The sequence below is a fragment of the Melopsittacus undulatus genome, chromosome 1 (assembly GCF_012275295.1).
Source record: "Melopsittacus undulatus isolate bMelUnd1 chromosome 1, bMelUnd1.mat.Z, whole genome shotgun sequence".
Taxonomy (NCBI): Eukaryota; Metazoa; Chordata; class Aves; order Psittaciformes; family Psittaculidae; genus Melopsittacus; species Melopsittacus undulatus.
The window spans coordinates 38,055,738-38,127,826 of record NC_047527.1 but is presented as its reverse complement, the minus strand read 5'-3'; the positions used below and the strand labels follow the sequence as shown (position 1 = coordinate 38,127,826).

General features: G+C 40.8%; 1 protein-coding gene across 1 annotated transcript; it reads left to right on the top strand.

Moving 5' to 3' along the window:
• Nucleotides 1-18,431: 18,431 nt before the first annotated feature.
• RAB2A (RAB2A, member RAS oncogene family) lies at nucleotides 18,432-64,194 on the top strand. The gene is made up of 9 exons (XM_005152519.3): nucleotides 18,432-18,600; nucleotides 18,685-18,803; nucleotides 26,065-26,136; nucleotides 30,190-30,257; nucleotides 43,210-43,292; nucleotides 44,577-44,669; nucleotides 48,213-48,324; nucleotides 60,097-60,165; nucleotides 62,558-64,194. Exons 2-9 carry the CDS (start codon nucleotides 18,758-18,760, stop codon nucleotides 62,651-62,653), a joined length of 639 nt encoding a protein of 212 aa, XP_005152576.1. The 5' UTR covers nucleotides 18,432-18,600; nucleotides 18,685-18,757; the 3' UTR covers nucleotides 62,654-64,194.
• Nucleotides 64,195-72,089: the final 7,895 nt, after the last annotated feature.

Genomic DNA, 72,089 nt, shown 5'->3' with positions numbered 1-72,089 from the left:
CCTTTTGGTCACTTCAGTTTACACTTACCATACAAAGGGTAATGAGAGAGAAGTGCTCCTCAGATGACCAGAGCATCCTTCTTCCTGCAGCATAGAAAATGCAGACATACAACACTCATGGACCATATGAGTGATGAAAGGAGCAGAAAAAGTGGACAGTTCACCAACAAATACGCCCAACACAGCCAGGGCCACCTCTTCTAAAGACTGGTGGATGCCCACCCAAGGCATTCACTCAGCTGGGATTTAGCACACCCTCCTGCAGATCCAATTAATTAAGCACAAAGGCTACTGAGTTAGTAATTAATTGTCCCCAACTGGATTGGACACTTGATCAATAGTTACAATATTTCTGATCTTATAGTGCATTAAAGTACAGTAAGTAATATGGCTGCAGTTCATTAGTATGGAATCAAAAGTGACCTTGTGGTGTGATGAAAGTGTGGAATAAGTTCTTTATCAGTCTGGCACTTGTGGGCATCATTACATACCTATAATTTAGGCAGACTGAAAAGGAAAGAGAATTGTCTCCCCATGCGAAGTTCCTAATGTGTCATGTTGGACTCATGGACCTGGCTATTGAAATTTAACATTTTAATTTAACATAATATTTTGGAGGAAAACTACTGCTCAGTGATACAAGAACAGTGAATAAAACATACAAACCTAAGGATTTTAAAGGACTATGTTGGTGTTATTCTAAAATCAAAAGACTGTTGGCAAGTTTATAGATATGAAAGTGCAGTGAACACTCAGCAACCATAGGTGGAATCTATCTAGAAAAATAATTTGTATCTTGGATTAGCCAACACAGAGAATAGCTGCTTTGAATCAGCAGTAAACTACTTACTGGAGATATACAAGAAACGAGCTTACAAAATACTCAGAGTATTGGAACATTTTTTTAAGGTTTATACTGGATCCCCAGTCTGCTTTTGAGAAATAAGACCCATAACCTGTAGAAAAGACCTTCTGATGTCTTACTTAATGTGCCCCATGATCAAGGGAAACAAGAAAGAATGATAAAGCATACCAAAATCAGGCTCTTAGAAATTGAAGAAAAACATATTAAGAGTTAACAGTTGAACAGAGACATCTGTAGACACAGAAATCCTATTTGGTTGAGCAAATATACTTGAAGATTGTAACAGTGGATAAAAACACCATGTGAAGCTTCTTCAGGATGAGATACGTATTCCAATGTAGAGTAGCCTTATTGTTGTCATATCATTACTGAAGACTATGTGGCAAGTGTAAAACAAAAGTGTTGCAACCATTGTAACACTGAATACATCTGGAAGTTGGTGACCCTTCAAGGAAATCTCTTTGCTTAGTTAAAACTGAGCTGTGGTGACTTGAGGTTCACTGACACAATATTGATGAAAGTTGTTAAACTATTTCATCTGCTTTCAGAAGTATATTTCAAACTTTTTTCAAGTACAGAATGTACAAAAACCCTAACAGAAAGAAAGAAGGAAGGGAAAGGATATATACTATCAACACAGCTACCTATACTGGGAAACTTCAGACTTTTAAACTTGACTGCTAGTTGCAGCTAGCCCATCCCTAGGTGCCAGTGTGTACCAAATTTTAGAAGGTAAACCAAATAACTGGTAATGGAGCACTGACTATAGCTAAAAGCAATAACTACTTTCTTTCATGAAAGCTGGACTTTCTGACTTTGAATTAGGCTGCAACTGGCAAAATGTAACCTTTTGTACCACAAATCCCCTCAGGAATTATTGTGATGTCAGCTCCTTATCCTGTGCCTTCAGTTCTACAAGGCCAACACTCAGTGTAGAGTCAGTCAGCTTAGAGGTTAAAAAAGGGAAATATTGTCTGCTGAAGAGAAAAACACCTTCTCCAGGTTGTTTCTGATTATGAGACAATGACCAGAAGCTAAACAAATTGCAAAAATTACAGCTCTGGTCTGCAGTAAGGAGATAGGCAAAGGGATGGGCAGGTATCTTGGTTAGATGTTATCGTGATATTGACAGAAAAAAAACATTGGCCTGATTTAAAGTCAAAAGGCATGAGGAAACATTTCACTACCCAGAAAAAAAGGTCTAAATTTCACTAACTTTTTTTCATTACATTTGATCACCAAAGCACTTAGAGTTTAAAACAGAGTATGACAAACAATAGGCATACTGCTTAAGTTTGAGTACCCTCTTACAGAATTTAGATTATACATAATCAAATGGGGAGGTTTCTGAAGTGTGTAAAACCATTTTATTAAATCTTGGCTCTGTTATAATACATATATTAATAAAAATATATGACTCCAAGTAATTCGCTTTGGAAGCAAACAATACTTGATTCTTTTCTTTCTTGGTGAAGGTTGCTAATTTTAGCCAGTAATGAAGAAGAAATGCTCAATTATGAAAAAGGAGGAACAACCACTAACCCCAAATAAATGCCTGTAAAAATTACCCTCTGCAAATGGTCAGCTCAAGAATTACTTTGCACAGATGTTATTTCTAGATAAAAGTCTGGCATGGTGCACTAAATTTCTTTATGAAAATAGATTTAATAATTCCAAATAGTAATTACTTCTAGGTTGTTAGGAATTCACTACCTATTACAAGAGTGATAAAATTTTAGAGAAGATAAGTTTAATCACTGTATCTAAGTGAAAGACTGAATTCAATTCTGTTACAGAGTTTTGTTTTCATAGCAAATTCAGAAGAGCTGCTAATACAGCTGTATCCCCTATATAGAGAATATTTATATAGACGATCCCAAACACTAAGAATGTTTATATAAATAACATAAATGAGACATTTATCTCTGGGATAACATTCTACAACAGTACAGTAAGATGTCTTACTAATGATAAAAATGATCTTGAGTCAGCTAACCATGGTCAAAATATCGTTGCTAACCTGGCCCAAATATAAACAGACACATGGTCATTCCAGCTAGGGAATCCCAGTAGATAATGGTTATAGAAGTACACACTTTCTGTTAAGTTATCTAGTTTCAGTTAACTACATATCTAACATGCTTGTATTGCCCCATTACTGTGATACATGAGCTTTTCAGTCTTTATTGATCTTGATAATACTTGAGTAATGTAAGAAAGTGACAACCATATTTTTTACCAAGTCAACAGCAAATCTGTGGTACAACAGTGAATTCAAGTCACATGTTGGTGCCCCATTTCTTAAGTCAACCTTCCATGATATGGCCTAAGTAAATTTAAATTCTCCATCCTAAAAATATCCAAACTCCACTTCAAATGAAGTTTTAGAGAGAAAGAAGCTGGCAGTAAAAAGCTTCTCTGCTGTTTCTACATTATTTAACCAGGAAGATGTGATTGGGGGGGATGGTAAAAGTGACTTTGAAACTTCTTCATGTATAACAAAAGTAAATTCTGTAATGTAGGCCTCTCCATTTACACAGAATATTGCAAAAGAGAAACTGACTCCAATAACTTATGCTAGCCTAAATTGTTTATTTTGACAAGCACTCAAGAAAGTGATGTTTCAGCCATGACTGCTGACCTTCCTCGAGGTTTCTTCCAAATCAGTCAAAGCAAACTCTTCAAATACCAAGAAGAAACACAATGTCAAAACAGTGTACTTCAGAATAACTGTCAACATGTATGACTAAATTAAATTACCCTGAACCAAAGATTAAACATTGTTCAGAAATGCATATCAGTCTTCATATTTATTGAAGAAACTACACCTAGATAACCTTGATAACTTCTGTGCATTTGGGGAGGAGGACACAAACATGTGGCTCCTTGAAGTTAGTGGTCAGCACTCAGAATTTGACCATGGAAACAATAAAAAGCCAATATTGTGCTAAATGAAACATCAATACTTTCAGATTTAATGTCTGAGGTATTGACAATGCTAACCGTAAATCATGGTTTGAGGAAAGAAGCTCTATGTTCTGGAGCATCAAACCACCATAAGCAACAAAATGTAGTTGTGCTGTGAAGGTTTTTATTGGTTATCCCAGGACTCCTTTCTACAGTTAGCTAGAGCACCCAAAGACTGAAATGGTAGCTTGTAGAAAACAACTTCAGTGCATTTAGATTTTAAAAGCTATCATATCAGATTGCTTTCTTTGGTAATAAAATAATTACAGTAAAGCAGAAATAAGCTCCACTCAAGACCAAACTACAGGGGTTACTATAGCTGCTATTTACAGAAGCAAAGCCTGGAAAAGATTTTATGTAGCTATTATTCATACACACAATCATCTCAAACACTTAGGCTTCTTCAAGGGAGTTGGAGTTGCACTGCTTAGCCCTCAGTTAGTTACAGAAACTGTTTCTCATCTCTTTTAATTCAAATTCCTGGCAGCATGACTGTGAGAGTGTATGTGTGCTTTTATACACACAACTTTTTAAATTACTTAACTGAAAATAGAAGACATTGCTAATTGAAAAAAAGCAATACCTAGAACAGGCTGTTAGTTGGGAGACAGACATCCCTGTTTAGTATGTGCAAAGCCAAGGCTGGTTTTTTACCCCTTGATGTTCACAGATAAGTTTCTTGCTATTTAAACTCTCAGCAATTCTTCTTTTAAAGCTCCAGTATCACTTAACATGCCAGGAGAAGTACATGAGCCAAAAACACCTCTGGGGAGGTGTTCTGCTGCTTTAAGCACCTGACTGTTCCAACACTTCGAGTATATAGTTTCATCATTACAGACAAGCTTAAACCTTCAGGATCTGTCAGGTTTTGAGGGTAAGTTCAGTCCAGTTAAAAAAGAAGCTATTTCAAGTGGTTTCTTTCCTTTGTTTCTCAATGGAAGCTGCTAGCATGTAAACTAGTCCACAGCCTATTCTTAACCTTCCTGGAGTAACTGCAGCTCTAGGAAATGTTTGCATGGCACTGCAATCCATGCAGTTAAAGGAGCTAAATTATTCAGTGAAGTACCTCTTCCATATTTCAAATCCTGGGAAAGCCTGAAACTTAGACTGCTAAAATGGATCATTGCACTCTGATTCCAGTAGCTCCTCTTACCTGTGGTTATTAGCAACTCTAGAAAAAGGTTTTCTCTTAGGTATGCAATTTCTTATGAACCTAAATGATTCTGAAGTTCCTCTCTCATTTCCTCTCTCTCTTCCTCTCTCCTTCTGTGCTTCTCAATCATAACAAAAGTATTGTATTAAGCTTCCAATCCCCTTCCACAATTTTGTCTTGAGGAAAAATGGCTGAGAAACTCTAACTGACCTTGTTCTACCACTGGAGGAGGGCTTTGGAGCACTCATGTTTCCTTTCCTCAAATGCTTCCACAAGGTAGCTTTCTCTGATGAGGGATTGTTTGCCCTTTTACTGCCTTATTTGCAGCAGCAGTTCCCCAGTCATAATCAAATGCAAAGACCATTACCGACTGACAAAGAATTTAAACCGTTCCACTCAAGTGTAAAATCGGTCTTGTTTCAGAATCTCAGGAAATTTGCCAGGGGCTTACCTGACTTTAATAGACTCAGATTCTTAGTCACTAGTCTAATTCAAGACATGCTGAGGGGAGTAGCTTGAGAGAGGATGCCTGTAACACCGGAGCGGAGCCAGGGGAGATCAGCATCCAGGAGCCTCACCACAGAGCGACAAGAGCCACTGAGGAGGGAGCCTCAAGTCCTCGACAGGACTTGCCCAAGAGCTCAGCTACCGCGAGGAGGTGACTCACCGGGGGCGGAGACAGGAGGAGTGGCACCAACTGTGAGTGGTTAAAAACCTACCCAGGGAGCGCGGCGAACAGAGCAGGCAAACAGAGCGGGTCGAGGCAGTTTGCGCGGGCAGGCGAGCGGGATGGTGAGCACTCGCCGTATGACCAGGGTCCGGTCTGGGAGCTCTGCCCCGGCCGCCCCGGTGGTGGCCAGCGTAGGTACCCAGACAGAGCCGGTAAGAGGGGAGGCTGCGGTGCAGAGCTTGGAGTGTAGAGAGTGCCTGCACTGGTCTTGTGAGGGAAAGGTGCAGAATGGGCAGGGCTGCGCTCACTGCTCCCTGATGGAGGTCCTTCTCCAGCAGGTGGCTGAGCTACAGGATGCTGTCAGTAAGCTGCAAGATGTCAGGGAAGCTGAGAGGAAGCAGGACTGCTTGCTCCAGGCCCAAACACTGCAGGGGCCTCAAGCTTCCCCTCTAACTCATGGAGGAAAGAAGGGGGCTGTTGATCAGGGAAGCTGGGAATTAGTAACAAAAAAAAAAAAAAAAAAAAAAAAAAAAAAAGGAGGAAGAGAGCAGTAAAAAGCAAGGGGCTTCCTCCTAAATCTGCTGTACCCACCCAGAACCGCTTTGCTGTCCTGCAGGGGGCTGATGAGGAAATACACTTGCATCAGGAACAGTCGGCTGGTGCACTGGTACAGAAGATCTCTACTGGTGCTGCCAGGAAAAAGTGGCGGGTTGTAGTAGTAGGGGATTCTGCCTTGAAAGGGACAGAAGCGCTCATCTGTCACCCTGACCCGGTCGCAAGGGAGGTGTGTTGCCTACCTGGGGCATGGATCAGGGATGTTGCAGAGAGGCTGCCTGCTCTAGTAAGTCCCACGGACTATTACCCACTTCTAGTGATACATGGGGGTGCTAGCGATATAGATAGTAGTAGCCTGAGGAGTATAAAGAAGGACTACAGAGCTCTGGGAGAGGTGGTCAGGGGTTCTGGAGCTCAGATAGTCTTTTTGACAATTCTCCAAGACACAGGGGAGGACCTTCCAAAGGCAAGGAGGATTGGACAGGTTAATAAATGGTTAAAAGGGTGGTGTCATAGTCAAGGGTTTGGGTGTCTTGGACATGGGGCCAAAATCTGTAGGCCAGGCCTACTGGGGTCTGGTGGAGCTGTTCTGATAAAGAAAGGGAAGAGTGGCTTTGCTGGGAGGCTTGCCAGACTTGTCAAGGATGCTTTAAACTAGTTGTGTTGGGGGAGGGGAGCATCATTCCATCCCAACACACCCAGTCAGTTGCCAGCACCTATAATAAATGCTCTGAGCAATGTAGTAATATTCTAGCTGCTCCAGTCACTGAGCCAGCTTCATTTGGAGATCGGATCAGATGCCTCTATACAAATGCCCGTGGCATGGGGAATAAACAAGAGGAATTAGAGATGTGGGCACATCTACGGGGCTATGATATAATAAGCATCACTGAAACATGGTGGGATGGCTCCTTTGACTGGAGTGTTGGAATGGAAGGTTACAGGCTCTTTAGAAAAGACAAGCCCGGTAGGAGGGGAGGGGGAGTTGCCCTTTATGTTAGGGATAGGCTGGAGAGTATGGAACTCTGCCTGGGGACAGGTGACCAGTTAACAGAAAGTTTGTGGGTCAGGGTTAAGGGGAAATCGGTGATGGGACACATTACTGTGGGGATATGTTACAGACCACCTGACCAAGAGGAACCTGTGGATGAAGAACTCTACAGACAAATAGGAAAAGCCTCACACTCGCAGGCCCTTGTTCTCATGGGAGACTTCAACCACCCTGACATCTGTTGGGGCGACAGTACTCCCCGGCACAAGCAATCCAGGAGGTTTCTCGATTGTGTGGAAGACAACTTCCTTCTGCAAGCAATAAAGGAGCCGACGAGGAGAGATGCCATGCTTGACCTCGTGCTCACCAACAGGGAAGGGCTCGTTGGAAATGTGACTCTCCAGGGAAGTCTTGGATGCAGTGATCATGAGATGGTTGAATTTGAGGTCCTCAAGACAGTGAGAAGAGCGTGCAGTAAGCTCACTGCCCTGGACTTCAAGAGAGCAGACTTTGGCCTCTTCAGGAACCTGCTTAGCAAGGTTCCATGGGATATAGCCCTAGCGGGTAAGGGGGCCCAAGACTTTTGGTTAATATTCAAGGATAACCTGCTACAAGCTCCGGAGTGTTGCATCCCGACCAGAAGGAAGTGCAGCAGGAAGGCCAGGAGACCTCCTTGGATGGATAAGGAGCTGTTGAAAAAAAAATCACAAGAAAAAAGAGGCTTATAAAAGGTGGAAACAAGGACAGGCAGCCTGGGATGAATACAGGGGTGTTGTCTGGGTAGTTAGGAACCAAGTTAGGAAAGCTAAGGCCGAATTGGAGCTAAACTTGGTAAGGGATGTTAAAGATAATAGGAAGGGATTTTATAGGTATGTAGCGGCTCAAAAACAGACTAAGGACAATGTAGGCCCCCTCTGAAAACTTTCGAGAGAACTGGCTACACAGGACTTGGAGAAGGCTGAGATTCCAAATGGCCTCTTTGCCTCGGTCTTCATTGGCAAAGGCTCTGACTGCAGCACCCAAGTCTTGGAAGGCGGATGCAGGGACTGTGAAAACCTAGACCTTGGGCCCATTGTACATGAGGATCTGGTTCGAGACCATCTTAAGAACCTGAATGTACACAAGTCCATGGGACCTGATGAAATCCATCTGCGGGTCCTGAAGGAGCTGGCGAATGAAGTTGCAAAACCAAAGGCCATCATATTTGAAAAATCATGGCAGTCAGGTGAAGTTCCTGATGACTGGGAAAAGGGAAATATAACCCCCATTTTCAAGAAGGGGAAAATGGATGACCCAGGGAATTACAGACCAGTCAGTCTCACCTCTGTGCCTGGCAAAATCTTGGAGCAGATTCTCTTGGAAGGCATGCTAGGGCACATGGAAAACAACAAGGTGCTTGCTGACAGCCAGCATGGCTTCACTGAGGGGAAGTCCTGCCTGACCAATTTGGTGGCCTTCTATGACAGGGCTACAGAACTGATGGACAGGGGTGGAGCAGTTGATGTCATCTACCTGGACTTGTGCAAAGCATTCGACACTGTCCCACATGACATCCTTGTCTCTAAATTGGAGTGTTATCAATTTGATAGGTGGACCACTCAGTGGATAAAGAACTGGCTGGATGGCCACACACAAAGAGTTGTGGTCAACGGTTCAATGTCCGGCTAGAGACCAGTAATGAGTGGTGTACCTCAAGGATCGGTGTTGGGACCGGTCTTGTTCAACATCTTTGTTGGTGACACGGACAATAGAATTGAGTGTGCCCTCAGCAAGTTTGCCAATGACACCAAGCTGTGTGGTTCGGTTGATACGCTAGAGGGAAGGAATGCCATTCAGAGGGACCTTGACACACTTGTGAGGTGGGTTGATGCCAACCTCATGAAGTTTAACCATGACAAGTGCAAGGTCCTACACCTGGGTGGGAGCAATCCCAGGCACAGCTACAGGTTGGGCAAAAAGGAAATTCATGGTAGTCCTGCGGAGAAGGACTTGGGGGTGTTAGTCAATGAGAAAATGAACATGAGCCAGCAGTGTGCACTCACAGCCCAGAAAGCCAACCGTATCCTGGGCTGCATCAAAAGGAGCGTGACCAGCAGGTCGAAGGAGGTGATCCTGCCCCTCTACTCTGCTCTCATCAGACTTCACTTGGAGTATTGTGTGCAGCTGTGGTGTCCTCAACATAAAAAGGACATGGAACTGTTGGAACAAGTCCAGAGGAGGGCCACGAGGATGATCAGGAGACTGGAGCACATATGAAGTCATATGAAGACAGGCTGAGAATGTTGGGGCTGTTCAGCCTGGAGAAGAGAAGGCTGCATGGAGACCTCATAGCAGCCTTCCAGTTTCTGAAGGGGGCCCACATGGATGCTGGGGAGGGACTCTTCATTAGGGACTGTAGTGACAGGACAAGGGGTAACAGGTTGAAACTTAAACATCAGAGGTTTAGACTGGATATAAGGAAGAAATTCTTTCCTGTTAGGGTGGTGAGGCACTGGAATGGGTTGCCCAGGGAGGTTGTGAATGCTCCATCCCTGGTGGTGTTCAAGACCAGGTTGGATGAAGCCTTGGGTGATATGGTTTAGTGTGAGGTGTCCCTGCCCATGGCAGGGGGGTTGGAACTAGATGATCTTGAGGTCTTTTCCAATCCTAACTATTCTATGATTCTATGATTCTATGCTAAATACATACTGAGCCAAGTTCATCAGCTGTAACTGAAATCTGTAGTACTTGATTACTTTTTAAGGCTTTTCACTCACAATGTGCTTCCTGTTTTCTGCAATGTATTCTTCATGATGTGAAGTTTATCTTTATTGCATCACCTCCTATTACCCTCATGAAGAGGCAGCGGTTTGAAGTATTAGTGTAATCCTGAAAATGCTTGTTCTTAAATAGTATGGAAAATTGGAGAGAGGATACAAAGAAGTATCAGATACAATTCACTGTGTATTTTCAAAAGAGCTGCATAACGAATATATTTTTTTTCTGACAGAGATAAGATTTTCTCATAAATAAGGAAGATGATACACATGACAAAATTATGTCAAGGATGCTTTACTGCAGACAGCTGTATATAAATATTTCCTGAAAGCACGGTTGCTATTTTAACAGTAATGTTAAACATTTAATATTTATATGCATAAATCATACAATTTGGAGTAGATTTTGGGGAACAATGAGTGTATATATCTGTGCCAATTTTAAGGAGAGTAAACTTGTGAAATAATGTTATCATTCCCATCTATTCCTCTTACACAGCAGGTACATTTCTAGGGTGCTTTAATGCCATGTCTGTGTCTTCCAGTCTCTGGTAGTACTTTAGTCAAAATTGCTTTGAGTCCTCTCTAGCACAACATTTTATTTCGCATTTACCCTAAATATAAACCAGTACATACACAGCATCACAGCTTTCTTTGGATTGATACAGCTTCTGTTTATCAAATATGATACTAATCATAGTAATATGTTAAAATAAACATATAATAGGTAATGTATTTTCCCCGCAAAGAACTGCACTCATGAGGGTTAAACTTCTAACTTCTTTTTTTTCCCATGAGCAGAATTTCAATTCTGATGAAGGTAATTACTTTAAAACGAGGCTTAGGAAAGTGCTATTTCTTACTGGTTGGTTTGTCAGTTCAAGTATATTTTTCTATAAAACTCAGCTAGATCTCATGCATTACTAAGCATCAACTAGACCTTTGTAACTCTGGCAGAAAAGGCAGAGCTCAACATATATATATAAAAATGTATGGAATTTACTCACCTCAGAACACAAGGTCAAACATCTGCTTTCTGCAAATATAGTATTTACACCTATTTGATCTTTATCTGAGGTGTAAGATAAAATGTTTGCATGTTTTAAGAGGGGCTCGTAAACTTAATGCTTGCAAATCTGAACTAGTGAACTATTAAAACAAGGGGACAAATCCATGTTCCAGATTGACTTAAGTAAAGCAAAGTAAAAAATTCTGTGCCATTACAACAAAACTTTCATGTAAGAAGGTACAATGAAACCTTCAATATTTTTTTCACAATTTAAATGCAAATAACTGACAGAAAATTCAACTTAAGATGAAAGGTGAAAGAACGAGCGGCAGAGTGGAGGGAATGTTCATCAAACCCATCCAGTTCATGCTCCAAAAGGCCCCAATTAGAATTTTTCTTTCCAGTAAAAATGGAAAAAGAAGCAGACTTACTTCAGACATATTAGGGATTAATTTAGCTAGGAAATGTTAACAAGCTTATGAATCTCTGTATGGCCCCTTTGTTTTGGAAACCAGTCCATTTGTCTAATTCATCTGTACTTAACTTTTCCTTTCTCTTCTTTTCCTTTCAATGTCTATTGTAATCAACATATTTTTTTCCAAAAACAATTGCTTTTCTTTTATTGATAACATTCTATGACCTAAACTGGCTATTGCATCATTTCCTCCATTTTAATTGGATATAAATATTTTCATTGTCGTAAGCTTTTCTCTGTGTTTTCTCTTTGCTTCAACTGACATTATACTGGAGGAACTATACATTTTTACTGTTTTCACTTCAGACAACTTCTTTGAGTCATCAGGTTACAAATATTTTGTCCTCTACCTACTCTAACTCACACAAATTAGATTAGTGCTGCCATACCTTTCTCAGATGGTTGGCTGTTTCGTTTCTTTCTGTGCCAAGTTGCATTCCCAATATGTGTCAGAACTTTATTGCATACCTTCAGCCCAGTAAGTCTAACGCACCACAGGAGCACCCCATTTATTGAGTAGGTCAAGATTAACTGTATGTAATACAGAGTATATACAGTGGAGAGAAGGTGGCTATGGCCTGACTGCTAATGCAGAAAGAATTTATGCTGTAGGGTCCTGGTCACTCTTTTTGTCAGGGACAGCTCTGCTTTTCCCCATCATGCAGCTGGGTTCATCTACACCGCATGAAGACCTACCAGATTACTGGTACTCATGGAAAAATTCATTTAGGCTCTTCTCTGTATGTATTTGTATTACTTGACATCTCATAATCAAAGCAACAAGATAATAGCGATAATCATGCAGAAATTGAGCACCTAATAATCTGCCAACTGAAACGAATGCAAGCTGACAGGGTGGGGAGTGGAGTGGTGTTGCTCCATTATAGTTAATTCTCTTGGGTTTTTTTGCCTTTCTAGGATATACTGTTATACCTTCCTCAACCAGTTACAGCCATTCAGTTACAATGAAGGAAAATACATGTGGAAACATGTGCTGCCCTCTGCATCAACGATGGCTGAATATGAACTGAACCTACATACATGTTTGTTAGAATAACTTCTGACAATTAATACGAAGCTTATTCAGTGGAATGAATAATTAAGGGTACTTAAAAGATAAATAAACCTCTAGTTTTGTGCTATTTTCTTTGCTAAATTTTAAATAACTTCAATAGAAACGTAAAGCCTTTTAACATCATTTTAGTTGTGGTTTAGCTACAAACATTTTTTGTTAGATTTACCAAACAATGCTATTGTGTCTTTTAGACAAAAATGTAAGGTAGGCTATCTGCTAATATCTTGGTGGGAAAAGATTATTTCTGTGATGCTGATTCTAAGATTTCCTCAACTCAAACCTTTCAGCAACTCTGCTGGCTTAGAATCTAAGAGAGTTCTTACTTTCTAAAGCCAGCAAAAGACATCAGTGGAGCTACCTGAGAGTGAAAAAATCATTACCACTGAAAGATAAAAAGAAGGGGGAAAAAAACCCAAAACTAAAAGGCTTCATTTTAAGGCTTTCAGACAAAAATCTTTTCAAATTGGAAAACAATGTGAGCAGGCTGCTAATCTAAAGAAAATTAAGAAAAAACTCTAAAGTAAAAAAAAAAAATTGAAAATTTGCCTTGATGCCAGTTGAGGTAGACTTCTGCATGGATCTCTGACACTGTCTGTGTAGCACTAATACTCCATGCTTTTGTGATTCTTACTACACAAAGCACACATTTCCCAATGCTCCTGAGAATAAGATAAATGAAAAAATCAACATTTCTTTTCAGTTGCTTTGTAAGCCATTTCAAGGTTATTTCAAGGATCCTTTTGTTTTCCTAGTTTTTCTGGGATAAGTGCATTAAAATTTACCATGTGCTGTTTTTATCAAACTGTTTATTTCCATGCAAGGCAGTGAAAACCAAGGTTATTTGCAAGGAAAAACAGGATGGAATGATAACAGTGGCAAAGGCCATTGGTAAATAAACAGGGATAAAGTAGAAGTCCTGATAATTATATATTATTTTTATGGAAATGTTTATAATTTCCATTTTTATAATTTTAGTATTCTGATTCTGGATCTTCTATAAATAAAGGAAAAAACAGGATGGCTAACAAGGGGTTGTTCATTTATTATGCTTAACAGGTACCTAGAAACTCTCTTCCCAAAGGCAGATATTTGCTGAGATTTATATATATTTGACTGCCCTGCAGGATCTGCTCTGTGTATTTCCACATGAGGTGAGGTCCCATTCTCAACATTTACAATAAATAAAACACATTATGTATAGCCTTGTTCCTTACATAAAATACAAATCTAACCTTCAAAAAAAACATTTAAATTCACAAATAATATTAATTGTAGCATACAATTAAAGTTCAGAAAAAGTACATACAGACAGATTAAATGTCAGTCACCAGAAAATACCATTTCCCACCCAGCATCTGTGATCTGTATAAATAATTCAACAACACAAAGAAATGATTTAAAATTGTAAGCTAAACTGAACAGCAGGTAGAGACTAATTTCTAACAAATAAATGATTGTACAATGCAAATTATAATTAAAGCATGGCAGTATTCAAATGTTACACTAGGATTTTGTGGGTTACTTGCCACAAAAAATTCCTGTCTAATGCTTTGCTCTGCAGAGTATCTAAAGCTTTGGATGTCTCCATAGCTCTTTCCTAAATAGTGCTGCTAATGGTAAGGATCCTACAAAGCCTAAGGCTTTGCTATAAACCCCAAGTGAGTTTGCACAGTGATAAATGACAGAAATTTACAGGAAAACTGAGACAGAAAAAAAAAGCAAACTCCGTTTTTCTCAAGTGTATCAAATTTGCCAGAATATAATCCCAATACTGTAATCTTAGTGAAGTATTTCACCATATTTCTAAAGAGCATGTTATGTGAAATCACTAACAGGTAACATGTATAATTTCAGAGAACATTAAAAGAAAAAAAAAAAGGCAAAGCAACCCTCTGCAAGCATTATGTTTCAATATTGAATAACCACTGCTTCTTTTATATCTCCTGGCTAATAATTTTTTTATATATGAGACTGAGTCCATGGTAGCCTTGTATTAACCTGTTAATGTTTAACAAAAGGAAATGTTAATTTCTCTGGAAAACAGAAATTTAGACTGCTGAGAGGCAAAAATAATAAAAAAAAAGAATACCTATTTACTTACATGTCTCAGTAGCATTTAAACAAATGTATGTTAAACATAATTTGGAGAAAAATCAATTTTGAATTAATTTCTAATTGGAGGCAACTCAGATTTTCAGCTGGTAACACTCAATAACTTAGGTATACTTTCTTATCCAGCAGCAAATTAGCTTCCATTTAGCATGGGACATCAAAACCAACAAATTCTTGCATGTTATCCATGCAACGCTCTACCAAACATGATTCCATAAACACCTCAACAGTAGTATCACAAGTGACTGAAATACTGCACAGATGTGTGCAGGTAAAGCTTCCCCATCACTGCTGCTGCTTGCCCAACCAGAAGAGGCCTGGCTCCCTGTGCACTGTGCAGCTGCTGACCCAAACCAAGCAGCCACCCAAATAGCCAGTGCAGTATAGCCCTCCTGCATGGCTCACCTGCAAGTTGGTTACCTGTCTGATTTCCCAGGCTGCCCAAAAGGAAACAGGCTCAGCTGCCTTCTCCCTGACCTGTCCAGTCAGGGACTGTCAAGCAGGCTATTAGATGGCTAAGCAATGGTATTAAAGGTACCTTCCATTTCACTGGAGATTTGGCAGCATCTGTATTTTCTCCCCATCAGCAATCTGCACTTTTACAAAATGAAAATTCCCTTTTCTGATCAGATTTAATTCAACCAGATCAGGCCACTTTTGCTTGTGTCAAACCTGAAGTCTAGAAAAAAATCACAGTTTGGACACTAAGAGGCCAAATCCTATAAGTGAGGTAAACAGAATCATAGAATCACAGACTCATGGAATCATAAGATCATTTGGATTGGAAGGGACCTTCAAAGGTCATCTAGTCCAACCCCACTGCAATGAAGCAGGGACATCTTCAACTAGATCAGGTTGCTCAGAACTGCATCCAGCCTGGCCTTGAATGTCTACAGGGATGGCACATATACCACCTCTCTGTGTCAGTAAACAGGCAAAACCTGTGCCAGTGCTTTACCAACCTCATTGTAAAAATTTTTTTCCTCACATCCAGTCTTCATTACCTCTTGTCTTGTTGCTACAGGCCCTGTTAAAAAGTCTGTCCCCAACAAATACACCTGAATACCCTCGTATCTTGAGGGCAGACTGCCAAGCCTTGAGAAGTCCTCAGAGTAACACCCTTTGCTGCTCAATGATGTAGGAGTCTCTGCTACTACCAATGGAGACTTGAAGCATGTCATGAGTGATGGCAGGGCTCTGGAGGAGAAGAACACAAAAGTGCACTCAGTTCCTCATCCTGCCAGCCGTGGGAGAGGTGTCAGGAGAGGGCTCATCCTGAAAGCCAGTACTTGTCTGTGTGACTGGTCTAAAAGGATGGGCTTTAGCCTTCAAAACTATGAGACCCTCTTTGAGGAATAAGGGCTGCTGGGCAGAGATGGGATCCATCTGACAAGGCTGTCGAATGTATTTTAGTTTGTTGCTGTGGCTGTGGGACCCAGAATGAATTTACCTGAAATCTAACATGGAAAAAATAAAGATAACCACTCATTTTCCCTGATCCAGCAGATAAACATTATAGTGCTAGAACATGGGAGGCTCCAACAGGAGGTTTGTGGGGGCAGAGCTGCCCTGTGTCTATTAGCATTTACAGTGGATGAACTCTTCTCTGCTTAAGGCTGGGTTTCCTGCAGTTTTATTTCCTGTGTCTGAGGTCACACAAACTAAAGGCAACAGCGTGAACGCCAACTAAACGGCTTACCTGCAGAGAGAGCACTTAAGAAGACTTATATGCGTGTGAATTCTTGACTGGGTTCAACAGCTTCCCCAACTGCAGCTTTGCAGCCGAGGTGCTCTACTCCATCCAGATGCTAGGTTTCATGATAATTATTAGAACAAGAAACACACAGGCAGACTCCTACATACATTGTGAAAACACAGCCCTAACTTCCATAGGAAACAAGGCAAAAACCTGTTTTTCTCTGAGCTCTGAGAAAACTCATTCTGGATAGGTGTTAACAGGAATTTATATGAAAACTTCACTTCTTGTACATAAAATAACAGTGAAGTGGCTTTCTTTAATATGTAAAGGCTTTTTAAACCAGGAGAAAGTTTCACATGACACTTTCTAATGCTCTGGTCCTGTCCAGGAAAGACCTATTACATATTTTCATTAATGACCTGGGTAACAAAATGGCTGAGATGGAGTAAAAGGAGAAGAAATAAATATGTTTGACAAACTGAGTGGGTCTGATCAAAATTGCAGAAATTTAGCAAAAGAAAAAACAGTGCTTAGAAATGTACACGTACATTTGGGTAGCACCCATCTAGAATAGAGATCTGGCATGAAAAATTAAATTCAGATGCTGTTGGGGAAAAGAGAATCACAGACAGAGAGGAGAAGGACTGAAGACACTCATATAACTTTTGAGTTTGGTGTTATAGACACAAGAACTGCCATTCTGGACTCCAGACTTTACACAAAACGTTGAGAAACTAGGAGAAGTACAGAGCAGAAACAAAAGAGAGAAAAATGGCAAAGGAGCATGGAAAACATTATTTTTTTTTCACATGAGAACAGATATAATACGTAGAGGAGCTCCTTCTTCTTTATACCATTCTTTTTATTATTTTTGCATGTCCACAGGGAAAAAAATAATAGTAATAAAAAATAGGCTTAATTTTGGGTTTCAGGTCATGAAATATGAAAACAGAATTTGGCACAGTTTTATTGAAAGCTTTTATGAGTAAGTGAGACGCACACCTGTCAGAAATGGTGTCAGTCAGTGCTGTCCACGTTGTTGACCTGATGTCAAGTAAACACCTTTATAAAGTTAAAAGCTACCAGACTGGTACAGCCAGGATGGCAGACCCATGAGTTCATATGAAGAATATATGAACAGCTCTTAACAGTCCCACCAATTCAGTCAACGAACAGCTGAGTAGAAGGGCACCCCAAAGCACCCTCTGCCTCAGCACCAGACTGGAATGTCCTACCACATCTACCACTGCCAGACATCTGATCCAGACTTGGTGTGACCAGCCCATAGGCCAAGCTACCTTTGTCTGCTCCAGGGCCAAAGGTCTGGGTACACGAGACACTTCCTGAAGCAACTTAGACTAAGGAAGACCCTGGAGTTTCTTCCAACTCACTAGTGCCATGTGCATTCTTAGGTAGGAAGTTCTGAACAGCAGCTGTGAAGTTAGGCTACCTTCCTGGCTCACTGCTTCTGGTTCAACAAGGAATGATGGCAACATGGCCAAATAAACCCTTTCCAAGACAGAACTCAAGTTTGAAAGTGATGAAATTGTACAGATTTGCTCACTAGGAGTTATGCTTAGAGGCTCCTCTAGCTCAGAGCTGGCTTCACAGCCTCAGATCAAGTTTTTTTTTCCCCTGGTTCCTCTTAGCCAGAACCACCACAAACGCTTCTATCAGCAGTGCAAGGGTTTTACCCCAGCACCCCCGAAACTCGTGTAAGCCAGGAGCTCAGCAGCGCCTAACAAAGGCCCCACTGCCTCAATTCTCCTTTCCTCAGCCTCTCCCCTCAAGGTAACCTTCTCCCCCGGGGATCACCGCAGGGCAGAGGCCACCGCTCCCGCCGCTATGACAGCCCGCTCCGAGGAGACCCGGCCTCCCGCGACACGGAACCCCGTCACTTATTTCTCCTGCCAAGGCGAAGGAAAAAGGGCAGCCCCAAGCCCCGTCAGACCGGCCAAGAGAAGGCATCACGTAGAACATCCCCTTCAGCGAACCTCAGAACCCCTAAGGGTTGGCACCACCACCGCCCCTCAGCCCTATGGGCGGGGCAAACGACGTCCTCCCGCCCCTACGCCGGGCAGCGGCTACCTCAGCACTTCCGGGTCGGGGGCGGGGCGGAGCGAGGAGGTGGGTGCGTGACGTTGCCGGAGGGGTCCAGGGCCGCTTAGCGCCTGTTATTGTTCTCGCCTCCCGCTCCTCCCGCTGTCGTGTCTGCCTTCCCCGGCCCCCCAGGCAGCGGCAGGAGGGCAGCAGCGACCCAGCCGCCGGCGGAGGTAGGAGGAAGGGAGAGAGGAAGCGAGCGGTGCCGGCGGGAGTGGGCCGCCCGGTGGCCGTTAACCGTTTCCACCTCTCCGCAGCGCCAGCCCTGACAGCGGGGCCGGGGGGAGAGCTTCCCGAAGGAGCGAGCGAGAGCCGGGGAGCCGGACGGCCATGGCCTACGCGTATCTGTTCAAGTATATCATCATCGGGGACACAGGTAAGCGGCGGGGGCGGGGGGCGGGCGGAGCGGAGGAGAGCAGGGCCCGGCGCTCCGCTCCCATTTCCGCAGTGCTGGCGTCGTCGACGTGGTGGCTCTGCGAGAAGAGGCGGCTCCCCCGCTCCCCGCCTCTGCGCTGGGCCCCGCCCGGGGCCTCGGCCTGCCTCCCGGCAGCTCCGCGCCCGCCGGCCTTGGGCCCCGCAGCAGGCCTGGAAGCCTGACAGCCGCCTCCTGGCCTGGCTGGCGGGCCGCGGGGCAGGCCGGGCTGTGTCACGGCCTTGGCTGCGGCATCGGAGAGGGGGAGCTGGGAGGAAGGAGGCGCTGTCACTGCCAAACTTGAACCTGGGTAGTACCCCGTATTTGCATCCCCACAGAGGTGGGGCATGAGAGGTGCCACATGCCGTCCGCAGTTCTGTGGTGAAACCAGAACTACTGCTGTGAGGTATCTTAAGCTCAGGCCACAGGGATCCCTTTTCAGCCTTGGCTGGAGATGCTGTACCAAACTGTGTCAAAGCATCCTGTCAAAGGAAGATTAAAAGCCTTGGCTCTTGGTTCCTTCTTATTTATAGTGATTTTTCTTTTTTCTTTTATTAGGTTTTTGGTGGTTTTTTTTTGAGGGGGACAAACCACTGCATTCCCAGGTGCTTCAAGTTGCTTTGGGAGTCTCTTTCCTTCCCCACCCATTTGCTTACTACTTTTGAAAACCGTACTGCATTCTGTTTGACATTGGCTGCTGTGTAACAACAAATAATGCGTATGAATGCTGCAGACATAACCATATGCTGATAGGAATTGCTGTTTGAAGCCCTTTTGCCAATATATTCTGTGCTTCCTCAGCATAGCATGGCTATAGGTAGCATTCTTCCTTAAAACTGTTGTCAGAACAAGATAACTAACTATGTTAGTTACCTTGTTAGCTGTTAACTGGTATCTGGTAGGTGTTATGCCCAGGTATTGTGCATCTTTCTTGTTCTTTTCCTCATACCTGAATAAATGCCTTCTTTAATGATTTTGATGACACACCTGCCACTTTATATGCTATTCTAAGGATACCTGCCTAGTTGTACTTCATACCTATGAAACAAATTATCTGTTTCTGGAGTATAATTATACATTACAGTTGCATTACATGTGAGGTTGAAATATATGAATGCAACTACTATCTGATTTTACCTTCTTTTAAGCCTACATTTAAACTGTGGAAGCTTTTCTAGGCTATTGCAGTAGCAGCAGCTGTAGTACAAAAGAATCTTTTAAGAAATAGAACATAGGTATGACTGTGTTAGAAGCATTAGGCTGTAGATGATATTAATGTGAGTGGCAGTTTGTTAAAACAAAAGACAGGAGATTCAGATATTAATGTGAGTGGCAGTTTGTTAAAACAAAGGACAGGAGATTCAGGGGAAGTAGGAAGAGGTTTGTCTGTTCAGGGTGATTCAAAGTGGTAGTGCAGAATTCAGAAAGATAGTGTTTAAGAACAGGTGGCCAATTCTGGTGAATCCCTAAAAACTATAATCATTAAAGTGGTAGAGATGGCAGCAAGCAATTGCTTTGCTATGTTGATCATATACTGATTAAATTTTTACAATGGAATATCCTCAGTGTAATGATCTGTGCTGCACTTTCACATTTCAGTTGCTTGAAATGTGAAATACAGAATGGAAGCGTGTCACTCCTGAAGTTTCTTAAGATCCAGAGATGGGAGGAGTGAGATAGATAACAGAAATGCAGAGAGAAAACAGCTCACAAGTCTGTTTGCTTTAATTCCTGTGACTTTTATTCTGAGCTGCTACAGAAAGTTAATTAAAACTACTATAATAATGATTCTGGAAGTGAATTAAACATGCCAATAGTGGGGAAGTTGGATTTGCTTTTATTAATGTCTTCTATCGACCTTTTAAGTATTATAATGTAGTTAGTACTGGAGAGCCAGTTTATGTTGTGCAGATTTGTTTGTTGCCAGAATGGCTATGATAGTTTAGATATTACTGCTGTTCCTCAGACAAAGACAGTTGAACTCACAGCTCTGTTGATAGAAATTGAGTGGATTAGGACTGTCATGTTCAATTCCAGTGTTGGTCTGCCACAACATTCCAACCAGTGAAGATATACTAGTGGTCTTGCACGTAGTTGCTTTGTAATTTCCATAGTGTTCAAGACATTTATCTCTGGGACTTGATTTAGAGTCTTTGGAAATGGATCAGCTGCCTGGTGACTCAGCAATTAGTTGTAAACAAACTGTATGAGAAAAGTAAGACAGCATCAGCTGAGGACAGATGTTAACACTTGGCTCATCTTCCTTTTCAGCACTACAAACCAAAGTGGGTTATGCGAACCATGAACAAACCAATGAAAAACCCCTGCAGTTATACAAGACACCTGCACGTGTCTTCTCTGAATTGTGATTCCACATGCTTTCATCTGCTTAAACACAGGAATTTCAGTATGATCTCAGTCCCTTAAAATGACAGCTACAGAAACTGACTGTGCAAGACTGCCTTTTGCCCAATAGCTCTTGTCCCCTTGCGTCACTTGCTTCATTGCTCATTGACATTCCATGACTTTTTCTTTAGATGTTACTTCAGGCATAGTTGCTTTATGAACATGGGATTAATTCTGTTCTGGTTGTTATGTTTTATATTAAAAAAACAAAAAACAAAACCCCAGACTTTTTCTATGTAGTCAGAACTGTTTTAAGATCTAATTAGTGTTCTGTTGTAGGAGAGACCTGAAATGGCATAGCTGTCTTTCAGGTACTCCAGCAACATTGCCAGAAATCTGCAAAAATTTTACATTGTATCAGTGAGAGTAGCTGTGGAATTCTATGGAGTTGGTCTTTTTAAGAATAAAATACAAGTAGTATGAAATGCTGACTGCTGTGAGAGCTAACCAGGAAAAAAAATCTTTTTATTTGGATATTGCCAAAACATTAGGAGGGTTTGCAGATGCATTTAGAAGCATGTGGTGCATTGCTGCCTGGTGGAAAAGGACCTGGTTTTGCTGATTGACTGCTGCTGAATATGAGCCAGTTTGTGCCCAGCCAGCCAACAAGGGCAACAACATCCTGGCCTGTATCAGCAATAGTGTGGCCAGCAGGACCAGAAAAGTGATTTACCACCTTTTCTCGACACTTGTGAGGCTGCATCTCAAGTACCGTGTTCAGATCTGGGCTGCTCACTACAAGAGAGACACTGAAGTGCTGGAGCAGATCCTGAGAAGAGCAACAAAGCACAGCTCTGATGAGAAATGACTGAGGCAACTGAGGGGTTTAGTCTGAGGTTTAGGGGTTTAGACCCTTCTCTCTAGAAGAGAAGGGTCAGGGAGACCTTACTGCTCTCTACAACTACCTAAAAGAGGATGGAGCAGGGAGGTGGCTGGTCTCCCAGGTAACAAGTGGTAGGACAAGAGGTAGTAGCCTCAAGCTGCACCAGGGGAGATTTAGACTGGATAGTAGGAAAGATTTCTTCACCAAAAGGGTAGCTAGACATTGGAACAGACTTCCCAGGGCTGTGGTAGAATCGCTGTCCCTGGAAGTGTTCAAAAACTGTGTAGATGAGGCCCTGCTGCAGTTCTTTTCCTCTGTCATCTTTCTTTGGTCTATAGTGGTGCTTACATGAACAAGTAAGGAAATTATCTGATCCCACTCTCCCTGCTTAGAAGGATTTTAGTTTTGAACCAGGTCAGTTTCCAAAGAGGAACATCAGTGGAAGGAACACTGGGTTTTGTATAGTGGTAAGGAAAGCCTGGAGATTTTCTTCTTGGTGACAGTAGTGCATCTCTGACTTTACAGCTGAAAACTGAACTTTCCTTGCTCTGTTCACAGGGAGTTACAGGACCTAGAAGGGGGTAAGGAAGAAAGTCTGCTTTCTTCTTAAAAGCCATTTAAATGACCTAGCTGTCTCATCACCTGTGCTGTGGTTCCAGAGCTGCTTTTTTAACTGCCATGAGTACATCCTGCTACTGAAAAGAACATCCCTTGCTTTTATTATATATTCTGTAGCCCTGGTCTCATGCCCGTACTAGTGTTTCTTGTGACTGTAGTTTTATGCTGGATCTGTTTCTTGGTTTAGCTCATTGCATAACCTTATGAGTGGGAAGGGAAAGGTTAGCTTTACCCCTGTGCTGTTCTGGTTTGCTGAACAGTGAAATGAACACTAGCATTTATGAAAGGAAGGGAGGTGTTGAGGCATGGCAGAGCCAAGGTGGACAGTAGCAAAGCTCTTAGCAAGCTTTGCCTTGGGAACTTGACTGCAGAGTGGCACCTAAAGAGGAAACTGTTAAGAGAGGTAGAAGAATTTAGAGAGCCAACTCAGGCTGTTGATTTGGAATTCAGAGCCAGATGGTGGGAATACTATAGCAGAATTCCATTTCACATCACTGTTTGGGTACTAAGAAGTGATACAGGAATCCTAGAGCAGACACTTGCAAAGAAGCACACCATTCCTCTCTGAGCACATAATCTGTTGTTTTAATTTGTTCCTTATCAAGAGCTTTTGTTTACTGTGGTTGTTGGTGAAGTGTATCCAAGCTCTGATAATTCCTTGTTTTAATGGTACTAAGGATTTTTTTTCTCTTGGGGTGGTTTATCTGAAGCTATATTAAAATAATTGTGGCAGTGAAATGGAGAATGAGTTAATAAATAACTGAATCTGTCCCTTCTGTGATCTACAATTGAGTATCACAAGACATGCTCGGTTATTTTTTCCTAGAGTGCCTTGTTTCAGGCATAAGATTTAGCGTGCTAAGTGGAAGAGATACCTGGTAAACAGCCGTTTTCCTCATAGAGTTAACCAGTGTAGTTACTTTAAACCATCTGCCATGCCACTGTCAATTGATCTTTGCAGCATCTGTTCATGTCACAAGGTGGTAAACTGCTCAGGAGTTCATATACTGCTCCTGTTTACTGTTCCAGGTTCCTGGCTGTGTCTATGATTGCACAGTCTGGTTGGCTCTGGAAGTGAATGAGCCGTGAGCTGTTCTTATAAGAACTTTCCTGTTATGAACTTCCAGTGTCTTGAAACTGTAAAATTAAACCAGAATATTACTACGCAATGTACTCAATGAAATATTTATAACCTAAATTTACCAGGCACGACAGCTTCATTTGAACTTCTTGAACACTTTTTTTTCAGTCAACACCAGTATAAAACTTAGAGACTTACAGGCTTTTTTTTCTGGAAGATTCTAAAGTAATGGGAATGGTATTAATCAGAAACTGGTTGTTTCTTCTGTTTCCGTGTATGAACCCATCAGTTTGCAGTCTGTTCCTAAAAGACCTGCTACATAGAAGTAATGAGAGGTACAGTCATCTTGTGCCAGATTGAGACTTGCATCAAAGGGGTTGTGCTTGTCCATCATCCTTGCTGTGCTGACGCTAGTGTTTGCATGTTCTCTTGAGCCAAGTGACTGGTTACCAGACTTACAGGAAGAAGAAATACCAAATTGCCACTTGAGAAGTGATGTTGGGACACCTGATCATGTGTCATGTTGATTAGATTTTTAAATATTTTTCTTATATTTATAAGATTTTTTTCAGGAATATTGGGTAAGTTTGAGGTTCTGGCTCATCCGCTGATACTGAAGTCACTTTGTAAGGTTAATGGCAAAAGCTATTCTCCATTCTATTTCTGGTGTGATTTATAGGTTGTTTTTGTAGGTAGGATGGTGATGATACTCTGATGCTCTGTGATGGGGCAGCCCTATTTCATTGGTGGTATAAAAGTTATCTGTATATATATATATATACATATATACAGTCTTCTGTGAGTTAGAAGAAGTATTGGTATTTTAAGATTTCTTAGACTTCTGTGTTCTTTGTCTCTACAGCTCTAGTAGCCCATCTTACTTCCAGCTTCTTACTTCCAGCGCTCTTCCCCCATTCCTCATTCACTTCTCTTATGTCTACTAATTTTGTTGGACATAATCTGCATGTGCTTCCAACCTGGTTGTGTTCTGGCAGCTTTCTATCAGAAGCCAGAGAGCTCCAGAGAAGTGATCTGTTAAGGCCAATGCTGCAAACTTTGCCTGAGGCTTCTGTTCCATGCCACTTTAAGCTGTTGATCTGCTTGCTGCTGTGTTTCTCTTCCTTCATTTGAACTCTCATGCTTGTCTGACCCCACATTAAGCCATTTCTGTTTGCTTTGTCTTTTCTTGTCAGATAACTGTGTAAACCCAACAGAAAATTGAAACTGTTTAAGATCTCATCTGAGCCATATGGAGAACTGGGCATGAATATGCTGTGGGCAGGAGACTAGGGATAGCAGCACCAACAACTGTCTTTGACTACTGGAATTGCTGCATTGCTTAGGATATTGATCTCGGAATGCCATCAATTTGTCACAACTTGTTTTGTGACAAAACTAAATGCTGGTCTCCTATTGCTGTTAGATTTAGTTGAAATGAGCCACTGGTCTTAACTTTTTGAGACCAAAAATGACAGGTGGGCAGAGCTTAAGATTGTGTGGGTGTTGTTTCCTCATGAAACCATACTAAAAACTTTGCTGAATTTAGTAGTAGGAAAGTCAGTTTTACTATATGCAAACCTCTGGTATGCTGGTCTTTTGCCTTGCACTATAGTTCTTTGCCTTGTCCCTTTGCTGACCAGTGCCCATGTAATGTGAAGCAGTTAAGCCACTTGCACCAGAAATCAGGGTAACTTATGATAATGTTTGTGTTGTCTGGCTGGCTGTAACGTGAACACAGCTGTTGCTAGTTCTGCTTGGACTAGTTCTTGGTGTATTGAGAACCAGTGGGCAGCAGCACATTGTGGTTGTAAGCAGCCATATATGTACAGATGATAAATTAGGAGATAGGTGGGATTGAGGTGTTATTGAGGATCTGATTAGTGTGGAAGACAGCTGAAAGCATTGAAGGGGAAGCAGATACAGGGTTGAGAGGAGAAGCAAGACCTGTTACTGTGGAGGGAGGACGTGAAATGGTACTTCTGAGTTCTGTTACAAAACTTGTTTTTTCACTTAATAGCAAAGGCAGAACTACTTTTTCAGAAGAAGAATTAATTTTTGTTCAGTTTGTGAAAATAACTGCTTTGACTTTAATGTTTCTGGAACTTCAAAGGCTGTTGTGTTATGAACAAGTTGCATACTTTTCAAACTACATTTCAAAGTAGGTGAAATCTAGTATCTCAAGTTCTAGTAATGATTTTTAAACAGTATATACCATCCACCTAAATTAATTTCTATTGGTTCTTGACAAATTCTTTTTTTAATCTGTTTAAATTTTTTTATTTTCTCTTTTTTTTAAGGTGTTGGGAAATCATGTCTATTGTTACAGTTTACAGACAAGCGGTTTCAACCAGTCCACGATCTCACTATTGGTAAGTCTCTTTTGTCGCCCACAATGCTAATGATTAAGTACTGGAGTACCTCAGCATGCTTTTATGAGTTTGTTGTGCTGCAGTAATGTAGGATTTGTGCTGTGTTAAGGTAGCAGTGAATCTAGATGATGAATGTGTATTAACTAATAAAGCCAAGGGGAGGTCTTTGTACCTTCCCGATAAGAAAAATCTCAAACAATTTCAAAAAATATGTATCTATAGTATCTCAACTGTCTCTTCAGAAAAGCTAAAAAACTGGGCATGGAAGCAGAATTGGCCAGTGCCAAATTCTGATTTGATGCAGAATGCATTGATAGTGATGGAAATGGCAGAATCTTCACTAGGGAACAAAATATTAGTCTAGCCACAGAACCTTGAAAACAAGTTACAGGTAAACTAAAGCAAAGTTAACCTTTAAGGTGTGAATAAACGAATTTACTGCTTGGCAAGGCTGATTTTGGCATAGAGAAGGATTGAAGTGTGAAAGTATTCATTGTTTGCTTTTCCTTCCTGAGTCCTCCATTGGATATGGACCATTTGTGTTGGGTGTAATTTGATATTGTCACTAGGGAAAGTGAATATACGTTGACAGAATGCATTGCCTCTGATCTGACTATGGTAAATGATACAGACTTTTATTTAACCTTCCACAGAAAATACGAGCAGTAGCGTGGGAATAAATTCTTTTGTAGGCAAGCTTAGTCTTTCATATCAGATTCACTGTTTAGCGTAACAGATGGTAGTCTCTGTTAAGGTTTCAGAACCTCTGAATTTCTTCTTGATGTTATTTCAAGGAACCTATCAGCTCTAATCCTGATAAGCCTTGCACAAAATGTATCCCTAGTCTGTATTTTTAGTTTGTGCCCTGGAATATATAGGCTTCCTGTGTTTGGGAGTACTGAAATAGATGCATGAAACATAAACAAGTATTCTTCATGTAACAGAATGTATAAGGAGGTTTGGCTATGGCTTCCCTTTTCTCTTGACAGTCCTCCCACACCTTATGTGTGGCTGTCTAATATGATTCAAATTTGTAGACTAACATCAGTTTTCAAATATTTCTGAGGTCTTGGCAGCAAATAGGCTGGCTGAATAAAGAGCCTGAGTTCTTCAGGAAGGCATGAGTTATTGTCATCTTTTATTCTTTAGGCCTGCCAAATATATGACACCTTATATATCACTTATGTCTTTGGCAGCCCTGTCACATTAGCAGACTGATAGGCTGTGGGAAACAACTTCACCCCAGCAGGGTGGTTGTAGTGCCAGTTCTTTGCCTGGCATATAGCTAGCTGAAATCTGAGAGCAGAAATTGAAGCTAGTGGGATGAGGAGGTGAACCTAGATAGCAACATAATGAGGGATGTAGGAATGGAGCAAAGGGCACTGCTTGGAAAAGGGAAGAAGGGGCATAGGCTGGAAACAACTTCCTTCCACTTAACTGGTAGGGCATGTGTGTGTGTTTTGGACAGGAGCATGGTTCTCCTAGTTACCCAATCAGATTTAGAAAGAGATAAATAAATTAGTTCAAAGTCATATTAATTCCCTGTGCAGGGCGAGATGGGATGGATTGATTGTCTAATGCGCTTCCAGCTGATGATGTTTAAAACTCCTGATAACCTCTAGAGTGAATAAAAAGGATTGTGTTGCACAGCCTAACTTTTTTTCAATACAATACAATGATTGTAGCCTATGGGAGTGCAGATTCTATTCCTGCTTTGAGCAGCTCGGGAGAGAAGGAAAACTGAAATTGTGCATGTAGAAAAAAGATATTTCATCTAGAATTGTGCACAGTTCATCCCCAAATTTTAGTATAAATAGCCTAACATGTTATCTCTGATATTGAAGAAGTTTGGAGAAAAATGTCATCTCTAATGAAGACAAGATTAGGAGGGATAGAATACATGGAAGCAGGTATTTGAGCTACATTCAGAATACAGCTAATCGCATAATTGTAGTAGCATACTCTAAAAGAATTTACAGTGTGGCAACTACCTCAGTTTATTTTTCATTTGGGAACTGAATTATCTGTTATTAAGAAATGAAGGAGGGCAGGAGAAGCTGCTTGATGCAGTTGGGGAGGAAAGGAGGAATTAAAAAAGTCCACCACCAAGCAAACCAAACCCAGCACCAACAAAACCAAGGGCAGCACAGAAACCCAAACAACAACAAAACAGCTGACATTTGTAGATAGATATGGGTGACTAAACCCATAAACGGTACATATTCTGCACATTCTCTTTGGTTTCCCATTGACCTTAGGACATTCTCTTACTGATAAACCTGAACAGCTTCTCTTCCTGAGGAGAACAAACTTACAAACAAACTGTATGTGTTGTTTCAGGTTTAGAATTACCTCTCGGCAGGTATTTTGATGGAACAGGATAAGCACCCTTTTCATTTTTTTCTATAGTGTAATGTGTAGAAACTAAACATTTAGGATGATTGCTGGGTTTAAATCAGCAGCTCTTTATCTGCATTTTGAGATCAAAAAGTACCTGTGTTATTGACACTTGTAGTAGTCCAAGGACCTTACCCTGGTTTTGCAGTTAACTTCAGAGGAACCATTGTCATACAACTGCTTCCTTCTTTATGCTGCTACATTCTTTCCATTTGCTTGCATACTCTTACTGCAAGTTATTTGGATGCTGAAGAGAGCTAAATGTTCTTTGGCCCACAGCTTCTATTTGGCTCCCGTATCCTGTGGGAAGGAGAGTGGTTCCTCCACGTCTCTTTCCCAAAAGTCATCTGCAAAAAGCAGCACTGCCACCCCCTTTACCCCTTCAATATTCTAAGCAAGCTTTTGAAGAGATGTTTGGAATACTTCCAATTTAGGCTGCTTAATAGGGTAGAATCATAGAATGGTTTGGATTGGAAGAGACCTTAAAGGTCATCTTCTGCTTAGACCAAGTTGCTCCAAGCCCCATACCTGGCCTTAAATACTGCCAGTGATGGGGTGTCCTCAACTTGCCAAGACAACCTATGCCAGTGCCTCACCACCCTCACAGTGAAGAATTTCTTCCAAACATCTAATCTAAATCTCCCCTCTTTCTGTTTAATGCCATTCTCCCTGGTCCTGTCACTACATGCCATTGTAAAAAATCCCTCTCCAGCTTTCTTGTAGGCCCCCTTTAGGCACTGGAAGGCTGCCATAGGGTCTCACCAGAACATTCTCTTCTCCAGGCTGAAGACTTCACTCCAAGTCTAGATGGTGACCAATTTTAGACAAAACTTCACCTACCAGATCTTGGGTTTTCTTTTTTTTTTTTTTTCTTTCACTGAAATAATGGATTTATGAAGCATAGATTAATGGAAACTTGCAAGCCTTTAAATGTCCACTAGCTGTAGGCATTTGTCAGATTTTAACTACAGTAGTAATAGCCTCAATTTATGCTTAATTTACTGTTAATGATCTTGGAATTGCTTTACAAGATGGTATAAAAGGCTGGGTTTTTGGTTTCTTTTTCCCACTGAATAAATTTCTTTTATTTATTTGAAACATTAAATTTCTTCCTCAGTTATTAAATTTGTTCTTTAGCTAAAATTTTGGAAGCATGTTTTGCATAAAGACAGATGAGTTTGTATTAATACAGTAACATCTTTTATCTTGTTAAAGCAACATTTGTATGCTCAATAGAATATTTATAAAGAATTTTTGGTTTGATTTCTTCTAAACAGGCTTTAGCAATCTGTCATTGGTGGAGTGTTAAAATCACTGTGACTCTTCAATTTCCTGTTCGTATTCAAATGGACATGTTTTTCTCCATGAGATCTAGAGCTAGTAAATCGTTTGGAAAACTTTGCAGGAAATACCTCCTTGACACTTGCTCTGATTTAATGTATTTGCAAAGCACTTGTAAAGTAACAGTTTTCCTCTTCTGGAAACCTTTCCAGCTCTTTCAAGCAGCTGGAAAATTAACTAAAGCAGATTGTGAAAGAGGTTTCCTACAAATGCAATACTGAGTTAAGTTAAACTTACATTCTAACTTTCATAGTACTTGTCATTCTTCTTTCTGATATATGTTAATAATATAATCTTTTTGTCAAATCTATTCAGGTGTAGAATTTGGGGCTCGAATGATAACTATTGATGGAAAACAGATAAAGCTTCAGATATGGGACACGGTAAGTAATAAATGATAGAACTTATTTAAGTGTACGGCTTTGCTGGCTTTCCTTTTGTTGTAGTTGAGCTTTCTATCATTAGCACCCATGTGAGACTATGTACATTGTCTTGCAGCTTTCTTTGGTTTCTGTGAAGTTAAAATTTTCTTAACTTTCCTTTGGGTTTTTTTGTGTGATGTATTCTTAAAACTGCAAATTTCTGCTGTTTGCACTGTAACTTTACTTCCTCAAGTAACACTGGCAGATTTGTAAGACTAGAATTTGTGCTGCATCATACTTTTGTGAAAGTCTTCTGTATTATTAAGAACTTACAGTTCTCTAAATCTTTCTCTGTGCATTTATGCAAGGTTTGGTTAATACAATGTTCTGTTGGGAGATTTAATCAAGAATTCTCTAGAGGAAATGTTTGTATTTCCAGTGTAGAAGAAAAATACATGGCTCACTCCACTCTTCATAGAACACTTAGGAACGCAAGTTCACTATAAACATAAAGGGTGGTAAAATATTTAAGACAATCAGCAATGGGCTGGTAAAAGCTTAAAGTTTTAAAAAGCTTAACAAAAAAGGAAAGACTTTTGAGGGGGTTCAGGTTAAGAACAGCCATTAGCAAAGTCAGCTGTGTTCTTGTCAGTCACTTTACTGTAGAGCATCAGTGTCAACACTTGTGACGAAAGGGTGTTAAGATGCTCATACTAATAGCTTTGTCTTTCAAATGTGCTTAACGGTTTCCTAAGTCAGGGTTGTCTGTTTCCTTTTCCAAAAGCATATTAGGATACCTTCAGAAACTGGCAGTTTAAGAGCCATAGGCTTGTGTATGTGCTCCTTTTGGTGCAGCAAATCAATGAAGGAAGATACATTTTTATATGCAAGCCTATATACTTGCATGTATATATAAAAGTGTAAGCAAAGGCAATATTTTAGCTAACTTTGTAGGTAGGATCTGAAGTAACTTTATTTACTTTAGGAGTTCATCACTTGAAGTCTCATCTAACACTTGTGCCTCCTTGAATGTTCCCTATGAAAAAGTATAGGAGAACATGGTTAGATTGTGCTTAGTTCAGGCTTTTTATGTGTTGGGCATTTTTTGCTATTATAACTGTGGATTGCTGACTACTGAGATTTTTACATTCAATAGAAAAGCAAATATCTGCATGGAAGCAAACTTCTAGTATGTAGTGTGACTGCATGAGAATGTATCTACATTGGTTCTTGTTGCTTAAAATTGAGACAGATTCACTGTAGACAAAATTATTAATTTTAATACCAGTGCACCCAAATAGGCTTTCAGACTGATTTTATTAATGTGCCTTTACCTGTTCCTTGGATACAAGTGCATTTCAACAATTTTTGAGTAAATTGTGCTTTTCTTGGTACCTCTGACTCAGTAACTCTCTGCAGTCTGTTTGACTTCTTGAATGCATGCAAGCTGTTCAATAGCCAAAATTTAAACGGACTTGCTTTTGATTAAAACTTATAAACTTTTTGAAGAGGGATTTTATCTGCTTAGTGTAAATATATCATAGATAGATTACAAATATCCATTGAAAGATTTCATACACTGGGTAGATTGTATGTTTGTGTTGTAGATGACTTTACAAGTTGTAAGCAATGAATGACGGTTTATTTGCTGTAGTTAAATTTTAACTGTATACAGTCTGTTTTTTAAAATACAGAATATTTCTAGTCTAATCCAGTCTCAGTTCTGATCTTGGGTGCAAAGATGTTGAAGGAGTAGCAAAGTAAGAAATATGATGAAGTAATTCTCAAAAGATATTTTACTTAGGAGTGGTAAAGCACACAAAAATGACTGTCATAATGACCAAGGTTACCATTTCTGTGTTGTGTATGTGTTGAGCATTTCCTGATTTTCTGTTAGCACATCTGCTGTTACTGGTGCTATCTCCCTACTTACTAGGCTGTAAAGATTTCTATTTGATAAGAGAAATCTTGTTTTACACCAAGAGCTAAGGAAACACATAAAACATATATGTTTTGTGTCATTTCTTACTGAGTCACAGCACCAGCACTTCTTTGATTTAGTGCTAGCCTTGCATACCTGCTTTTAATTCCCTTGCTGAACAGGAAGCATCGTAAGTGGAGATGTAAAAATTGGAGTGCTGGATAAAATTTCTGTTTGACTGCTTGATAGTGAATAGGCACCTGCCTGCCCTGGAGCTGCTGGACTGCCTGGTGGCTGCTGGCTATGCCACACTGGGATTTTAGAGCCAGTCCCAGCTGGCAGATGGGGTTGGCGTTCTTCGGGTCCCGCAAACCCCACCTGCCCAGCCTGGAGTCTCCAGGGCCAGCTGGCTGCTCTCTGAAGCCACAGCCACCTTTTGCCGCCTGGTTGCCAAGCACAGCGACTCCATGGTTGGCGTCTTTGCTAGCTCTTGGACCTGGCAGCTGCCCATGCTGACTCTGGCAGAACCCCAAGGACTGGCTGTTTCCTAGACCCTCAAGGTGAACAACAAGGCTGAGCCCCAAAGATGCACAAACAAGACTGCAGTGGCTTCTTTTACCATGTGAACAGGCGTATCCAGGCACAAGCTCTGGGCCCCCATCCAGGGACATTCCCAGGACAGTGCCCACCCTGTGGGTGTTTGGGGTACTGGAATGGGAGTGGAGCACAGTAGGTCAGCTCCCCCTCTGCCCAGGCTCTGCAGACTTCCCCTTTCATGGACTGTCCCCCCCAGCTGAGAGGAGCTGGTTTTCATGCCATGGTCATTGCTGCTTTACAAAGGGTGTGAGTGGGATGTGAAGAGGGAAGTAGCCCCTTGCTGACCACAGGGAAAATCTATCCCAGTGTGTATGCAAGGTGGTTATGGGTCTCCTCAGGAAGCACATGTAACAGCAGGAGGTAGAAGAATTCGGGATCGTACTAAGAGGTGTAGAGGACTGCAGCAGCCAGAGATAAGCTGACAGCCATCTGCTAGCTGACCAAGAGCAGGGGGAACATCCTGTGGGGCAGAAAAGCAGTAAGAGACATGGCAGGGTGGATGCATGCCAGCTGCATGTCTCCTCTGGGCCTCTCCTAAATCCAGGGCCTGACATGAGGATGAACTGGAACAGGGGTTACAAACTGGCACTTTTGGAGGAGTTACAGGTAGCAGGGCCGGAGGTCTGCCAAGGGACTGGGCATCCCCAAGCAGTGAGAAAACTTTCAACAAAATCCTGTTGGCATTGCCCAGATATGCAGCAGGCTGCTCAGGATCACTCAGGCTGCTCAAAGATTTCTAAGCACAGAAATGGGGGGCTGGTCTGGTGGAGTACGGGGCTTGGGACTAGATGATCTTTAAGGTCTCTTCCAACCTAAACCATTCTGTGAATAGGGACTTGCTTTCTTAAAAGAATCAAATGCTTTAATTGAGATTTTTCTGGCCAGATATTTCTGTGCAGTGGGGCTCAGTCTGTGTTGTCTTCAGCAGATCACTGTAGTTTCAAGGAAAGGTGTATCTTAATAATGGGAATATATGGAAGCTGCAGCATACAGAGCAGGAGCGTGTTGTTACTTAGCGGGACTGTGGAAGCTAACACTGTTGCTTGTCTAAGCGATTCATTTGTGTGTTGCTGTTGGATCACAACTCAAGAGCATCAGGCTTTTCTTTAGCATCTTATTTTGGATGAGGAGTGTGTTACAGAAGTTCACTCTGCTTACTGCAGTCTGGTCTTCATGTGGGAATACGCTAACTGAATTCTTTTCTGATGAGACTGAGCTGGAAGATAAGCTCAAGGAATGCACGTAGAAATTGTAGTCCAGTATTTGGTCTTGTGAGCTGGTAGTTCAGTAAAAGTACTTTGATGCAAAAACATGTATACCTCCCTTCTCTTCTACTCCCCCCAAAAAAAAGAAAACCCAAACCCCAAATAATCCAAAAGCCCACATTCCATGAAGGATACTCAGTGTGGCCCTTGCATACTTAGTGTTAGGTGGTGCAGTCTCGGCAATACTGCTGATTGCACAAGCAAATAGTACATTGCGGTGTTCTCTCCCACTGCAGACTGCGCCTGGTCTCCCCAGTTGCTGGACTCTGGGAACTTGCTGCTATGTGTGCTGTGGCACACCCAGGTTTTTAGGTGTATGAGTCATTAAGTTTCCCTTTTCCTTTTGATGCATTTAGGTCAGTCAAGGGGAGTGCAGGTATTGGACCAGTTTGTTCATTTGTCTTATCTACCTTTAGTCTGAGATAAGAGACTTCTCTCTTCCTTTCCTCGGTCTTTAATCTTAGTAATGGCTTTCAGTAGTTGGATAGACTGAGAAATATTTTTGTCAAAACATTGCCTACTATGAGAAGTTGTTTGTTTTGTGAAAGTGTGGCATTGAGCTAGTGTCACAAGTGCACAAATAACTTTTAGGAAACTAGAATTGGTCTACAGAAGCTGATAAGCATCAAAATGACCATTCTGGGAACTATTCAGCTTTGTGAGTTTAAACCAGCTGTGGAGATGAGGTTATTTGTCTTGTGGCAGTGTAACACTGAGAAATACTAAAATTGCAGCTCCTCAGAAAAACTTCATTGTTGTAGAAAGATACTGGGCTTGTTACCAGGCTGAGTCAGTATCCTTCATTTTGAAGGGTACTGTTGAAGGGTATGTTCTGTGTTTACTGTTCCTTGCAAGTCATTGTTGAAGAGGAAAAATAAGCTGTAGTTGAAAGAGGGAATTTAAGTTCTCAGATGCTGCAGGGGGTGAGATCAGCAATGATACCAAGTAATACTAATGATCTCTGAATTGATATGACTAAGAATTTTTCTTGTGTATTTAATTACTGCCATTTTTAATATCTATTTCTGCTTAATTTGTGGAAATCTGAGGAAAAAAAGTCTAGTTTCATCATTATGTTTCTGTAACACCTTAACCTTGCTCACTCTAGAACTAAGTATCAAAAATAATTTTTCTTTTTTATAAGCTAATTTCAATTAATTTCTTGGTTTCCATACAAGTGAGCCTTTTAATTAAATTGACAGTGGTTTTTTTGAGAGTTTGCACCAGAAAGCACCTTTGTGCAAGACAGAAGGCGTAGTTGTTGAAGGTACGTCTCTTTTTTCTAAAATCATGGCATGACTTGTCTGTACACTTTCAGATGTTCTGGATTATACTAATTCTTCTTGGAAATCCACTTATTTTTCATGTATTTGCAAAAGCTTTGGTTTTAGTAGAACCAAAGTTCCCTTAATTCATTAAATGAATATTCGTTTCATCTTAGTGATATTGACAGTTGCTAGGATGAAGTTCTTACCCTCATGTTTTCTACTTGCTTTGGTAGTTGGAGCATAGTTTTGTATTTATGGGCAGTAGGTGAATTCTTCTAGCCTGTTTTTACTAATTGGGCTCTAACCACTGTACCTGTAAGAATGTGGCTACATCTTACAGTTCAAGTGATGATTACTCAGTGCTCAGGGCCCTCTGTTTTACTGCTGTGAAGAAACATCAAGGACTTGTGAAGGATCTGTTTTGATTCTGGAAGATAGTTTGATCTTCTGGAAGATTCTGGAAGATAGTTTGACTGTGTGTGCTGCTGTGTGGGAGCATTAACTTATTTCTGGATTCATGGATTTCTCTGTTTAATACTTACTCCTATTGCAGTATGTGCAATAGGACCATTGCCTGAACTTTGTAGCTGAGTTACTGTTCACATCCATGATGGCACTTCAGGGAAGCTAAGGTCACTTGATATACCTTCTAACTTACTGTTCACAAACCTTTGTCTGTCATGTGCTTAAATGCACTTGGTTATTAAAATACTATGTTACTGGTATTTTATTTTCTATGTTACTGGTATTTTATTTTAATTGTCATAAAATAAAGATGCCTTGCCAGTTTATCTGTGGCTTTCTACAATAATAGAGGAAGTTCTTGCTTAGCATAATGCCTTGGATGGAAGAAGGATGAATCACGTTCTTTTGTCCATCATGGACTTCCCATTTGAGTGAAGGCAGCTGCTAAAACCTAAAGGTGTCAAATATATTTATAACCTGAAATAAATCATAAGGACATTTCTTATAATGGAGAGCTAAAGCTTTGTTTCTGTGCTGCGTAGAGGAGTGCTTTGGCTGTCTAAATGGCATGCATTCAACAACATCAGCAGAAAAGGCAGATGTACAAATGATCTTTATTTAGACATACGTAGTTTCACCCTTGGGGATCTTTAGTCCCCTTGAAATTTCAGTTATTAGGATAGTCACAGGCTTCTTCTGAAGCAACATGTAACTTGGCTGAATCCTCCACATGAATTCTAACACCTACTTGTTACAGATTCCTCTCTTAAGTGTCTCTAGTTCTGTTCCTGTTCAGAAATGTCTTTGCTGGAAAGCAGCAGGGTTGGGTTTTTTTATCATCATTATTTTTACACTAGTTTTGTGCCTCTTCTTTGTACATGCCAGTAAATCAACTTAAAACTCTTTTTAATCTGGAGATATAATTGCAGAAAAGGTTAATGCATTTGTATAAACAAGTTGCCATGTGACTAAAAGGCTGTTCATTTATTTATAACTTTCAAAACTATATTCAAAGGTATGTATTGCTCCTCTCTCTTTCTGGAACATTTTGTTCCAGGGATCAACTTTATGGAGTAGTTTCCAACTGGCAGTAGTCACAGGCATTGACGCTTGTGTGAGTTGGTTGTTTCTTAGATGTCTTTTTAGTTTTCTGTACAACTTAGGAAAGTGGCAACAAGTTTAAATGTGAACAAGATGTTCTGTCACATGTATGCCCCTTTTAAAAGTGAAAAAGGCTAGAGCTACTAGCTATGGTGCATTGTAGTTTCTCATTTTTCATGTGGATGTGCACTAGAAAGTTTCCTACTAATGAAAACTGTTGGTCAGCTTGGATGTTGAAGGCCTGCTGGAGCATACTCGGATAACTTTGTCCTTGAGGAAACTTTCTAAATTCTTCAGCATTGAGAATAGAGAATTCAGAAAGTCAATGAATGGTTCTCTAGGTAGATGTGCTGCTGTGGATCCTGTTTCATTATGTAACTATTTTCTTGTATTGTGACATGGCTTTTCTTTTGATTTATTTTTTTTTCCTTAGTTCATGGATTCAAAAACATGTAGTTAAGGAACTTGCAAGGAACCATTTTTGGTAGCGAAGACTTGTCTGCACATTTTGCACCTGACACCTATGTGACTACACCACAGGCTTCGAATGACACTGAGATTTCTTATGGGAATATTAACACTTGGCATTGTTTCTCAAATGTGCCACAAGTATCATGTCCATGGTAACATGGTTACATAGCTTAAATGTTTCTGTAGACTTCAGTGCAGGCCCTAACCCTCCGTGTATCTCAGTGACCTAAGCTGATTGATATTTCATGTTCTGCTTACATCGTTTTGAATTTGTGTTTCAGTTTCTATACTGAGGTATATTTAGAGAAGCACATGGGATGTATGTCCATGCAGTTTCAAGCAGGGATTTTGTATTGTTTTGAAGACTCCTGTAACTCCTAGAACTGTGATAATATGTTTTAACTATCAAAAAGTTTTGTTAACCAATACAATGTGAATGATAAAAGCTTACAGTCCAGAAAGCAGCCAAAAGGAATGTTACTTAGCACTTAAAACATCACTTTCTTATCAGAGGCCCACATTTTTTCATGATTGGTCAACTACTTACATCAGAGCCAGCACTTTTTTTTCTCTGCATGTTCAGGCGTGTTCAGTATGCATTTATCGGTTCCTGAAGGGAGCTTTGTCTGAGCTGGAGTTTCTACACATAAAATAGCTGTCACAGTTGTATCTGTTACCAAAATGATCTTTCATCTCCCAACTTCTACTGCAGTGTAATTCTGAAAGTGGGTATAACCAGGGATTGTCTCGGAGCAAGGGCTTGTGTAGCCTTTATTAAATATGTCCTTGGGAAATACCCTGTTTAATTTAGTGGCCACTGCTATTCACCACCCCTGCCCCACTGAGCACTGTCACAGGCTGCCCAGAGAAGTTGTGGAGTCTGCTTTTAGAGATCTTCAAAAGCCAGCTGGACACAGACCTGGGCAGCTGGCTCTGAGTGGCCATGCTTGAGCCAGGAGCGCTGCAAGAGGGGACCTCCAGAGATCCTTTCCTGCCTCAACTATCCTGTGATTCTGTGAAAATCATATTCTATTAATATGGAAGGGGGGGAAATGCTGGATTTTAAAGGAATGTAAAAGGAATGGTAAGAACAATCTTAATTCCACTTAAGTTAAATGGCTTTTCTCTGATATCGAAGCTGGTTTGCGGGCAATGGCTCAGTGTCCAAATGGAGACTTCTGACAAGTGGTGTCCCTCAGGGGTAGATGTTGGGGCTCATCCTGTTCAACATCTTTGTTGGTGACATGGAAAGTTGAGATTGAGAGCACCCTCAGCAAGTTTGCCGATGACACCAAGCTGTGTGGTTCTGTTGATAAGCTGGAGGGAAGGAATGCCATTCAGAGGGACCTTGACACACTTGTGAGGTGGGATGATGCCAACCTCATGAAGTTTAACCATGCCAAGTGCAAGGTCCTACACCTGGGTTGGAGCAATCCCAGGCACAACTACAGGTTGGGCAGAGAAGAGATTCAGAGCAGCCCTGTGGAGAAAGGCTTGGGGGTGTTGGTCAATGAGAAAATGAACATGAGCCGGTTTCAGTGTGCGCTCACAGCCCAGAAAGCCAACTGTATCCTGGGCTGCATCAAAAGGAGTGTGACCAGCAGGTCAAAAGGAGGTGATCCTGCCCCTCTGCTCTGCTCTAATGTGACCTCACTTGAAGTATTGTGTGCAGTTCTGGCACCCTCAACATAAAAAGGACATGGAACTGTTGGAACAAGTCCAGAGGAGGGCCACGAGGATGATCAGAGGACTGGAGCACCTCCTGTATGAAGACAGGCTGAGAAAGTTGGGGCTGTTCAGCCTGGGGAAGAGAAGGCTGCGTGGAGACCTCATAGCAGCCTTCCACTATCTGAAGGGAGCCTATAGGGATGCCGGTGAGGGACTATTCATTAGGGACTGCAGCGACAGGACAAAGGGTAATGGGTTAAAACTTCAACAGGGAAAGTTTAGGTTAGATCTAAGAAAGAAATTCTTTAATATGAGAGTGGTGAGGCACTCGACCAGGTTGCCCAAAGAAGTGGTAAATGCTCCATCCCTGGCAGTGTTCAAGGCCAGGTTGGAAGGAGCCTTGGGTGACATGGTTCGGTGTGAGGTGTCCCTGCCCATGGCGGGGTTGGAACTAGATGATTTAGGGTCCTAATTTGCAAGACTGATAAAGCGCATTTATAACAAACTTGTATGTATGTATTTAAAGTCAGATGTGCCTATGTTCTTTTGGTGGTTTTTTTCCTTGAAATAGCTTGTCCCCTTTGGCGGGGGGGAGAAAAAAGCAGGTTTTCAGATGAAAATGCTTAAAGTAATAGTGATACTGGAAGAAAAAAAAAAAATAGCTGTGGAGTGTAATCCCTAAGTGCCTGACCTGTTAGATCTCTCATCCAGAATAATTTACTGGCTATTTTACCAGTATCATATACACATAAATATAATGGAGTTTCTTTATAGCAACCCAGTTTTCTTCTGTTTATAATGAAAAATAATTCAGTTTGTGTTGTCTATTGGTAAATGTAGAGTGCAAATTCAGTATGGCAGGGGGGTTGGAAGTAGATTATCTTAAGGTCTTTTCCAACCCTAAGTGTTCTGTGATTGCTGTATGGAAGTTGTTACCTGCTCTTCACCAAAGATACAGTTTTCTACCCTTTCCCCAGTCTTCTGTCCAGGAAGCAATGATATATAAGTTTCATCATGGGTAAATGAGACACAATTAAAAATGCTACAGTATTTTCAGAATTTAGATACCTAACTTTTTGTCAGGATCTGATTGGAGAAAACCCCACTGTCAGGCCCTGTTTTGTTCGTTATCCCAAGAGTGAAATTAAGACACAAACGAGGTCAAGTACCATAATCAATCAGTTTATTACAAAAACACAATTATTATAAAAAGGGAAATTATTTTAATAAAGGGGATAGCAGTAGGACAGATTGGGAAAAGGATGGAAATGAAGCAAGAATTCAGGGTGCAGAGAGAGAGAGAAAGAGAGAGTCACCACTTTGGATCCAGCAGTGTCCAATGTCTGTCGTCATTGGTAGTGGGAGTTCTTCAGGGTTCGTAGTCAGTACCAGAGCAGAGTGTCCCCCAGAAGTCTGTAGTAGTCATTGGAGGTGGGTGTCCTCGTGGGGGTGTCCTTTTGGAGTTGTCCACTTGAAGGTACCCACAGAGCTGATTGGTGTAGAGTGTCCTGATGGAGTTGCCCTCATGGTGATGTCTCGTGGAGGGTGTCCCTCAGCGTCTGTAGTAGTCATCGGTGGAGTGTCCTCACAGAGCTGTCCTCCCTGACCATTACCTTTTCCCCTTTTATAATGAGCTGGGAGGAGTACCTCTGTTCTTAAGGTTAAGTATTACACGTTCCTGATGGACCAGTTTCACTGGTCTTGCAGTTAGCTCTTCAACTGCACATGCCTGCAGCAGTTCTTGGGATAATGGATAGCAGTTCCTCACACCAGTCCTCAAGATAATGGATGGAAGAGTCTTAGCTCTTTCCCACTCGTCCCTTGGGCAATGGAGTCCCAGTTCAGCTCTTCACACCCTTCTCCCAGGCAATGGACATTGGAGTCTTAGCTTAACTCCTGCCACCCATCTCTGAGACAATGGATTGGTGGAACTGCATCTCAGCTTCTCATACTAATGTTTGAAGCAATGGATTGGTGGAATTCCATCTCGGCTTCTTATACCAATCTTTGAGACAATGGACAGTGGAGTCCAATTTCAGGTCAGTCTCTCAAACTTCAAGTGATTCTTGTGAGACTTCACAGTTCTTGTATTATGAGATCTGCTAGAACCTGTGAAGTCTTAGATTGATTTACACAGGGCGAAGAACAGTTTCACGTTTCAGGGTGGAATTTACAAAGGTGAAACAGGCAATCTTAGTATGGTAGGCTAATTCCACATGATGTATGATTTTATTTGTTAATACATGGAATAGAATGGTAACAGTAACTTGTCTGTTGTCCACTTAAGAAGAGAAAGTTTTATGCATCCACCATGTGCTTACACACCAAAAAAGTTGTAGAGCTTAGTGGACCTTCTGGGAAGGGAACCAAGTATTGCTCTTGGATCTTTACTGTTCCTTGATGCATTCTATATTCTGTATAATGGCCTGTAAGAAAGATAGAGGTTTGTTTTTTTTTTTAGCAGAGCCTGTTGCGATAGGATGAGGTGTAATGGTTTTAAACTAAAAGAGGGGAGATTCAGGCTGGATGTGAGGAAAATGTTTTTTGCAATGAGGGTGGAAAAACACTGGCACAGGTTGCCCAAAGAGGTGGTGGATGTGCCATCCCCTGAGACATTCAAGGCAAGGCTGGATGTGGTTCTGGGCAACCTGGTCTAGTTGAAGATGTCCATGCTCATTGCAGGGTGTTGGACTAGATGACGTTTGAAGGTCCCTTCCAACCCAGAGCACTCTGATTCTATGATCCTAACAGGTTGTCTGTATTCTGTTACCCTAGTTCACATAAAGATGCACTTGCTTACTCTTGGCCAAGTACATATGCTAGTGTATTCTAATTATGAGAAAACTGTTAAATAGATCTTTGCCACTGGAATGGCTAAGTTAAAGTGTTATCTGAAACTGAAGTTACTGATTATTCTGGAAGGTAAGGATGCTTTCTGAAGACCAAGCATGTCTGAAGTTATTGTATCACTGTTCCTGTTCAGTCACAATATAGATCAAGGTCTCTTTAAATACAAGCAGGCCTTATAACGAGAAAAGTACAGTAACTGTGAGAAGGTTCTCTGTACACTAATATTGTATGTAGGGCTGTATGTAGGGTAGCTTGTGTTTGATAAATATTTTGTTCTTGCTTTTCATGACTTTAAATCAGGGTAGTTTCCTGTTGCTCTGCATAAAGACTTTTTTCAGCATTAATATTAGTGTTTGTTAATTGTGTTCTGCATTATCTTTGAATTATGCTGAAGCTTCTATTATTAAATACTAAAGTAAATGTTTCTTCTAACAACTGTCAGGTGCTAGATAGCACTTCCCACAAATGTGAGCATGGGGTACTCAAGGTCTGCAGTTACAAATATTTCTTTTCCAGCACTGTTCTTTTGAACATGCTCTTTTAAGTGCTCAGTCTCTTGCAGAACACTTTTCTGTGAAAGCTATCTAATTTATGTAGGGTCTCTGAAGTTTTTCACCAGGACATGTGAAGATGACTCTTGCATCCTGTAGCTGTTTTGACAAGCATTATTTATCAGGCACAGAGGAAATTGATTAACTGTGTTGCACAATTGTGTAAAATTGAATTCAGAACCATTTTCTGGTTTTTCATAATAAAATGATTACTGAAAGAATTCCGTCTGAAGACTGTTGAAAGCTGGCTGCAGTTTATGATATAATGGATAAAATCTGCATCCTTGGCCTTCCAACAACCTTTACACCAGCAGATGGTGGGCGTAAAGATGTCATTCATCATTTATTTACAATGGGCTTTATTTATTCCAGTGTCAACAGCTGCCCCAGGGAGCGGGTTATTGAATTCAAATGTGAAGCTCTGGGTTATTTGCTTCCTTTCAAATTTGTCTTCAGAGCTTAGTTGCTAGGAGTCCATTCTGTGCTCTAATAATGATTCATGTATTGTGAAGCCATTCAGTAAATTGGGTTGTCAGGGATTGCCAAAAAAGGTTTAGAGGTCTTGTTCCGATTTTTTTTCTTTCTTTTTTTTTTTTTTTTTTAGCAGTACTGTGCTCTAGTTGGTGTCTTCTTATGTGCCTTTCTCTTGCCAGTGTTTGAGACTTTGTTCCTTTCTTGATTTCCCCCCCCCCATACCCTTCCTTGTCCCTATCCTCTCAAGTAAAATTGTATGATTCTGTTGTTCTGAGTTTGCAGGTTTTGGCATAAATAAATAAATAAATGAGATATGAAATAATAAAACTTTGTTTTCCACAGGCAGGGCAGGAGTCCTTCCGCTCCATTACAAGGTCATACTACAGAGGGGCAGCAGGGGCTTTACTAGTGTATGACATCACAAGGTGAGAATACTGAGGTGGTATAACTGCATTGAAATTGTATGTCTGTGTAGAATTCTGCTGTTGTATATTGCAGTATTAAATGTCTAATTTAGTTTAGCTTTTTGTAGAGATACTTGTATTCTAATTTATTGCCAACTTTCCTTTAGTGTTCAAAATCAAGATATAGTTTATGTAACCTATATACTTCCAATTTTCTCTGTATAGTGCATGAGAAAAAGTATACCTTAAGCCTAAGGAAGAATGAAACAAATTATTTTTAATAAACTATTGGACCATGAACCTCTGGATTATCTGCATTAAGAGCGAGCTTAAAATATTTCTTTAATTCCTTTCTAGTGTTTTTATTACCATGAATTATAAGTTTTCTCTAATTCTAGCAGACTTTTTACTGAGGAGCCATTCTGCAAAGGAGTGAAATAGTAAAACATCAAAGTTTGGTTACATAAAACTACCATTAAACTTTTACCATTGCTGTGTTTATGAGGTTTAGAAAATACAAGTCTTTGTATGGTTTCTTGTGGTAGTAGCTGTTTAGAAGGGACAAAAGGTTTTCCTGCTGTCGTGAGTAAAGTCTCTGTACAACTTATCTACAAAACTGAGTACTGTGCCTGGCTTATGAAAATGCTCAGGCTCCAAAATCCTATTAGGGTGCATGGATCCCTTTGTGCACCTTCAGTCTCATTGCCAAACGAATCTTTGCTTCATAAGTAAATAGTTTTACTCTTTTTTACTCTTTACACTTTTAAAGTGAAATATTAAACATGCTTTACAAGCATGTGATGTAATATTTGTTGTACATGTTCTGTAAGATCTGTAATATGTCACACTTGTGTACCTTACCTTAAAAGACTTTGTTGCTAAATTCATTATTCAGTTTATAAACTCAAAGGAAATTCTCAACCATTTTCTGCCTTCAGTAGAAAAATTTTACTGTTTGAATGATTATTTGTACTGTTACTGGTATTGTTTGAAGCTGTTCAGGACTTTTCAGTTCAGCAGATTTTATATGTATATGAAATGAAAGATTCTTATAGTTAAAAGAATCCTCTTTACTCTTTGTAGCAAACATGTTTCCAATTACTTTTTAGGCAGAGTTCATTAATGCTCCTTGCTTACTAATTTTTTGTTCGCCTATTCTCCCTGTCACAAGGGGATTACTAGCTTTTATCCTGGAGCATGTGTACTAATAAATGAGTTGATTACTCAAGTAGAGAAGCTGACTAACAGAAAGGAAAGAGATTTCCTGAAATACTGCTATTAATTTTCATTCTCTTCCATACTTAGGAGGGACACTTTCAACCACTTGACAACTTGGTTAGAAGATGCTCGTCAGCATTCCAATTCCAACATGGTTATAATGCTTATTGGAAATAAAAGGTAAAATTTAACCAGTTATGATTTTGTAAGTGGTAAAGATTCATGACTTCTAGATTTCAGCTTTTGTGTTTTCTTCTTGGTAGGCAGAATGTTAACTTCAGATTGCTTCCAATCACTGGAAAGTTCTAGGGTGAATCTAAAACCTTTCCTTTTCTAATTAGACTGATACAATGTGCAGCACATGTGGATCAACTACCTTATGTTCAGAGTACCATTTATAGAAGTAATTTTATTGAAAAGTATTGACTGTTAATGCGGGAAGTCATGGAATATAGGAATTATTTTTCTCTTTTTTCTTTTGCTTTTTTTTTTCCTCTGCCCTCTGGAATCAACACTTACAAGCACCTGGATCTCTCTCTTATAACTAGACTATGACTCCTAATTTCAGGTCTTTATAAAGTGCTTTATGTTTTGGTTAAGAATCACAGCAGAGAAAGTGTCATTAATAAAGAAAAGCAGCCCATACTTCAGGATTCACTTCAAATCCTAAGCCTGTTTCATTTTTTTAGATATTTTAGGTAAGATTGGTGGCAGGGAATACTTTTTCACCGCTTCCCTGTCTCTTTAGACACTGGGTGATAAAAATACAACTAGAAGCTTTGGAAGTGTGTTAACCCAGTTTGTAAACAACTAATTACTTGATCTTCTTGGCTATACTATCTAAAGTTCTAAAATGGTTCCCTATTGGAGCCAAGAATTTGATCTGTATTGAAGTTCTTTGTAAAAGCGCATCAGTGAATACATAAATTTATCTGTAGTTTTTTCTAGTTCTCCATCAGTGAATTGTAGCATCATTTCTAGATTTTATTTGTTGAGGTTTTTTTTCACAATGTAGGATTTTTCCAAATACCTAAAACTTCATCTCATAATTTAAAAACCCATTAGTTATGGGCCTTTACCTAATTGACCTTAACTTGTCCGCATGCCTCAGCAATTCTTGAACGTAAAGATGCCTGTTAAAATAATGGTGGATATTCAGGTCCCTTATATTTTAATGAATAGCCAGATCATTTCTTGGATATTACTGAGAAACAGCCTCATGATAAAGATAGTTTGGTTTTGCTACTGTGGCCTGTTCACCTCTTATTTTCTTCTTCACCCTTTCTCCCTTCTGTTTTCCTTCCTCTGCCCCCCACTCTGAATCTCCACCTGAAAAATATCTTGAGCGTTAAGTAATTGTGAAGCATGTCCACGTTTGAATGTATCATCTGGAAAATTACTGATGGCATTCTTTTAAATTGAGGAATGTGTTAAGCACAGTATTCACAAATTAATATAGAAGTGTAATTTTTTTCATTAAATGAAGCTTTGGTAAGCCTGTGATGTTCCTGACCAACTGGTTTCATGCTTATGTGAGTAAAATACAGCACTGAAACAGTAAAGTATACTGTTTACTTGAGATAAGTATTACGTAAGTTTGCATACTTACACTGTTGATATCTGTAACTATTCTTCATTATTCTTAGCTGTTAAACTAAAATTCTATTGTGCATTCTTCTGATGCAGACTAACTGTATCACATGATTTTTCAGTTATAATATGCTACTTGCAGCTACCTCAGTAATTCCTGGTTACAACTGGGATTTACTCAATAAATATGCTTAAATCATGTATTTTGAGTTACAGATTAAGGTGCACACGAAGTAAAACTTCTTTAAAAAGCATTTTAAAGGCAATTATTTTTAAGCCTTAAACAGAAGGATGGGAAGAAAACACCTTCAATTATATTGCACTATCCTGAAAGTGTGTTACAGGAGTTCTTATGATAGGGCATACTACTAGAGGTAGATGGAAGGAAGAAAGTGTATATTAGCATAATATTTTTAAAGGAATAAATTTTGTTCTTATGAGTCCCAGGTGCACTTTATACTTTTTGTAGTATTGATTTATTGCTGGATTTGAAATGTGTTTAAAATTTAATCTGAACTACAATAGCTATTTTTTGAAAACATTACAAAAGCTAGTGTTAAAACATGACAAATACTGTACTTAATCTTCTTTCCAGAACAAAACATAGCTATATTGATCTAGTAAGACCAAATGCTTCGAATTATTGGAATGGAGAGAGGAAGACATCTGTGGTTAGTAGAAGCAGTTAAAGCTCCGTAAGAATATGTTTAGATAACAGTAGTGAGTTTTGACTGGGTTATCACTGCAATTTTCGACGCAGCTGCACTATTTCAAGTCAAAAGTGTTGTTTATGTCTCTTTTACCATGGAGATAGCACTGTAGTGAATCAAGGTTTTAAATAAGATATATTTGAGTGTAGCATGGTAGCAGCAAATAAGACATTTCTCAAGTTCAAAATGCAATGTCAGATAGCTACTTCAGGGACATGAGAATGAACGCCTTGTTAAGATATCTTAAGCTTGACGCTGAGATACTTGGAACACTTGCATACAATGAACTTCAACTTTAAAATCATTTTGAGAAGGCATTTCTTATATCTCTATCTTCAAATGTTCCATGTTTAAATGATATGTTGAATTATCTTGACTCTGTAACTTATCTGAGCAAGTGTGTAGTTGTAAAAGTAACTAAAACCTGCTTTGCTGAAAAACAGATGCCACAGTGAGTATCGCTGATTTTTAATACATGTATAATTACAAGGATGGCAGCACTGAAGCGCAGTATGATACTTCTATCTGTTGTTCTGGCTGCAAATTAAATCTCTGTATTTGCAGACTGTTTAGTTTAAAAATATGTACCTGAGAAGATACTTTTACATGTACAGCTGAAATGAAGCTTTATTTTAGTATATATATTTTATTTATTATTTATGTATAAATGTAGCATTGTTGTTGCTCCAGATGTAATATGCTTACAAAGAAGGACAAACTGTGTACTCCTTGTTTCTAAAAAAGCTTTAAACAGTGAAAGTGAAATACTTAGATATCTATATGACTTACAGAAGCAGATTTGTCTTTAGTTGTCCAGTCCAAGATGGGGTTTATTTTACTTTAAGCAGGAAACAAGAAATTGTGTAACTTCAAGTTATTCTGCTGTTCGAGGGCCAGGCTTGGAGTTTCAAAACTGAAGTGCTTAGTTTTCCTTTTAAATCTTTTTATTAAATAGAACAGAAATTGACTGTATGAAGTTTCGTTACTGAATAGAAAATGATTTTTTAAATCATTAACAAATTATTTATAAAACTCCTTTATCAGTTCAGCTTTCCCATGTGGATTGGTAGATAACATTATACTAGAAAAGAGTGATATTTACTTAAAATGACAATGTCTACAGTTTGCATTTGGGGAATAGCTAGATAAATATACACACATCCTGTTCAAAGCCATTTCATCAAGTCATTTTTAAGATCTATGTCAGCTAGGCTTGATAGCTGAAGCAACTGGGATATCTGAGGCTATCTCATATATTGTAAGTGCAAGGCTTACAGTAATTGTACTTTATGTAAGGGCTTGAATAGATACTCATATGTATGTAAGTTCTAATGGGTGCTCTTGGCTTATAAGCATGTATCTGAGCAGTAATATTTATGTGGGCAGGTTAGACCAAGCAAGTAACATTTTTCTTCCACCTTAGTGATTTAGAATCCAGACGAGAAGTCAAGAAAGAAGAAGGTGAAGCATTTGCACGAGAGCACGGACTTATCTTCATGGAGACATCTGCCAAAACTGCTTCTAACGTAGAGGAGGTAACTTTACTAAACACTGCCATTTTAGTAAAACAGTTGTTCTGAATTGTACTTTATTTGTACATATACAATACCTCTAGGTTTTGGATTCCTTAACTTGAATTAACTATGCTTTAATTCATATTATGAGAAGGACACTGTCTACATTGTACCTGATTGCACTAATTATGTTGTTGAGACTCTAGTAATTAATATATTTGGGGAGGGGTGTTCAGAATACTTGGTCAGAGAAATGGGTACCTCCATCTGCCCTGAAATCTAGACTAAAATAGATCTGCTAGTCCAAAGCAAGCCAAGCTGTTGGTATCCTTGGCAGATGTCAATCTAACCTCTTCTAAAGATCTCTAATATTTCACAAGATCTTCAGAGCAATCTATCACAGTGCTTTGGTATTTCTATTGTTGTCATCTTTCTCTTCCACTACCTAGCATGAATCTTCTGCAGTTCGTGCACTCTTTTTCTGTCCTCTACAGAGTTGCTGAAGAGGTCATTGTCTTGATTACTGTAGTCTGTGTATTTGAATAAGTTTTTCAATCTTTGCTACTTTAAAAAACTTAAGTGTTTCAAAGTTTTACTTACAGTTCATATTTCTGGACACATGTGAGTTCTTACATATCTCACCTTTATTTACTTCACACCTTTCTTGAAGGGTGGTTGCGGTGGATTGACCTCAGCCAGCAACTAAGTGCCCATCCAGTTGCTTTCTCATTCCCCATGTCCAGTAGGATGAGGGAAAGAACTAGAAGAGCCAAACTGAGTAAAAACTTAGGGTTGAGATGAAGAGTTTAATAAACAAAGGAAAGAAGTTGGAGAAGAGTGATGGAAAGGCAACCATAGCTTCCTACAATCAGACTGATTCCCAGACAGTCTCTGAGCAACAGCTACTTTGGAAAGACAATTATTTTTTTATTGTTGAGCATGTCATATAATATGAAATGTCACTTAGACCAGTTCTGATCAGGTGTCCTGACTGTGGATGCCCCACCGACCAGTTTTTTGCCTACCCTAAGCCTAATCACTGGGGAAGGCAAAGTAAGAAACAGAAGACCTTTACAATCTGTAAGCACTGCTCAGCAGTGGCTAAAACACTGCTGTGTTACCAGTGCTGGTTTCCTTACAGTTCCAAAACACAGCAGTATGGCAGGCTGCTGCAAAGAAAACTAACTCTGTCCTAGCCAAACGCAGTACAGTGGTGGACAGAGAGCTCCAGCTGAGAGGTTAGTGCTATGTAAAGTAGAAAGATTGTTTCACATGTGTTTCCAGCCCATATTCAATTCATACATCCCCACGTATTACTCTTTTTTGTAATAGCATGATACTGTTCAGTTTGTTATATTTCGTAATTTGCCCCTAGTTGTATCCAGAATTGTCCTAAATGCAAAATGGTGGGTAACTGATGGGATACTCTTCTTCGCGTGCTAAAGTCTTCTACTTTTGAGATACTCAGATATTTTATTTTTAAGCTGTAGTAAGAGTTACAAATAACTTTCATTGACTTTACTCTGGCTTGTTGCTACCTGATACTAACATTGGCACCTCGCTGTCTCAAAAAAAAATACCTGCTAGTGAATGAGCTGTCTAGGACCTAGTGCAATTCTGATTATCAGAAGGAAAATGAGCATGACTTTCTTGGTCAAAAAAGTTCAAATAGGATCCTCTGCTTATTATGATACAAGTGCGTTATTGCATATGTGCACTATCTAATTCTGATGGAAAAGCTTTAGGATATAATTGTTGTTAGTGACAAATGCATTTCTTAAATGGTATTCTCGGTCAACACTAAAAGAGGTGGCATGATTTAGAACAGTTACAGCTGAAGGAGTAAAATCTTAATCTTTGAGCCAGTGAAAATACGTGAGGAGAAATAGTAGACATGGTAGGTGGAAAACATAATTTTGTGGACAGAAGAGACCATTACTATTTCAGTGCTGGTTCTGGACTGTTCAGTATCAAAAAGATAGAAGGGAATGAGAAATCATGTGGCAGCATTTGAGGAAAGAACAAGAAGTATGTGAAATGAAGGTAAAACTAACAAGGCTTCAGTACTTCAGAACTGGGAGGTAATTGCAATTTTTTGACTGCTTGAGAATGTAGAAACTAAACAGGCAGAACAAAACTTAAGGTAATTCAGCTAAAATTAAATTTTAAGCAGAAGAAATCTGTGGCTCTGTGTCTGCAAATGTTATGGGAGGGTTATCTCATTATAGAGCTGGTTTTCAAACTTTACTTTCTGAATCTGAGGAAAAAAAGTACTCATGGCAAAAGAATCTAGAACGTTAAGGGTCTAGAAATAAATCATCTTGGATTGTTCACAGATACCCTTCCTCAAATCACTTGAATCCTGTAGTCCTCTGTAACATAGCTCAGTACATGAAAATAGTGTATGTCATAAACATACATGGCTGCAGGAAACACCAGTCACCAGGTAATTTTTTTTTTGGGGGGGGGGAAATAATTCAGAACTATTCTGAATTAAATTACTCTGCTTTGTAAAAATGCAAGGTGACAGCAGTCCTTTTTTTCTGCTCACACATTTTCAAGTCTTTTGAGTTTATAGAAGATACATTAATTCTTACATATCTTTTGACTGACATCAGTTAAATTTCCACACTTCTCCAGCTTCTGTCCTCTAGAGGTAAAAAAAAAACCAATAGTGAGTGCTTTTTACCCATTGTAATTATTCGTGAGACACTGTTGCTGTATATGTTACTGTATTGTTCTCAGTCCCACACAGTTAGTGGGTTATCTAGCAACATTCCACATTTTCTGAAAGGTTTCTTTGGTAGGGGCATTGCCTTGTGTGCTGTCAAGTTTGTCCTGTTACCTTGGGAAGCTTAGGCTGCTTGCCACAGGAGTGTTTCTGCAGCATCCAGTTCAAGGTCTAGCATGCATTTCTTAATTTAATACTGACTGTACTTTACATCCAGATTTAATGCCTGGCCCTGCTGTAACAGTGCTAGTAACTGCATGACTCCTGTACTGTAAATGCTTGCCACTGGGGAATTCAGGAGGTACAGCATGTCAGAACAGACTTGTGGCACTATCTAAGTAAACAGAGAGATCTGCATCATAAAGCACAAGCAGATAGCCATAAAAGTCTTGTTTGTGGATGCAGATGTAATGCTGAAACTTGGCAGCACGTGTCTCCTGTGTTGTATTAGAAACAGTTAAATGGCCAGAGGAGACTTCTTTTCCCTAATGGATTTTTTGTCTCTAGTTGAAAACGGATGTTTCTCTGACAAGAGTGACAAGTCAAGCCTCTAGACTTTGTTTGATCAGTTTGACATTGTTTCTGACCCAACTTTTTCTCACCTTGAATCACAAATGGTTATTGTAGATGCTTGCAAGTTAACAGTGGATTCTTTACTTGTTTATATGAACAAATAATCTTCTGTCACTAATGTTATTCAGGCTGTTTCCCTTGTTTAAACCCAGTTTCCACCACTGTGTAATGCCTTAGTCAGTCTGTAGTAGTACAGTGACCTGTTCAGTGCTTGGATCTGAAGACAGTTTAAAAATGTTCATTGTGTTCTTCAGGATTATGTCTTGTAAAGTACGTCTTTGATAGAAATGTTTAGCAGAGGAGAATATCCTGTTAGTTGTTTATCTTGTGTGAGGCTGTTAGGGGATGTTTATACCCTGTTTGCACAATAGTTAATTGATAGGTGGGAGCAGGAAGTAGATATAGGCCCTTCCTTTGTAGTAGCTTGTGGAGGCTGCTAAGAATTCAGTGTGGTCGCAGAGTTAAATCATCGTGTATGTTACAGAATGGGATTGGGTGAGGGGAGTTTCTGATATGTTGGGAACATAGAAGGACTACTGGGGGGGAAGGCTGAGCACGGGGTTATAATTTGACTGCAGCGCAAAGCCAGTTATACTAGTCGCATCAGCAGTATCTTATTTATTTAAAGAGGGTTTTGGTTGTTGATTTCCTTTTAGCCTCTGTATAAAGCCATCAAGATAGCCAGCTATCAAAACATAACTGAATTTTTGTGTTTTGTTTCCTCAGTGATTTCTAAGCTATATCACTAGTGCATTTCTTTCTGTCCTTAGAATTCTGTTTAAAATCTTGCCTGTGTTTTGGAGTGTTCAGTAATTTACTACACTGTGAGCATGGCTGTTGGCTTTCTCCCAGTAGAATGCATAGTTAAATTTGACCTGAACCATTGAACTTGTTTTTAATTAATGATGAAAGAAATCTAGTGCTAAGTTTTAGACTCTTGGTGGTTGTATCTGTTCTACTTTTTTGACTTGTGGATGGGGGATGTGCACTCTGAAGTACTGTTTGCAAAATTCAATGTCACTTATGTTTGGGGTTTTTTTTCTAAGGAAACACTGGTACCTATGAGCAGGCTTTCCATCTGTATACGCTTAAGTCTGAAGTCTGAACCCCGGGCATGTTTGCACTTGTTTTAATCATAACATCAGTTACTTTCTGACCTTGCATTAAAACTGCACAGAACTTTTTTCTCTTATTTGCAAGAGGCATTAACCGTTTTATCATGTTTGGGTTTTCGTTGGTAGTTCAACAACATTATATGACTGTTAATTGTAGTCTTATCTGAAATGTGCAGTTCAGAGCTTGTTAAGTGCTTTCTGCTTGAGCAGTGTTTTAACTGTAGAGGCAGAGCAGAACCCACTCAGGTGACCATACAGTTTTCTATAGCACACAGTACTTACCTTTGTGTCCCTGGAGTATCATTTGTTTGAATCCACTTACATCCATTGGTTCTCAGGAAGATGCCTGCCTGTATTTGGGAAACTGGGATAACTTTGTGCATTCTTCTTGCACTCCAGACTGCTACTTCTAGTAACAGTGAATGTAATCCACCTTAAGCAAAATTGCTTTTTGGATACTGGTCAAACCAGTGCTAGACACCATTGCTGTTCAGAAGCAGATATCATGGGCTGTACTAATTTATCATTGATTCCTGGTGTGGGAATTGGTTTTAGTAAGTTGTTTCCCATATGGAGAAGATTATATAGCCCTATGCCAAGCTTTCATCTTTAAGAGTATGGTCTGTGTTATTCCAAGTTGTCTGCACATAAATAGAATGCAATAATGGATTCATTATTTAGGATTAAATCTGAATAGCGGTTTTGACTGAGCAGTGGAGCACTTCTGCTATATGTAGCTGGATGGTCATTCTATGGTTTTGTTTCAGCTGTAACTTAATTTTCTTTTCAGGCAACTTCTTTCATAATTTTACTTAAATGGATAATGAATATTTAAAACCCATGTAGCTTCAATAGCAGTACTGCTCATTCACAGCAAGGAAAGGAAGATGGGACTCTGTAATGTTCAGAAGGATAAAAATGAAAATCTCATGGAAAGACATGATTCTTAACAGCTGCTAAACTTGAACTGGTTTTTAGAAGCAGGTAGGGTTTTTTCCCCCCTCCACATTCTCTCTAAACACAACTAATTGTTAATAGTTTTCCTAGTAAGGTAAAGTGACACACAAGATGTAATCTGACTAGAACTTGCAAGAGAGCAGGATTTCTAGTTCATGAGTCTAGGGAAAAAAAGGTTTATCTTAACTTGTATCAAGGCCAGTATTCCTTAAAGTTCCTCAAAATCAAAGTTCTGTGACTTTTCAGCTGTGTGAAGCTGCACTTCAACCAGTTTCTTCCATGAGAAAAGAGGTGAAGCTCATGTCAGTTCAGCTACAGATGAGCGAAGGGACAGGACACCTTGCTCCAGTGAAGATTCACAGCTCTTACCTCCTTGTGGCAAACCCTTGAACTGTGCCCCATCTGTGCAGTAAAGAACACAGCCTCTGCTAGGGTTCTTGAGAGCATCCCAGAGTATAATCAGAATAAAAAGCCACAGTTAGTCAAGGGTTTTGTACTTAATAGAAGAGCAGGAAAGGTATGATCTGGCCACCTGCCTGAGGTGTAGATTCTGCTGGAGAGATGGATTCTTAGTTCTGGGTTTATCATCTTTTTTCCCTCAAGTGCTCTTCCTTTGTAACTGTTCAACAGCAGCTGCAGGACATTTCAGGATACTTTGAGCTGTGGTAACATGCATCTTCCCAGTAAGCTTGTAAAGAAAGTTTGCACTTGAATGGGTACATAAAAATTGTTGTCAATTTTGTTTTGTGACTTACTTTCAAAAATAAGTCTACACATGGGTTGGGATGCTTTTTGGGGTGTAGGTTGACTATATAGCAGCTTTCTACTGCTTGAAAATTAACACTTCTGTACCCCTGTAGTGTCCTAGACTGCTTTTTGATGGATCATTTAGTTGTAAAAAGTATTGTTTTACTGGTCATAAAACAGCTGCTTAGTGCTTTGGGATCTCACTCTACTAAATGGCCATTCAGCATCTCTTGTACACTGGGATGGTGAATGTTCTAGAGGTAAATCCATTTGTGGTCGATATTATTACCGCTTCCAAATGCGTTTTTTTAAATGCTATTCTGTTGTATTTCACTGCTAAAAGATAAGCTAGGAAATCAGGACGGCAGAGGAGATCCTAGCTATTGGATGACCTCGGAGGTGAGGCTCACGCTTTAGAATTTGTAAGATATTTAACCTTTAAGTATTCCTCATTTAATTGTAAAAAAGCTTCTAGAAATAATGACTGCCCCATTTGTGTTTCTAAGCGCTAGGTTTAACGGCAATATTGCCACCAGAGGGCAGCATGTTCCACGAGCTGACAGTCCAGAACCCTGCTGTTCTCCAGATTCCAAGGAAAGATGAACTCACAAAATCTGACTTTCGGAAAGTATCAGTGATTCATTTACAGGTTTTTCCTGTTATGCTCAGCTTGTAGTTAAGTCCTCAAATACCTGCCGCAGCACTAGGTTTCCAAGAAATAGTAGTGGTATTATTGACATCTGGCAAGTGAAAACTAAATTTATCTGTTCTTTAACTCGCATTCTGGTGCCCTTAGCTTGTTATTACTCCTGCATACAGCTTCCTTGAGACAGAGGTATATGGAACTTACTCCCTTGTGTCCGTTTTAGCAGTTACAGAATTCACTTTTCCTGGTTTTGTTCCAGGGATAGTAATCCAACATCACGTGTTTATTTTGTGTGATAAAATAGATGTTGGAGTTGATTTAATTCTACATTCCGTGGTTTAGGACTTATTTATCTTAAATACAGCATATGTAATGTTTGGTAGTTGGGGTTTTGGGTTTTGAGTTGCTTGAGGTTTCTTTGAAGTGAGCATTGTGAGACTTCTTGATTCTCAGGTGTATATAGTCTAGGAAACTCCTTATACAAATCTTCTAAGGTGATATTATACTGGTATGTTGTGACTCAGAAATGTCCTTCGTTAGCTTTGCAGTAGTTGCAGGTGTGACACAGCAACCAGATCACATCTTACAAGACTCGCTTTCCCACTTGTACATAATGTAATTTTCACAGCAGGCTATTACTGTTATTTGAGAACCTAGGTATAGACTCATAGAACAGAATCATAGAATAGGGTTGGAAAGGACCTTAAGATCATCCAGTTCCAACTCCCCTGCCATTGGCAGGGACACCTCGGACTAAACCATATTACCCAAGGCTCTGTCCAACCTGGCCTTGAACACTGCCAGGGATGGAGCATTTATCACTTCTTTGGTCAATCTGTTCCAGTGCCTCACCACCCTCACCGTAAAGAACTTCCTCCTTATATCCAATCTAAACTTCCCCTGTTTAAGTTTTAACCCATTACCCTATCACTACAGTCCCTGATGAATAGTCCCTCCCCACCATCCTTACAAGCCCCCTTCAGAAACTGGAAGGTTGCTATGAGGTCTCCATGCAGCCTTCTCCAGGCTGAACAGCCCCAACTTTCTCAGCCTGTCTTCATACGGGAGGTGCTCCAGTCCCCTGATCATCATCGTGGCCCTCCTCTGGACTTGTTCCAACAGTTCCATGTCCTTTTTATGTTGACGACACCAGAACTGCACACAATACTCCAAGTGAGGTCTCATGAGAGCAGAGCAGAGGGGCAGGATCACCTCCTTTGACCTGCTGGTCACACTCCTTTTGATGCAGCCCAGAATACGGTTGGCTTTCTGGGCTGTGAGTGCACACTGAAGCCAGCTCGTGTTCATTTTCTCATCAGCCAACACCCCCAAGCCCTTCTCCGCAGGGCTGTAGCTGTAGCTGTGCCTGGGATTGCTCTGATCCAGGTGTAGGAGCTTGCACTTGGCATGGTTAAACTTCATGAGGTTGGCATCAGCCCACCTCACAAGTGTGTCAAGGTCCCTCTGAATGGCATTCCTTCCCTCCAGCTTATCAACAGAACCACACAGCTTGGAGTCATCAGCAAACTTGCTGAGGGTGCACTCAATCCCACTGTCCATGTCAGCGACAAAGATGTTGAACAAGACCGGTCCCAACACCAATCCCTGAGGGACACCACTCATTACTGATCTCCATCCGGACATTGAGCCATTGACCACAACTCTTTGAGTGCGACCATCCAGCCAGTTCTTTATCCACCGAGTGGTCCACCTGTCAAATTGATGTCTCTCCAGTTTAGAGACAAGGATGTCGTGTGGGACAGCGTCGAACGCTTTGCACAAGTCCAGGTAGATTATATCAACTGCTCTACCCCTGTCCATCAGTTCTGTAGCCCCATCATAGAAGGCCACCAGATTGGTCAGGCAGGATTTCCCCTTAGTGAAGTCATGCTGGCTGTCATCAAGCACCTTGTTGTAAACTTGTTATATTAAAAACAAATCACTGAGTAACTTGTATATGACCATTTGACCATTTTTAATGCTGTGGTACAAATATGCTTAGTAATGTCATGCATAAAAGCATCAGTAATTTGTTATTTTAATTTGTGACATTTCCCTGCAGTTACATTGTTTCTCTGATTTTCTTGAAATCTAGAATGTTTACAGTTGGAAGTCTAACATAGTGGTTTTACAAAAGTCTTTTTTTTCCTTCTATGCATAATGAAGATAACCATGTGCTTGGGCCTTGCCATCTTTCAGGTGACTGCATATAAATCCAGATTGAATCTGGTACTGCTTCTCCTGGGGTAGTGAAATCAACCTGGACCTGAGTTGATTTGTGGTGGAAGTGCTCAAGTATCTTTGTATAGTATTTTAGTAACAACAGCATTGGGGGAATGCACAGTGCAACTGCAGTAGGCTTGGTAGGCAGCCAGCTGAGTCCATGGGGGCTTACTGGTTGAGGTCTTGTGTTGTGTGAAAGTGGCTAAACTGCACCTGGATCCAAGTTGGCATGTGAAGTGCTACAGCTGTGTTCTTGCAGCCCCCTGCTTGTGGTCTAATAAATCCAAACTGGATTTGAGGGGAAACTGCTCTGTCTTTCTGCATCCATGGCTTGGCTAATCTGCAAATAGGATAAACTGCCCATAAATAATTGAGAGTTTATAGTATATACTGCATGTTCCAGGTAAGAGTTAGAACATGCAGTATTAAAAGAGGTTTTTAGAAGTCGTCAATTATACAGAATTCACCTTCTTGTCCTTGCTAATTGGGACACTAGCATGCAGTGCCAAAATCTGATACGGTATTCTTAAAGCAAGTAGACTGCTGTTCTCAGTGAAGTTCTCAGGTGGTTATTTTGAGTCCACTTGTGCTTTGAAGCATAAGCTAACTTAAATACGTGGATTCAAGAAACAAGTGGAAGTCCCAAGGGATGCAAATCTCTTTTCGTGGCTGATTAATAGTAACTTTTCAGAATCCATACCAACTGAAGAAAACATGAGGTAGACTTATTATGTGTTATATTCTGGTCAAACCATTGTTTTCAAGTAGGAATTACTTATATGTGACCCAGTACAGCCTGGCATTTTGCCACACAGAATAATAGTACGTGCTGTTTTAACACTAATACGTGGTGCACCAGAGTCACTGATGGGAATGTGGTAGTCAGATTATGTCTTTTTGAGCCAACTGATATGGTAGGCCTGAGATGAATGGAGTATTTAGATTTTTCAGATCAGTGGTTTCTTAGGCAATGTGTTTAACATTAAAATAGTCTTTACTGAAGTTAGTATTACTGTGGTGTTGCTTTGGACAGTACAGGATAGAGGTGTTCCTGCAGTGATCTGTTCCTGAGTGTAGCTTCCAGAACATATTATAGACTCAGCTGTGTTAGTTTGGAGTGTGTTAAAATTCTGGTTTTGCTGGTCTAAAGTAATTCTTACAGATCTAATAGAATTAATTTACAGGAGCCTGGGCGTACTTAGCCAGCATTGTCTAGAATTGTTAGAAGTGCCAGTTGCTAAGTGCTTGTTTATGTGAAGTTATCATAACGCATTTTTAAGACTTGAAGTTCTGTTTAATGTCCCACTGAAGCAGAAGCAAGTAAGCATCCTCACAGATTCCAGCTGTGTAGATTTCTGAAGTTACTGACTTCTACCTTTCAGTAGGGCCATGGATGAGGCCATTACAATAATTGGTGTGTTATCAGAAACCAAGATAAGTTTGAATTCTTTTTCTTACATTGAAAACTTCAATTTCTGAGGAATTTGAATCAATTCGTAGTTGGCCAGAAGCCAATTTTTCCTCCTCAACTCTAACACGTGTTTGAAAAACGAACTCGCTTCCTAAGTGCCTTGTGAATCTGCAATGATTAATTCTTCTCATTATTTTGCTGCAAATTCTCATGACCCTCTGTGATGATTCGATCACCCACTTAGAGTTTATGCATATTCATATCTTTCTGCTCCTGATGCAGTCGTTCAGGTCTCCTTCACTGGCTGTGGTGTGTGCTTGGTGCAGTAATTGAGCTGCAGTAGATTGATTACTCTGGGGAGCTGTAAGGCCTTTAAAGGTGAAAACATATCAGTCCTGTTAATTAGGAAACAAAGCTCTGGTGGCAAGTTCAGCAGTCAAATGCTTCCAGTGTAGAAATGAGGAAAGGTATGATTTGTTCCTCTCCATGAACCCTGTTTACTTTTTTATATTTGAATTAGATCTGTATTTGCTGTAATGGGCTTGTGCGGAAGATAGCCTATCTTGTATGATTGCATGGTGTTGGTATTTTAAAGCAAAAAGAACTATATGCTTGATATTGATTGCAATTATTAGCTGATGTTAATTACCTCTTAAATTATACATTATTTTAGGCATTACTTGACCTATAAAGTTAAATGAGAGATGAAGAATGGAATAATTGATTGTAAACTTTAACCAAAAACATTTATATCGTTCACTTTCCCAGACCTGAATGTCAAAGTCCTTTCTCTGAATTAAAACAATAGATTTTTCAGAAATCATGATAAAACCCAGGGCCTCTCCTTTCTACTGTTAAGATGCCTATTGCCTATCATGTGCAAGATTAATTAAAGAGAATACGTTCTGAAAATTAGGTGAATATTAAATTATAGCATAAGGTTTCATCCAGCAGACAGCATCCTTACATCATCATTGTAAGTACCCTGTGGTTTTATGTTGCTAAGCATTCTAATCTAGAGTGGCCTATTAGAAGATATTAAGGGTAGGGGAAACCATCTGCCACACAAGCTATCCATAAGGGTCAGACATAAATAATTTAGAAGTAATTTATATATCTTAAAAACCACTTTTTCCCTGTAATTACTGGACAACAGATTGTAGAATACAGATGTTATGAAAATGCCACTGTTTTTCTAAACAGCGTGTGATCCATTGCTACTTCAGGGTAGGTTTAGGATGCTGTTGTCATACCTGTTCCTGCTGAGGTCAGGAAGAAAAGTCTCGCTGGAACATCTGCAAATAAGATGGGTTTCAGTTAGTACATCTTGCACCAAAGGAGATCGTATTCACTGTGTTTGTGGTTTTGGTTTTTTTCCCCTCTGTTTTAGGCATTTATTAACACTGCAAAGGAGATCTACGAGAAAATCCAGGAAGGTGTTTTTGACATTAATAATGAGGTAAGTTTTAGTACTCTTGAACACCTGGGTTTTTTAAATGTACAGAATTCACTTGCACTAGAAGGCTGGACAGTAAACCATTTGTCTGTTTCATTTGGATGCTGAATTGTCTGCTATTGTGATAAAAATGGATTAAAATAAGTGACCCTATCCATCCATGAAGCATCACAAAATAATATAAATCCCCAAAAGAGAAGAAAATCCACTTTCATCCACTTCTCCATATGGTGTCATCTGTTTTCAAAGATAATTTTCCACTATGTAAATGGGGGACCATGTTGATATGCCAGATGCACTCCATGAGCTGTCCAGTGCAGGGGAGGGATTGCTTTGAGAGTTACATAAAAGACTTTTGAAATGTTCCTGGTTTAGGTGGCTGGATTCTGTAGGGAATAAAAGATTAGCTGGTGTGCCTATGCACATTACTGAAATTACAGATTATCAGGGCCTCTCTTCACTTGGTTGGGGTGGGGGTGGGGAGGTGGAGCAGGGAGTACTTCTCTAACGCAAGAGGCTGGAAAGACCTCTAATGTTTTTCTTGAATGTTGATACCATGCTATTGAAAATCTTGAGCAGTTAGGAGCAAGGTTCATGGCTGTAGAAAACATAAATTCCAATTCATCAGTAGTAAATGGAAATACTGAGATTGTATAGAAACGTTAGGATCATATAAGCTCTCTGCTAAGGTTCACATAAAAAACCACACCACACAAAGTTTAAATTTGTCAGTATGAAATGTTCAGTCCTTCCTGATGCACAAAGGTTATTTTTTATTTATTTTTTTTTATTCTGCATGTCCCTAAATACTGTTGCTGTGGTGCTTAGTGAAACCACATGTGAAAATCTGCACCACCACTCTCTGCTTTGCATCTCTTCTGCGAATAGGTGCATACTCTGTCAGGGACTGAGTCTGATGCTTCTGTTAAGCATTATAGTCCTTGCAGAATTGTTCAAAGAATAGTTGAGGGAGTTAGCAGGGCTTAAATAGCTTTACCTCTTCCTGCTTAATGTATTGCAACAGCAGAAAACTTAGAACTATTAAAAGTATTGCTCTATGACTTCAGAGAGGAATTAATGAGTAACTTCAGTAGCATGCAGACTATTTGCATTAGGAAACTTGTAGCTAAGATTTGAATAGTAATCCTTCAAAGACAGTGACTGGAAAATATATGTGTATATATGATGGTTTGGTGAAACATTTTTTAAATTCAGTTCAGCAATGAAAACTTCAACATTTCCTCTAATGTTTTTCCTAAAGAAAATGCACTCAATAGTGGAATATAAATTGGACGGCAATCAGAGAGTCTGAAAAAGCATGCTCATTGTATCTGTCGAGTTTCATATAGTAGCTGACTGCTTTACTGTGCCTTATGGAGCTTTGATTGCAATATGCTGTCAAGAGCCAACAGTCCGTGCTACTGACTTGGCTTTATGCCAGGTCTGGCTCCTTGATTCCTCAAGAAGTTGCTATCAGCCCAGAGGGGGCAAAACCAATGAGCCATAGGGCATGCTTTTTATTAAAGAGGAGTCAAAGAGCGAAAAGAAACCACATCAGCTGCTGTCAATACTGAGCTAGTGCCAGAAACCCGAAGGCTACCACTGTTGCAGAACAACTGCCAAGCGCTATAAATCTGAGATTTACTGTGACGCAAAGTTTCCTTAAGAGCTTAATTTCTGAAGCTACTGTATTACTTTTCTCAAAGTGCTGTATTTTTAGGTAAAATCCACTTGAGGGAGTGAGGGTTAAGATATAAGTGTGATTTTGATGAATGAAAGAGCTACGCTGTGTGGGGGTTCTTGGCAAGTAGCCATGTCTTTCGGGATCATAGAAATTATTGATGACACAGAACACTTGTACGCCCTTAGCCTCTACAGCTGATTCAACACAGAAAGAAATGCTGTCTAGAGAGGAAAAGTTTTATATTAACCTATTAAACTAATGGAGGTTTTGGTGAGAGGGGAGAGGTTACACACTCCTAGCGAACGCTGTGTGTTTTTAAAGCCTTATTCCAAGTAGTAGTCAAAGACAGTTTTGGCTCTGTGTTTTTGTGTTTGGAGTTTAAGCTACGGAGTTTAACACAGACAAAATTTCAATGAGAAGGAAAGCATCTTCCTTTAAATTCTATTCAATTGCTAAGCACATGTTGCTTAAAAAAATACAGATATATAAACTTTGCTGCATTTACTGCATACATTTAGTTGTGGCTGTCCCATCCCTGTCAGTGTTCAAGGCAAGGCTGCTTGGGGCTTTGAGCAACCTGGTCTAGTGGAAGGTGTCCCTGCCTATGGCAGGGGGGTCCATTCAAACCCAAACAATTCTGTGAAACTGTGAAGCTTTTCAAACATATTAGTGTTCTGAAATAATTACACTGTGTATTATACCTCATTTCAGGCAAATGGCATAAAAATTGGCCCTCAGCATGCTGCTACCAATGCAACGCTTGCAGGCAATCAGGGAGGACAACAAGCTGGAGGAGGCTGCTGTTGAGCCCATTTTTACTTTCTAGCTGCCTGGATGGGGCCTACTAACTTGTTTGTTCACCCTTCCCTCCCCCACCCCGCTCGCCTCCAGTTCAACTGAGACATGAAACTTGTAAGTTGGTTTCCTGTTGCAGAAGACTTTATCCTTCAAATTCTTGTATAACTTTGAATAAATGGTTAATGTTCACTTAAAGACAGATTTTGGAGATTGTATTCATATCTATTTACATTTGATTTCTAGGTCAATTGATGTGATTATTTTTGTTAAATGTTGTCTTGTGCCCTTGACTACGAACTGAATTGTATTAAACACTACAAAGTCATCTGAGTATTTTAATCAGTTTGTGTAGTTAGGTTTCCCACCTCCTGCGGTTACCTAATGTTTAATATTGTAGAGCTGTCCTCAAGTTTTTTGTCAATTTTCAAGGCTATAAGGAGAAGTGGAAGGACTCTTTTAATTCTGTATTTATCACTTTCTGTATATATAGTTTAATAACCTGCTTGGGTGTACTTGCCAAGCTAGAATTCTTTAATGCATTTGCATAAATTCTATACTACTTAGAGCTTGAAAACTACAGAAGCATCAATAGAAATTGCTTGGACGCTAAATTTTAAGCCTTTTTGACATTGTTAGCATGTTCATCCTCCCCCTTCATTATCCTGAAGTCCAAGAGAAATGCTTAATGTATATTACTAGAGGCTACATACGTGCTATCTATTTTAATGCCAAATGTTTGCTGTTTGTCCACAATTTCCACAGCACCTCTTCAGAAATGGATTAGCTGTTTGCCTTAACAAATACTATAGGTAAAACCAGAGTATGAATGAAAAGTGGAGGAACAGTTGATAAATCTAAACCGGCACATTATAAAAAAAAAAAAGGTTAATCTTTTCTTAATGTTTTTTTCTTGTTACCACTTAATTTCTAGGTATATTTTTCATGAAGGACAGTTTTTTCAACCTAAATGTACAGTGGTTGTGTAAAGTTTTCTTTTAGTGGCAACTTGTAATCCTAAGTATATGGTAAGCATCTTGTCTATTGTGAAGAGGGTGTGAAAATAAAATCTGCCAGTTTGGAAATCTTGATGAAAATCAAACTTAGAAATGCTTTGGTACTTATTATGGTGGTGGTTGGGGGCAGGGGTATGTTTTGCCTCACATGAAAGCATTGCAACAGTGCAAAACAAAATCCTGTATTCAAGTGTTTATTTGTTAAAGTACAGAATATTCATGTCACTTTCCCTACAAAGGAGGAAATGACTGAGTTTGCATCTTGTCTTACCTAAATAAATCACAGCTAAAAGGGTGACACTAATGGTAGGCCATGGTTTATGTATCAGGTGGGGAAAAAGGGGACAGGACAGGCAAGAAATGACTGCAAAACTTTTGTTATACTGGACCAATACTGACTGCAACCCGACCCTGGGGGACATGGATCCTCATGTCATCCATTCTTTGTCAGAACTTTAATGCCGAAAGTGAATACACTTCAGCCTAACAGGTGTTAACATAGCAGTGGTTCTGAGATTAAATCAGGTCTAAAAATCATATGGAGCCTTTTGTTTGTGTCTGGGGGAAGGGACAACCAATAAGGATTTATTGCTGACTCGAGCTCTTTACTACGCATTTAGGAGCATTGTAAGCAATGCAATGTAATTGTTCTCAACTATTTAAACCTTACTCATTTTATGTACTTTCAATTGTTAAATGTTTATTATATGATGTTTGCATCTATAAAACACTGTTTGATTTGAAGTATGAAAACTGTGTTGCATGACAGTAAAACCATGTGACTGGATTGCATCAGTGCTGGGGAAAAACTGGCTTGTAGTACCTAGATCTTCACAAGAACAAGTACTTGCTTGAATTAACTGCTCAAAGAGTTTTTGCAACTGGCAGTCTTGCAGAACTCAGTCGCTTGAGATGAGATGGGAGAAAGCCATTGAGCAGCCACAGCTCCATTACAAATGGGAGGAAATTTCTCTTAGCTATAAAATTGCCCCCCTTAAGGGAGTAGAGGAGGGGAATTTGTACATTGTCCTGAGAAGAACATCCTGTTTTAAGTGGTGATGATTTACAAAGCTAAAGCTTCTGACAGCTACTCAACTTCTGAAAGCATGGACGATGTGTAGGCTTGACCAGGAATCTAGGACTACTGTAGCAGACCCAACGGTGCTCTTTTTTTGGGGGGGGAGGGGCCTGGGGTGAGTGGGTGAGAAGCAGGGGGAATGTGCTGTGACTTACTACAGCCACATGCGCGTATTGATTTCTGGTCCTTCTGGCTGGTCCTGGCTTACATGCCAGTCTTATGTTAAGAGTCTGGTACTCTCAGAGAGGAGTTAGAACAAAACTGACGTTCCCTCACATTCTGGCTGGCTTCTTGTCTCAAGCTTTGCACATACATAATCCTTTTGTTGCCAACTAGAAATCTGTGGGGGGGTTTGTGAGTTTTTGACAACCCCCCCCCACCCCATCCACCACCACCCCCCCAATGCTATTTTATCCTATTAGAATTTGAAAATTGCATAGCACAGAACCTAGCCAGGAGGGTTTATTTCTAGAGCATGTGCTTTGCAAGGTTGTGCTTTCACAAGTTTTGGTTTTACTTGTACATGAGTGACTGATAACTTGCTGAGCTTTCATGTTTGAATTCCAGTTGGCTTTTATTGGTTGTATTTCCATAACCAAAGAATTAAAATGTTTAATTGTTCCCCAGCAATTTGTACAACTGTTAAATGTAATAATGTAAAACTCCTGATACTGGAAAAATTGTACCAAGATGCAGTGTCCCTGTACTCCCAGTTAAGCAAATAGTATAAACCATAGTTAACTTACAGAAAAGTAAATTTGGAGTCACAGATCCTCTAACCAAGACCTAAGACTTGTGTCTCTTATTTCTACTTAAAATTAGAAGCTCTGAGAATTTTGGCAGTCATTTAAGAAAGATTAACATTCCCCTTCAGTCTTGTACCTGTGTGTTTCTATTGACTTCAGTCATTCTGATTTATTCTTGTACTAGATCTGGCTCTGCAGTGACTTAAGGTAAATAACTTGCAAAACACTTACTGATAAGCTAAAATAACAGGAGACTGGCTGAAGCCCTGGCAGGCAGCGAATGCCCTGTTCCAGAGAGGTCTCCTTGTCCCTATGTTACACTTTATTGTGACACTTGGGTCACTGTGTTGTTGAGCAGTTGAAGAGCCTTCAACTGCAATAGCTATATATTTGTGGGGTTAGAAGGGCAGAGATTAGTTTTAGGCTAAATGGCATACATTTAGGTTGGGAAAGGTATTTCTGCTTTAAGAGTTTACCTGTGACTGATACAGTACTAAATCTCTTCTTGTGAAGAAAGGAAAAACTCTTTATCAGGCTTGAGGTTACAGTTAAACTGAATATGAATGAAAAAAGGTGCATTAATACGATTTGGAAATATCAAAAGATTATACTGGACATTAAAAGTTTGTTTCTTAATATAATCATTAAGTTGGATTTCCTGAACATGCCGACATTTTTCTCAGAGTTGTTGCCAGGAGAGTATTGCTTTTGTAAATGCTGATGCCCAAGATGGTGATTCCTCTTGATGGACTGTTCTTTTGGCACTACCGATTGTCATGCAGCTTTCTTAGATGTTTTGTTTGGTGTGTTTGTTTGGTTGTTGTTTTGTTTGGGGTTTTTTGGGGGGGAGGAGAGGGGTGTTGGTTGTTTGGGTTTTTTTTTCCTAAGTCAAGTTTCTCTTGTGTATTATCTCCTTTTTGTCTATTCTGGTATTCTTTCATTCAAACTGAATCCGATGAGCAAAGCGCTGCTCTCTATCTCTACTGTTCCACATCCTTTACATCTACATGTAAGGGAGTTTGCCCAGCATGGGGTGTTTGCTTTGGGGATGGAAGGATGGGGAGAGAGGGATGTACTGTGCCCCATCCCTGGAGGATTTTAAGGACAGTCTGGATGGGGCTTTGAGCAGCCTGGTCTAGTAGGAGGTGTCCCTGCTCATGACAGGGGGTTGGAACTAGAAGATCTTAAAGTCCCTTCAAAACTACGTTCAGATCTTGCCGCATGATACAGAAATCATGAGGGAGATATTGCCTGTGTTCTATTACTTGTTCCACATGGGGTGGAAATTGTTTTGCATGTGTGGGGGGATATAATTTGCCTATTCCTCTTCTGCTATTGCATGGGAAGAGATACGGGAGAAGAAGGCAGACTAACAAGTTTTATTTGGCTATCTTAAGAAATTTGTTTGCTGGTATCATACATAAGATTTGTATATACTTAATTCTCCTACCGCTGGAATCTCCAAGTTTTTTTCTGCCACATTGCCGCAGTGTAACTTTAGCAGGACCCAGTGGTGATTTATTTTAATGTGGTACTGAAATCTCCATTTGTAAATAATCCTGACTGCTGCTGTGTAAGGAGCTGATGAAATGTCTTTACTGGGTCTGCTGCATATGAAAGAAACCACAACATTAGGCAATAAAAACTACTAACAGAATGTTAGGAAACCAAGACCATGACAAAAAAGCAGCATGTTGTGGATCTATCATTTTTATTCTTGGGACAGATTTTATTATTTTTGGAACTATTACAAGACATGTTAAATATTGTGGATGATAAGAGGAAACAGACTCTTGGCAAACATGAAAAACCAATTACAGCATATTACCCTATTCCCCTTCCAATAAAGGAGGGGCGAAGCTAAAAGTTTATTCTTTGCTTCTTAGCAGCTGGAGGGGGGGGGGGGGGGAAGTGTTCCTGCTAGAGGATTGGCTTGAGGACAGAGGTTGCTGCTGTAGCAACCGTACCGCGGGTAATCCAAGCTGGAGAAGACAAAGCCATCGTGTGCTGCAGACACTTCTACCCCAGCCTAAAAAACTTTTGGCAGGGGAGTGCCGATTAAAGAAATATTCTACACTATCAGGTATATTCTGTTCAGAATATTCTGTTCACTTAACTATTCACTTAAAAATAAATCTTTAAGCATTGTGTTTCATTGCAGCCTTCAGAACTGCAAATCTCGCTGTTGTGGAGGTAAGTATTTCCAAAAACTTGTTTTGACCACTAAACTGGAACATGCATCTCATACTTGGACGCAGTATTTAACTGCTACATCGTGTGGCTCTATGTGATGTAGAGGTGAAATGAGGCATAGGGAAAATCCGCTCAAAAGTTCATGTAGCATCCATCCCACTACACTGTACATCTGTTTGAATTCCTATTCCAAATTACACTTCTAAAATTGGCTGTGGCAACATAAGCGTAGATGAATCAATGCATAAGCATATTTTGGGGTTCTTTCCCCCCCACAGCATAGTTCTGATTTTTAAAATTCCTTTTCTGAAGAGTCAGAGGTATAAATGTTTATATTGGGCAGAATCTTGGTGGTGGTCAGGACTGTGGTACATTTGGTGTGAATTACAGCAGGATCTAATTAGCCTTTCATACTTAAGTGAAACCCAGTACCATGTATTGAGCTAACTGGAAACTGATCGTTTACTTTTCCTAGACTTAGACATAAAAAAGTGGGAGGCAAGAAAATCCATGAGAGGACAGCTCAAAAGATACCAAGGTACAATTCTAACAATTGTCATTAGAAATTTGCCCAAGTTAAAACAGCCAAGTAGAGGGCATGTTTTCAGATTATAGTTTAGGAAAGTATTTTCAGATGCGGAAAATGTAAGTAACATCATTGCAGACAAGACAGTTACATAAGAAGGGTGCTCAGGAGGACAACCCATGGTGTTGCTTGTGGTTGCCCATGAAGATCACTCAGGGTGAGGCTGTCAGTTTAACAAGCAGGATCCAGCAGCTGAGTACCACCACTGGGGCAGCTGCTGCTGCTGCACAAGGACCCAAGCACTGGGCAGCTCTGATGGAGGAACCTTTGAATTTGGGCACCCTCTTGCTGTTGGTAACACAAAGACCAGATTTGAGGCAGTGTCCAGAATCTCAGGACAGGTACAAGTGGTTTGTAGGAGCAGAGATGGGAACAGAAACAGCAGCAGAGGGCATGGAGAAAGTTAACAGGTGCTGGCTTAAAAAATACCTGAATTCACATACAACCCGTGTCTGGGATTATTATGTAACAAATGTCTCAAATATAGTTGGAAGCAGATTTTTCTGTTTCTTGTACCACATTTTAATTTGTGAGGATGCCAGGACTTCACTCACAGGTTCCTGGTTAGGTTCATGTCAAAAGTGCTTAGGATGGAGAAAATGGGAACAAAAAAAGTTTGTGTTTCTGGTGGCCTTCAGCGTCAGTCCAGTCACCTGAGCTCTCCGATCCCTCACAAAGGTCTGTGGGCCATCAGTGGGGTACAGAAATCCAGCAGGCAGGCTGTGTGCATTCTCCCTGTTCAGTGCTGGTCAACCCTCATCTCCCAAGCCAAACATTCCTGCATGGAAACTAAAACGCTTGTGGTGTTTTCCGTAGCTACTGATGCGAAGCAGAAATGAAATTTGTGAAGTAAAGTATGTGCGATACTGTAACCTGTCCAGTGGTTTTCTATAAAGCCATGTAACTTCAGAGGCAAGGGCACCCCTACCACTGAAGAAAGTCACAGCACTGACCACTGTGCATCATAAACTAATACTTTGGTATTTTCTCTGGATTCCAATCCAAGTTCAGTTTTATTTTCTTTCCAGTTTTCAGAGCTCTGTGTCTTGTTTCTTATATGTTTCTTCACATTTTCTGTACTTTGCTTCTCTTCCTTTTCATTACTTCTCCCACCTTTTCCTTTCCTCCTTGGAGTTTTGGGAGCGGGTGACTGTTTGGGGGGAATGATTCAAGAAAGGGAGCAGCATATTTACAATCCTTGTTCTTCTGAAAGACCTTTATTACTGGTAAAAAGGAGTAACTTCAGCTTGTCTGCTCTGGAGGAAGTGATGTTTGCTTGTAACACTGCTGCTATATGAACTTAATATAGCTGGTTATACACCCACCTGTTTACCGCTGTTGAGGAGCTGGGAGGAGTGTAGGAGCCATGAGGACACTTACCCAGCTGTGCCTCATGGACACGTACCACAACGCTGGATAACCACAGCTGCTGATAGGAACCCGCAGGCACAAAGCATTTGGTAAGGCTGTTCTTGCATACTGACAGGCCACCATGGAGGCCACAAAATCCCCTCTCCTAGGTCACCCTCTAGCAATAGAAGGCTTCACAGGAGAAAAATGCAGTTGCCTATTACCAACTGTTTTGGCCAAGCGCCCTCTGAGTGGTGGGGGTTTGTTTCTTTTGGGGCTTTATTTTGAGGATGTATGTAATTTCATTCCATCCTATTACCTTTCTAGTTTGACTGCTATGCAAGTCAAAAAAGCAGTTTTCCTTCAATGCCAGATGAGCTGTTGAGTTCTAAAGTCGTTGAGTTACTGTTGCTCATGGAAAGTGAGAAAGGTTTGTTCAGGATTGCAACAGAGGAAAAGCTGCTACTGAAACTACTGATTCATGACCCAAGGAGTGAGCTGGCTTCCTGCAGGAAGGAGGAGACCTCTCCCATTATCTGGGCACTGAGAGCCAGTCTGTTGGAGCCGTCTCCTTTTCCTGCTCCCCAAGGACAGACGGAGGCTAGACAGAGCAGCAATGTGCATGCTTCCCAGGCTTATCCACCGCTATCAGCTGGGATCTGCTGTTTGCTCCAGACTCCACCTTCGCTTGGAAAGTGCTTGCAATTCCATGAGGTAATTCTTCCTCCCAGCGCTGTGGCTTGTTAGCATGACCATGTGCTCCTACCATAAGGCAGGACTGAAAAAACCCTTCCCCTGTATCCATGTGCCAGAACTTCCTCTTTCTCCACCCTATTGCTGTGCTCCGCGTTTTCGTTCCTGCCATCCCAAGGGCGGGCGGTCAGGGCGGGTGAACCACCACACACGGAGCGGATCCATCGTCCTCCCACCAACCGCCCCGCTTGGGCCTGCCCAGGACACCAGGGCCCGCCTGCTCCGAGCCACCGCCGGTTGTGAGGTAAAACCTGCCCGGCTGGCACCGAGCCCCCCGCGGCCGCTGTAAATCCGCGTTATTCTGATTTAGCTCGGATTGATTAGGAACAGGTCCTGGCTAACGTACCATAAACACCTATTAAACCGAAATAAATACGCCTACAGGGGACTGAAGTTAAACGGGTGCAGCTTTGCCTGCGCGGGGCAGCCGGCAGCAGGACCCGCACACCGCTGCCCTGACCGAGCGCAGCCCCCCCGATGCCGGTGGCTGCGGTGGGCACTGACAGGAGCGGCCCGGGGCAGCTCCGCTCCGAGCTGCGCCGCCGAGGGGCGGGAGGAAGCCGAGCGGGCGCCGGGACCTATTGGCCGGTGGCCGCGCCCAATCCCCGCTGCCGGGCTCTCCTTCCCCTGACGGCGGCTGCCCGGCCGCGGTGACGTGCGCGGAGCGGGCTGGGAGGGCGCGGTCCCTCCGAGGGAGGCCAGGGGTTCCCCGGGGGGGCTGTGCTGTGCCGGTGGCTCCCCTCGGCCCTGTGGGATAATGGGGGGGTTGGCCGGGACCGCCGCTTGAGCGCGGAGGTCGCCACGGCAACCAGCGTCCCGTGGGGTCGGGGGGATGGCGGTGCTGGACCCGCCCGGGGAGGCGGCTGTCACCGGCTGCTCGCCCTTCCCAGCTGCCCGCCTGCTGCCGCTGCCCCGGGCGCCTCTTCGAGCACCGCCGGGGGTCCGGGATTGGCGCTGGCGGCTGCCGGGAGCTGGGCTGAGGGGAGCCGGGTGCTGGGGTCCCTCCCCATCTCGGCCCAAATTACCGCCGGGCGTGCGGGGCGTCAGGCAGAAGCGGCCGAGCCTGTGGCCTGAGGAAACGGGTCCAACGCACAGCGGCCCGTCCTGAGGTGACCGCGGGTCCACGGCCCGGGCCACCAAAGGAGGTTAAACCTTTAAAGGAGAGGTTTGGGAATGGGCAGGAAGCCAGGCCAGCACTCTGCATGCGGATTCCCTCCCCAGCGTTACAACAGCCGTGGCAGCTGTTGGTGTATTTAAGCCAGGCCACCTATCCAGGACATCCGGGGTCTGTGCTTCAAGTTGTGTTTGCCTTTGCAGCAGCGGTGAGCGTTCTGCCCTCACTACGCGGGTGCGGAGCCGCACTGTTGTGTGAGAGCAGAGAGATGGGGGTGAGTGAAGTTGTCCCCGTGACATGGGGCTCTGGTGGCCACCTAAGGGCAGCTCAGCCTCTTTCCTGCACCCCGAACCTGCTAGAGCACATCCCAGAGCCCATCCTCTGACCCAGCTCCACCTGAAGCACCGATGACCTGTATATACCTACCCTGTTCTGTTACTGCCTATTTACAGTAAAGACTCACTATAGACATTATGTTTGGAAAAATAAAATTTTGGGTTTTTAACATAACAGACTGCATTTTATTACTTAAAATGCAATCTCCAAAATAATTTCAACTTCTTATGTTATAAAGTTATCGTAGTGGAGGAAAACCCCTTTTAGTTTTGTAAA

Coding starts and splice junctions, on each gene's coding strand:
- RAB2A (XM_005152519.3), top strand. CDS start 18,758: ATGGCCTACGCGTATCTGTTCAAGTATATCATCATCGGGGACACAG. Junction 48,325..60,096: donor CTGCTTCTAACGTAGAGGAG/GTAACTTTACTA, acceptor CCTCTGTTTTAG/GCATTTATTAACACTGCAAA. Junction 60,166..62,557: donor TTTTTGACATTAATAATGAG/GTAAGTTTTAGT, acceptor ACCTCATTTCAG/GCAAATGGCATAAAAATTGG.